The sequence below is a fragment of the Anopheles marshallii genome, chromosome 2, assembly GCF_943734725.1.
Source record: "Anopheles marshallii chromosome 2, idAnoMarsDA_429_01, whole genome shotgun sequence".
Classification (NCBI taxonomy): Eukaryota; Metazoa; Arthropoda; class Insecta; order Diptera; family Culicidae; genus Anopheles; species Anopheles marshallii.
In genome coordinates this window covers 35093551-35165639 of record NC_071326.1, presented here as the reverse complement: position 1 = coordinate 35165639, position 72089 = coordinate 35093551, and the positions used below count along the sequence as shown (strand labels likewise).

Genomic DNA, 72089 nt, shown 5'->3' with positions numbered 1-72089 from the left:
AAATCATATTAAATAATATATAAAAAATATACGGCAAAATATGGTTATGACCTGACCAACAACTTTAGTAAATTTTAAGATCGACCGATATTCCTTTGGTTATGTAGATATGATCAAATCATTGTCATCATCATGTAGTCAAATCAAAGGACACATTTGGTGTCGATGCTAGTTCATTAGAGTATTTCTCTTGAGAAGATGTTGTATTTTTGTACGAGCCTCCTTATGTTTCAGCGTGGAATTGGTCGGGCACTGTCGCACCTTGGTATATCCCACCATCGTAAAGAATTCTTACAAATAAGTTTATACTTTAGTGCACCGTTGGTATAAGCTTTAACCAACATGAAAAGTTACGTTTCGACAAATAAAATTTAAATATATTGCTTTTTTAATCAAGAACAGAGGTACAACTCGGGACCCCCTTTAGGTCGGGGTCCCCCGGCGGCCGTTTAGTCCGCTTATAGGAAGATCCGCCTCTGAGTGCAACATTCTACAAAAAGTGTCTTGCAACATTGCAGCATTGATAAATCTGATGCCTTAGTCACATATAGTTCATGCTAAATATTATAAACATTATATGCAATCATACGCCAAGATTTAAACTTTCTCCGACTTCAACCACCAACAATTCCAGTATTATTCAGATTGCTGAAAGCAATGTAAGAAAATAATTGAACACCACGGTCTAATCGATTATGTTGTGTGTTACCCAATCAACACACCTTCAACACATAACTACATCAACATTTTCAATGATACAGCTCTAAACTTCGGTATCTATAGAATGTCATTTTAATTTACCAATGTTATGCACCATTCGTCATCTTTATTCCGCCTTGGTATGTTATTTGTCATGTTACCATTCCCCCAACCGATGGCGGCAACATTTTTCCACTTCAAATCCATTGGGAGAGACAGCAGTGAAAGCAAAATTATTATTACCCATAGGCTCTAGCATACGCGCCCGACACGTACCGGCACGTAAATATGCTTCATGTGCACAAGGTGTCGGTAAACGTATGGACACGGTTATAATAATTGTACGCTCGTTTTTCACTCACACTTAACCAGTAATTAACGGTAAATAACTGTTTGTTCCCGGTGCTTAATTGTTCCCGGGATGCAGTTTTCCCCGCAGGTGGGAAAAGATTCGGGCGGGAGTGGTAATCACAGGACGGAAGTAACGCCACTGCAACTGGAGCACACTTGCGCCAGTCGTACGCGAACGGTCGCTGCCATCAGTCATCAGTTAATTTGTTTGCCCACTGGCCAATCGAGGACAAATGAGTTGTCAGGGCGTACAGGTTCGCGCACAAAATGAGTGCTACGTGCATTAATTTGTCCATCATTCTACCATCCCACTCATGTACACACAGCTTCCTGGTCTCGCGGCCCGGTTGGCTCGTGCGTTCCGTTGCGTGTTGGTAATCCTGAAAATGCATTTGTTTGTCGTGCGGGACAGGATTTTACAGGGTACAGGTAGATATAAAAGAGCTGACTCAAAAGCGAGTTGATTTATATTCCTGCCAGGGTTTGAGGGTAAAATGATGTTCGATAAAAAAAATGGCAGAAACATGCACAGCCACTCCCATCCGTTAAGCATTTCCTTAACTTTGGTTTAACTTTGGTCGCGCTGTTGTCCTGGGGCTGTTCTTCTTCCCCAGCTTTCCGCACAAAGCAGATGAGCCGATCCGATGGAGACAAGGCAATGAGCTGATTTAACACCCATTAACTGAATTAGCCAGCGATTTATCATTTAATGAACATTTTAAATCTCCACTCGCGCTTTCGTGCACACGCCCGTCCAGAGGTGCAATCGCGTTTAATGCTTCATGAAATATTCTCATATTCCGAAACAATATTTTGTCCTTTCTTCCTTCGTTGCAGGGCCACTGGCAGGCCGGGACCAGTCATCCGATGCTTTGGTTGGGTCGTCTGTCGCTGATCCCATTCATAATTTGGCTACTTCCAACGGGTCGGAAAAGTGCATTATCTACCAACCTCTCCTACCAAAGCCGCAACTCCGTCCGTGGCGTCACGTGATGTGTATGCTGGCAGCATTACTTTCCTCCTGGATGGGCCTAACCTAGTCCGGGTGTGATGTGGTGTGGTGTGGTTGCTTCATCATTAAAGCAGCATTCATGTGGTATTGCCTGCCGTAACGGTGGCGACTATCGGTGGATCGGTTGCGATAGTTCGGAACGTGGTGTCCCGATGGAGGCGTTTGCTAAACGATAAGCACACCCACGATCCCGATTCGGCCGGGTCAGTTTTATACCGGGCACATGTCTAGTGCAATCGCGCCTCGATACTGTACTTCCCTTCTTCCCCTCCCTCACACACCCATGCCCGAATGAAAGCCAATTAGGGGTCCGTGGAATTAATGCAGCTATCTGCTAGGTACACCGATGTGGTACATTTTCGAAGCAAGATAAATTATGCACCGGCCGTATGCGTTGACGGTGTTGGTGGATTATTGAATTTTAGCGTAAACTATTTCATTTCTAACATTGTTGAAAATCACACGAAACGGTGCGTGGAATGTTGTGATAGGTTGAAAATGCACGTCAGATTTCCATTAACAACATTACCGGTGATTGCACTAGTGGACTAGATGGAGCAGGATGCCGATGGGCATTCTCATAAGCTTACAGAAGGTGTTTAACGGTCAGATCAACTATCGTTCCACATACAGGCACGTGTTTAATGGTATGGTTTTTATGGTTTTTATGGTAATTTTCTTGCCATAATTAGCATCTAATTCGTCAAGAAAGAGGCACCAAACAGAGGAATCTCGAGGAATATTTGTATTTAGCAGTAGTGGCTTTCTTATTTTAAACCTTAAGTCGTTTATTTGACTGTCCTTTTTGTTGTTTACTACTTAAACCACCTTCAATGAGTTTGGGCTTGGTAACTAATGCATAAATTCATCCAATTTGTTCAATGCATATTGCTTGGCATTCAACTTTTTTTTTCTACGAACATAAGTAGGATTCGTCAAATATGTTTGGAATGTGTTGTTCAATCACCAGCTATGATCGGATGCTAACCTTTAGTGTGAAGATAACGAAATGGTAATTAATTTTAAAATCTCGCACTCCATCTAGCGTACACTCATAAATTGCAGTCTGCCCCGGGCAAACCGACCGGAAAACCATTCAACACTGTATCCATTATCTCACCGGGTCCAAACGTGGAAAAGTCAAATATTTTCATGCGTGATTAAGCTGCTGGTATATTTTTATGACCCTTTCGTATGAACTATCGCCGCAACTTGAGGTTATCGTTTGATCTCTTTATGCTCCGTTTACAGTGCCCATCCTTCACCGGTGCGTGTTTGTGTGTGCGTGGAGCTGTAAAAGCTGCTTAAAATATTCCACATCCGAGCGGATCTGATGGGGTTTTGATTATTTATCGCTGATAGAATATAATGATCTTTCAATCTTGTTCAGATAAAGGTGAACTGCATGCCTTTTCCCAACGCACACACACACACATACGCATAAAAAAAACCTATTACGTGCCGCTTAGATAAACCATTTACAAAGCGGGGTCCATGTTCGGCCGGGTTCAGCGGTGTCTAATCGTAATTCTGACCCCGGTGCTTTGGTCATTTTTTCTCATCGCTATAATTTATGCCTAACCCGAACCATTGGCCAAACGCCAATCCCTTCGGGAACGGTTTGGGCCAATTCACCAACGATCATTTTCTGATTGGATGAAATTGATATCCAGTATAGCCTTTGCGTCCCATTCGCTTCGTTCCCTTCCCAGATCGATTCGAGAAAATGATGCACGGTGGTACAATTCTGAAATAGCCGGTGGCTATCCGGTATCATCATTATCTTCGCCATCAGGATCAGGTCACTGTATCGGAGGGTGGGATCATATTTGCTGTAGTTCTAGAAAACCAGTCCCCGAGGAATCTCGTCAAAGGAGCACATAATCCTTGGCCAAAAAATCACTGCCACTTGTGCTGGGGTTGTGCTCTAGGGTGAGAAGATGACGCTCGTTTTGTCCAGCACAAAAGACACGGTCAGTTCTCGAGCCATCGAGCTGCCAGAGGATGGCCCGAAGGGAACCCCGGGCCTGGCCGGCCCTCCGTTGAAGAAAGGAAGAGTGTGTTCGTTTCAGGCAAAAATGGACGGGAAGAATCAATCATAAAGAGCTATTTTTCGGTGCGCCCTGTAGGCATCTCGTGTTGCGCACGAATGAACGACACTAGCATAGCATAATCGAAGCACCAGTAGGATAGCAAATTTCTGACATCAGGTGTCACATACTACGAAGACACCAAGAAATGCCGATGATGACGGAGATTTTCAGTCCCGGCGCAGCCCGTACACAATTTTCGTTGAACAATTCATTCGCTACGTTCATTGTCTTGTTGTTGTTTTTTTGCTTCAGTTTTATGCTCTCAGCCCAGCATATTTGCTATTTTTCCCCATACACACATATAAGAGACACCCACAAGAAAAGGTGAATGTACGGATCGCGCCGAATGTGGAGGTCGCAGGTGTTAGGTGTTATTCCCTGTATGTGTGTGTGTACGTATGTTCGTATTTTTGCATCTTCGTAGGGATGATTTCTGACGAATGGAATCATTTTTTGGAGTGCGTGTTGTCAAATATTCATTCGATTCCGGAACGAACGCTGTCAACACCCGAATACTTTCGACACGCTCCCAGTTTAGATTCCAGCATTTCTGTTTCGTTATATGCAGTCTCTCCCCTTTGGGTGACGTGTCTTTCACACCATCGTATAGATTTCGTTCTCGACCTCGATGTTTTGACGAGTTGGTGAGGAGCTCGTTTTAGCATTCGTGACAGCCTGCGAAAAGGGCTCCTGTTAACCAGTCGGTAACCATATGGAGTTGGATTTGATATTCAAATTATGAAATGAAAAGGAGGTTAATCGAGTTTTAGCCTCACCGTTGCCCAGGGAGATCAGATGGAGGGTATGAGATGAGAAGATTGGGGGTTGGTTTTCCGCCCGAAAGTTGGGACCGGAAGGACAGCGTCGATAATTGAATTCGTTGTTCGGAACGAGCTTGTGGCAGGTGGCTCAAAGGCACAAACGATAAGCCAAGATAGATAACGTGAACATCAAGGTGTCACAGTTGATAAAGATATGCAATTTATAAAAAGCAATAGATACAGATATTTTTGTGCAAGGAAAAAAAAAGGAATCAGCGATAGTTTAACAAAATTATTACGTTGAAGTTTAGAATACAAACTAGTTAATTGTTAGTAATTTTAATTCAGTTAAGAAGAACATTATTCCGACTCAGAATCATATTTTTATATTTGTTAAATGTGATAAGGAGGAGATGCCTTGAAGAATGTGTGCTCTCCTCAGTTAAGATGCGGCTGATGATACGGCTACGAGCAGTTTTGTAATGTAATGTAATATAATGTAATGTAATAAAAAAAAAAAATAAAACAAAAATGCTAAATGATTGGAAAATCCATTTCAAGAGTATATGACATTTTATATATTTTTTCAAGTAGTTTTGTGTATTTTTTTTCATTCAATTAAACGCTTCATAGTAGTGGGCGAACTGTAGGTTATGTGCGGTTGAACATGAACATATTTTTATGAACGCTTTTGTTCAGAAGATTTTAAACGTTTGCCTTATCTTCGTCTACTGCTAGGATGTAGTATAATCATCGGTATAAACATTATAAATAATGTTTCCATGCTAATTCTCTGTTCGCGAATAAAGGAAATGCGTACAGTTCGATCATTATATTTATTAACCTTATTTAGAATATCGAGATCATAGATATAAATAAAGGGTAAATAAATAAAACCCTAAATTTTAAACTTAATAAAACTAAATAAAAAACTAAATTTTGATCACTACCAATTAACTGTTTTAATTTCTTAGTTAAATTATTCTTACAAAAATTTAATAAGGATAGGCAATTCAAACTAAGTTTTCAAGAGCAATGAATCTTTTAAAAGAATAATTGAAGTGATTCCAAAGTTTAAAATGCTGTGTCTATAAGGTATATCTATAAAGACAACAACAAAAGGGGGTGATTTTCGCGTCGTTCCAATATGGTAACAAATCGAAATATGGTCAATTGTCTAATACTGTCAATTGATTACCAAAGTTCACATACACTATTCAAACACACAATATTAAATAATCGTGGATATGAAGTGAGTAGATTCACCCATCAGACAACAAACAAAAAATATCATATTCTATCCCGAATATCCTGAAATTTCCTGAAATGTCAACTGATGAATTTCTACATCAAAACATTTTTTACGAACTGTTACCCAAATTTCCTTAAAATAAAGCCAATTGATCAATCGTCCATAGCCTAATCGGGTAAATTTACTCAAGTAGAGGTTGTATTATGGGCAGACGAAAGACAAGATAGTGTTGAGTAAGTATTATTTCTGCATATTTTACCGAAATTCCGTAAAGCAAATGGAAAGCTTATCGCGATTAGCAAACCAAACCAAACCGTTTATTATTATTTGCAGCTCATAATTGTTCCATAGCAATTGTTAACTGTGAAAAACGTTGATAAAAGCTGCAAAAGGAAATTCTTGACTAGATATTGCATAGAAATTTTTTATATCGTCTTGTTCATAGACCATAGAAGTTCAAATACAACAAAAAAATCACAGAAAAATAAGAAAAAGTTCTATCAATAACATCGCTGTTTGCACTATCAGGACAATCCTGCAATGTAATATCAATGTTTGTTGCATACTGTGAGTGAGTGTAACTGTTGCTGTTTAATAATTTACTTCATCGAGATGTGTTCAATGTGCCACGACTCTATTCAATATCATTAAACAACTTGAACAAAAAAGAATATTTCACCATGTGCATTAGGACCTATTCGACTACCTAGAAAGACATTTCATATCATTTGTTGTGAAAGAGGTTCGCACGTGCTACTGTACAATCCCGTTGTTGATTATTTATTCAAATAATTGCACGTTTAGTTCGCAATTAAACGGGCAAAAAAACATGCAGAATGAAAACAGATATAAAAATGCTTAAAATTTAACAACATAAACACACACACGCATGTCGGCTAGAACTGTACTTATGACTTATTTAAACCATATTGACTTTAACACAATGCAATTAAATTTGATTGTAATCTGTTTGCAGCGCATTGCCATCTATCAGTAATAGTGGATACGCAGCAATGGAAGCGTTGGACAAATTCTACCAGTTCGAGCGCTTCATGTGCCCGATCTGCAATGCAATCGGATTTAATGTGTTAAGCAAAGAGTGGAAAAAAAATTATCGCACCTACACGTCGATCTTTCTGTGCGGACAATACTTTATATGGATGGTGTGGTCGATCATCATAGCGAGTGATGCATTTGAGCTGCTGAAGTCTCTATCATTCCTAGGGTTCTTCTTTCAGTGTTCGCTCAAAATGTACTACACAAGCGTCGACGCCGCACTGTACGGGATCAACTTTGACGGTCTGAAGCAAACCATTTACATAGGACACACGAACGGAACTCCCGAGCAGAAATCAGTGATCGAACGTATCATCGGAATAGTGCTGCTTATTATGAAAGTCACCACCGTACTGTACACTTCATCTTTGATCATCTTTGCGCTTTATCCGGCCTACATGTACTTCGTGGTAGGTGTGAAAGTGCCAATCTTTCCACTTTATGTACCAGGGATTGACATTTACTCGGCGTACGGCTACGGGATGACCAATACATGCCACATGGCGATTGCGGTGTATGGTTGCCTTGGTGCAATTGCATCTGATGTCGTGTTCATGATGTTCGTGCTGCATTTCGTAACTTATGTTGAGCTGTTCCGAATAGAGTGTGAACAGTTTCAGGATGATTTGAAAGAAGTTGATGAGCGCTGTGAACGACACATGCCCGAATATCAATCCTTCTGTCGACAGAGTATGCGCGACCTGTATCAGTACCACCAGAAGGTAATATTGTACATCGAGTCGCTGCAGGAGTGTTATCAAAGTATCTGCGTTGTGCAGGTTGGAAACTGCAGTTTTTCGCTCATGTTTAACCTGTTTTTGGCGCTAACGGTAAGGATATTGGAGATACCCTACCCTTCACCCTTAGTTGATAAGTAGAAGATAATAGTTTATTCAAAATTGTACATCTCATTGCAGACCGATTGGTACGCTACGTACGGTTTCATGTTTATATCCTGGTTTCAATTGTTTATTTACTCCTTGCTCGGTACAATAATGCAGCTGATGGTGATTATTTTGAAAGTTACGGGTATTCCTGTGCTACATTAACGACTCTTGTTTCATTTTACTTGTTTTGATTTCGCAGAACGATCGATTGATGCGATACATTTGGAACCTTCCCTGGTATATGCTGCCGAGCGATGAACAAAAGCGCTTCATTTTTATGCTCAGTCGAAGTCAGCTACCTGCCGAGATGGTCGTCCAGAGCGTCGGCCCGCTCAACATGGAAACCTTTACGGACATAATGCAGAAGGTTTACTCAGCCTTTACTATGATGTACAGCTTTCTGGTGGATCTCAACTAAATCCTTCGTTATCTCAAACCATACTTTTGAGAATTGATGGTTGCGTGATATCTCTTTTAATTCTAGAATTCGAAGTAGAGGGCAAATTTCCCGTGTCAAGTGGAAGGGAAAAAAAATTAAGTATGTCTAAACCACGCATGATAATTGCCACAAAATCAGCAACATTGTTGTGAAATGCTTCTATTCTGAGTGATTTTGATAGCTTACCATTTCTTTGAGTTTTTTATTGCACATAATTGTGTGAAAATTTCAAACAAAATCAAAATTTTAATAAAACCCCTATTTTGGCAAGATTTGCTTGATACCACTGGAAAGAAAAGCAGATCAATTGAAAAACAGTTTGTGAGTTTGTAGTCTCGTGTAGTGCCGCTGCAGTATTTGTCACGCAGAATGTGTATAATGTCATACATGAAAGTTATGGACGATAAACTACAATAAGCATTTCTGCCGCAATAACGAGACCGTGCATCAGTTTTGCAACTGCTTCGGAAATCCTTGTTGTTCTTAAAGGTTACAACCATTATAACTACCCCATAGAGTTACTCAACATGCATGTAGTTATCAGGTTTATTTCTATGCCAAAAGAAACTGCTGACCATAACAGAGAAATGTAGAGTCTTTTGTTGTTTACAAATTTTATGGTAGCTTAGTCAGAAGAATTCCTTGAGGAATGCCGGCGAAGCGGTGTTGTTATCTGATAGGTAAAACATGACCTATCTGACAGAAGGTAAAACAATCAAACGCATCAAGAAATTACTAATAATTTGTGGCGAACCGGACACGATCACAACGTACGACATCTACATCAACAGCAACTATAGAGCGATTTCGTAGAAAGTACACCAGTCTGAGATCAACTGCCCACGAGTAAGGACTGCTCCACTTCAGTGTTTATACCACGAATACAAAAAACTACACTAATTCCATGATACACGTTACTGTAATATCTAAAAGCAATAAAGTATATGATAGCCAAACACTAATCCAATATTGGTTACAAATGTTTACAAGATGTAATGTTAGAACAGATCAGTTTGTACAAATGTTATGGAAGTAAAACTCTGTCAAATAACTCAAACCTTATATTGCTGAACAATGTGCCTAACCTTCTACAGGATAAAGGTATAGAAGCCTGGACTGTTATTACACTGTGGAAGTCGCATGAAGTAGAGTTCATCCAATGTTCAATCCAATAGAGTAGAGACATCCAATGCTGGAGACAATCGAGGTTATCATTTTTAAATCATGGCAAACGAGAGAACATACTACCTCGCTCGCTAGTTGGGCAACAACATTAGTATCTGCATGGACAGTATTTGAGCTCGATTCAAAAGAAATCCGTTTGGGTATTCAAACCTCAATAATTCGGACTGATATAGTTATTTCTGATAATATCAATTCATGTAGGTATTGTCATGTGTCGAATTTCATATAATTCTATGTTGCACAAATCCTCTTGTCAACCGTGTGATAAAATATCTTCTAAATTAGTAGTGGTCTCTAATTGGCACTGTGGTGTAGCCATCAATAGTCAAGGACTCTTCCCTAATACAAGACTTTTTGATACACAAACCACTTATGCAGGCAAGATCAACAATCAAGATGCTTACGTAAGCAACGGAAATGATTTCCGTAGTCCTTTCCCTGCATACTGTTATTAACTAGTTCACTCGATCCAATGTAGACTACAACATTGTTAGCCTAACATCTTAGTAATCTATGGTGAACCGTAAAACGCTACGTTTTTTGGTGTTTACTGTGCCTCAAGATTAGTAAGCGCGACGTAGGACTATCGTTTGCTAGGTGGCGTGATAAAATAAGTAGATAGGAATAGATGTAGCATCAATGAGTGGTCAAGATTAGGATCAAAAAGGGATTGCTACCAACGATCAATCCATTATCTTCCAGAGCTTGGAGGCGAACTCACTAATTAAATTTAGAGTAGCTAAACCCAACAAGTTCATCATGCTTGAATTATTAAGCAGTTCATATCGAGCAACTACGGCTCTTTAATTGCGTATCGTATTTAACGCCCAGCAACTGCTCCAAGTTTGCATTGTGGCAATCGTTTTGTACGAAGAGCAGAACCTGTGGAGGCAAGGGATATATTAAACAACGAACATAAACAAGTATTTTTGTTCTGTATGCTAGGGCTTATCAGCCGTATGTAAAGTGTTTTAACTTTGGTGTTATCTGTCTTGTTGTTAATTCAACAACCAGGTAAGAAGAATATTTTTTTATAGAAATGCCTGCTCCAGATCTATTGTTAAGTTATTATTTTAGTTGTATTCCCAGGGTTGGCAATGCGTGTAAAATAGTAATTCCTATAACCAGTGACACTAATTAAATTCTTTACTGAAATGTTAGTATGAGTAAAGACATAGGGAACACAATCGCTTCATCTGGCTTTTAAAATATGAGATTACAAGCGTCTATAGAAATATTCCAATCCACACAACAACTCCTCGCCTCTAGACACTCAACAAAATCCTCGAAGGGAAATTTTAATGGAACAAATAGCTTTATTTATTTATTATTTATTTTGTTTTTAATATTAAAAGTAAATTTATTATAAAACTTACAAGATATACTCAAGGAACTCCAGCAGTTAATACTTCAGCCATTGCACCACTTTGGTCCAGGTTGTGAAACACTGTGTTTAATAATTACTTTCATTGACACGTGTTCTATTTACCTAGATTATCTTAATCATTAAAAAAAAAATAAAACAGGAAAATTTGCATCCTGCGAATGAAAATTTGCTAAACTGCCTACAAAGAGGTACTCCCAACAGCTGCAGTGAGGGTGGTTTACACGTGCCATTGTTGATACATTGTATACTTTATCGATTATTTATTCAACTAATTTTCGAACAACGGATAATTTTCAATTCTTTGTTGAAAAAATGGTGCAGTATACAAATGCTGATACAAATCACATACACTGTAACAACATAAACACACACGTATGTTGATTGGAGCAATTACTTATTCAAACCATATTGACTTTAACACGGTGCGAATGAATTGAGTTATACAATCTGTTTGCAGCGCATTGCCATCTATCAGTAATAGTGTATACGCAGCAATGGAAGCGTTGGACAAATTCTACCAGTTCGAGCGCTTCATGTGCCCGATCTGCAATGCAATCGGATTTAATGTGTTAAGCAAAGAGTGGAAAAAAAATTATCGCACCTACACGTCGATCTTTCTGTGCGGACAATACTTTATTTGGATGGTGTGGTCGATCATCATTGCGAGTGATGCATTTGAGCTGCTGAAGTCTCTATCATTTCTAGGGTTCTTCTTTCAGTGTTCGCTCAAAATGTACTACACAAGCGTCGACGCCGCACTGTACGGGATCAACTTTGACGGTCTGAAGCAAACCATCTACATAGGACACACGAACGGAACTCCCGAGCAGAAATCAGTGATCGAACGCATCATCGGAATAGTGCTGCTTATTATGAAAGTCACCACCGTACTGTACACTTCATCTTTGCTCATCTTTGCACTCTATCCGGCCTACATGTACTTTGTGGTAGGTGTGAAAGTGCCAATCTTTCCACTTTATGTACCAGGGATTGACATTTACTCGGCGTACGGTTACGGGATGACCAATACATGCCACATGGCGATTGCGGTGTATGGTTGCCTAGGTGCAATTGCATCTGACAACTTGTTCATGATGTTCGTGCTGCATTTCGTAACTTATGTTGAGCTGTTCCGAATAGAGTGTGAACAGTTTCAGGATGATTTGAAAGAAGTTGATGAGCGCTGTGAACGACACATGCCCGAATATCAATCCTTCTGTCGACAGAGGATGCGCGACCTATATCAGTACCACCAGAAGGTAATATTGTACATCGAGTCGCTGCAGGAGTGTTATCAAAGTATCTGCGTCGTGCAGGTTGGAAACTGCAGTTTTTCGCTCATGTTTAACCTGTTTTTGGCGCTAACGGTAAGGATATTGGAGATACCCTACCCTTCAACCTTAGTTGATAAGTAGAAGATAATAGTTTATCCAAAATTGTATATCTCATTACAGACCGATTGGTACGCTACGTACGGTTTCATGTTTATATCCTGGTTTCAACTGTTTATTTACTCCTTGCTCGGTACAATAATGCAGCTGATGGTGATTATTTTGAAAGTTACGAGTATTTCTGTTCTATATTAACGAATCTTGATTCATTTTACATGTGTTGATTTCGCAGAACGATCGATTGATGCGATACATTTGGAACCTTCCCTGGTATATGCTGCCGAGCGATGAACAAAAGCGCTTCATTTTTATGCTCAGTCGAAGTCAGCTACCTGCCGAGATGGTCGTCCAGAGCGTCGGCCCGCTCAACATGGAAACCTTTACGGACATAATGCAGAAGGTTTACTCAGCCTTTACTATGATGTACAGCTTTCTGGTGGATCTCAACTAAATCCTCCATCAACGCAAACCCATTTTATGTGAATTTTTCTTTTAGAAGTTACACCTTCACTAGGCCTGATTTCCTGGTTTTTTTTTTAAATTATTTTAAGTGATAATTGTGGCTACAAAATGGTTGGTAACTGATAGTCGTTTGGAATCACGTGAGATACGATGTCTGATTATTTACAACTCTGTTATCGTTGTTTAGACGGAACATCATCGTCTAACCTACCCGTTCTCGGTTCTTTTTCGTGCTGATATTTTTAATCAATTTAACCTGACATTTTCAGTGAACGATTTCATAGGTAATCATCGTGTAGGCAGGAGAAACCTGCCAGTGGGATAAAACACCAGTTGGCGAAAAGCTTTCTTTGCTACCTTTTTCCTTGGCCGCCGTCGGTGTTTGGTGGCGGTTTCCTTTGTTTGTGGTGCGACCATACAAATTTGTTTTCGAAGTCGCAGTTTCGAGAATGATACTGATGATTAACAGGGAACATGTATGAAAAGAGCTGTTATAGAGCGAGAGGGAGATAAATAGAGAGATTGAGTGAGAGAGAGAGAGAGAGAGAGAGAGAGAAAGAGTGAGAGAGAGGAATGGTGAGTTTACAGAATGCAAAATTGCCCAGGAAATGGAAACTCTTACCAGCAAATGTTTAAACAGCGAGAAAGAACGATCAGTGCACGAGGCGGGTTGAGGGGTGAAAAATTAAAAGTGAAAAAATGTCATAAACAGTGACGTCTTTTATGTGCTACACGTCTGGCTCCTGAAATCTTTTAACATTTTGTGCAGCCATTTTTGCTGCTGTTGTTGCGCACTTTCATACAGTTGCTTGCTTCATTCCTTAGCATGTGCTTAGAGTGTGCTCAGGGAACGGGGCAGTAAATGGATGCGTGCGTTTACCGTTCCTCAGAGTTTTTTGTGTTTTTTTGTTGCTGTTGGTGATTTTTTTTCTGTTTGCAGAAGACGCTTTGCGGGAGCATTTGTTGCCACGAGCCAAACTTTTCTTTCATGTCGTACCTGTAAGTGAACAGAGTTGCCTGTTATCCTTTCATTTGCTCGCTATTCTTGCGGGGTTTTGGTTGTTGCTGATACTGCTGTTATAGCGTTCTAACCGTTTGCTTCCGCTCGCTGGAAGGGATCAGGGATGATGTGATGATGTTCAATCTTCCCACCCTGCCCGGGAGCAGTGTGGCCGAGACCGAAACACGAACGAACAGCGCTTGGCACACCCTTCCTCCGTATGACACACACAGTGGCACGTACGCGCACTAAAAAGCAAAAGAACCAACCATGGTGTGTTTGATAAAAAGATAAAAAAAAAAGTAAACGGCCAAAGAATTGGTTCGGTTCGGATAGCTTCCCAGGGTGGGTCGTGCGAAGGATGGCAGTAATGGAATGCAGTGAAGGCGGTGAAAAAAAATCAAGCTTTTGCTTTGAAAAATAAGATCTGACCCACGCAGATTGGAGGCAGCCGGCCATATTGCACGGCAATGGGTGACTGAGACGGCACAAGATGGTGGGAAGCACAGGTACGGCCACATTAAATAGCGTTCCCGGGGCATATCCTTTCTTGTTTTCCTACTTTGCTACACCCCGACGGTTCGGCCTGTATTCTGGTCGTTTATCAAACAGTGGTTCCTTGTTTCAAGCTACCCAGATGAAGGTGTATGTAGAGGGAAAGAAAATAAATGCAACAAAAACAAACAAAAATCACCACCTCGAGCAAAGGGGTGTGATCGGATGGAAAGGGATAGATGCAAAGAATGAAATTAAAAACCGGAACCGGAAAATCCTATTGCGGTGGGCTATGTTTTCATGGGGCTTGTTCCAGTCAGCCGAGATTCGCTGTCACATTGCTTTGCTACGTTTTAATATTCATAAAGCATACAGGCAGGTGCGGGCATTGGGAATGCGATTAAATCGTCGGGTATGCATGCTGGCGTAATGCTAGTTGTTCATGTTGTATGGAGGTTGTTGCTTGGTTTGTTTTCACTGTGCATTACTTTTCTTTCGAGGAATACGTTAACATTAACTTGGAATTAATCGGATTGCGTCTATCACATAGTTTTGCTTGATGCAAATGTTAAAACAAATATTCATATACACTAATAGACAAATGCACTGTAACGTAAACATTGGAAAGGATATTATTTATTCTCCTGTACCTAAACGGCTGTTCGTCTATTCTACTTTATTAAACGGGGCTTATGTCACATTGCCGTAGAAGTTAGTTACAATTTATCCAAAAGTTAATTGATCATATACTCATATTATTTTTATTTATTTTTATACATACGATAGATTTGGTCTTGGCAATAATTTTATAGTTTTAAGTATTTGATTATAGTAGTAACACAAATGTTAACAAGCATTTTACAAAACATGGTTGTAAGTCACGGCACTGTGGCACCAAAAGCAGATTTGTATATTTCAGATTCCGTGTGTCTTTCGTGGATTTTCACATTAGGGAAAGTTTTGAATTTCGAAAGTGAAATATCCTTAGTTCAAATTTGTGGTCAATATAAAACACCTTGAGTATTTACTAGGTGCATTTCATGAGCAATCTACGCGCATGGAATACAATGTTGGAAACTTCTGTATGACTGTATCACAATGCTTAAGGGTTCGAAGGAACAAAGCAAACGGTACACAGTAACATAACTACGATTGGCAGAGGCCATAAAAGGAATAATGCTTTTAAAAAACCTACAATCAGGATCATACTGAAATAGATAAAAGTAAAAAGCTAAAATGCTAAGAGTGTAGAACATGGGTTCCTAAAACATGTGACTGTAAAAGTTAAGCCCTGGATAGATCAAAGGATAAGCGATCATCGAGATATTTAAATAACGCCTAATAAATAAAGGGAATACAAATGCTACACCAAGGAATTTGTGTACCACAATGAGATAAGGACTAGATATCATGTAAAGTATTTTTTTGTGATCAAAATTAGAATATCGCAGGACAGACAATCGCGATCGACTTCACCAATACCAAGGAACACTATACCCCTACACTTACAAATACATTGTTACACAACTAGTACACGTAGAAATGCATTGTAACACAACTGTAATAGAAAACACTCAAATTTTGAATAAATCATCCTATTCCATTTATACACAGATTAAACGTCTTTGGCTTTGATTACGAAGCGTGACAGGATTTGAGATGTTTGCCCTATGCACGTTACCACTTGGTCTGCTCCGAAGTAATCCTTTGAAAGAAACATCAGAAACCAAGGAATCAACGACCAATGTTTGCCAACGCACCTAACGCTTGGTCTTCTCTGAAGTAATCTATTGTAATATCTTCTAGGTACTGAAGTAATCTAAAATTGTAGTATCTTCTAGTCTTAGAAAGGATCACGATCCACGATATTATTTTGTAACCCCTAGTATCTTCGCAAGGCAGGTCTTAACACGGGGCGGTTGATTCGGAAAAGATTAAATAAATGGATTATTAACATAAATAATTAATCAATTAAGCGTTGACAGAAAAATAACCCTGCCCTAATAAAAAGGAAAAAAAAAAATCCAAATAAGTGTTTGAAATTCCTATAAAAATTACTCGTGTTTTACAATGTGTCCAAAAGAGAAAAATGATTACATACCTAGATTATAGGTGATAAGTAAATAAAAACAACAAAATAAATCTTAGATGAGCCATTAGATTGTAGTTCGTATGTTCTCCAACCAAACTTTAAAACAGCATGTCGACGAACTAGTCAATATTGAGTAGAATCGAGTTTAACGAACGTTGGTGGGGGAAGAAATCGAACTCAACGTTCGCTTCGAGCTCGAAGCCTGTATTGTCATCACCATCGTTATACTATTTTACAGTTAATGTCTTATTCCTATAGCTGCTGAAATATGTTTGAAATCTTAAAGTCTTTCTTTTTATAATCTATTGCAACGAAGTTATCATACCAACATCGTCTCATTTATAAACAAAAGAAATGTTTCCACCATGATTCTCAGAATACGTGCTCAACGCGCTCAAACTCCAAACAACTTACCCTCCCGGTGTATTTATTGTCGATTGTCGAAAGCAGTAGAAAACTTTAGCACTTATACCCGCCAGCTATTGGAGTGGGTCGAGATTTGTTGTACCAATGCCCGTGAAAAACGATTTTCTTCCACTCGTCAATCGTCAATTGGTGCTTATTTAAGCGACAAAAAGTAGCGCGCATTAAAATTGTGTGGCGAGCAGAATCTTAAAAAGTGCTTTTGCTAAAACTTTTCAGCTTTGTAACACAGCGCACTGTGTTGTTTGGTTGTTGTTTTTTCTTCTCTTTTCGGTTGCCGCATACTTTCGCCGCCTAGAATGTGCGGCAGAATGACAAACAATTTTTCTACCCAAAACAAACGGAATCCATTTAATTCAATTAACGTAAAGTTTAGCGACTTCGCTGCGAAGCGGATTCAAATTCGTGGTCCGTTGAAGCAGTTTCCGCAGTTTGATTTTCTGCACGGTTGGACACGCTTGAGTGGTGCGGTCGCACAAGCACCCAAAGTAAAGAACTATGTTCACGCATTCAGTAACAATTCTATCAATTATTTCTCCCCCTTCCGTCCTGGAACCTCCGCTCCGGTTGATTTCTTTACTTTCATCTATTTTAAATTCGTAAGCCAGCGGCCAAAACAGAGGAAACTCCTGAGGTGGAAAGCAGAAAACTGATGGACTTTGTCGGTTACATTCAGCACGGCACTTGAAAGATCGGTGGAAAATTCAGTAGAAGGAAACGTGAATGTGTGTATGTGTGGAGATGGCGGCTTTTGTTTCCGTGAAAATTCGCCACGTGGCAACGATGGACATGACCGCTCAAAACTTATGTCCCTTCGGAAGGCTGGTAATTGAATGTTTTTATTAAAATTCTTTGGTTGAAGTTTTGAAGTGCCGAAACCACAGAATCCTTCTCTTTTGCTCCCCAGCCACGCACACACAAACAACTAGAACCACCATCAAAGTCTACTATCATCGAAGGAATTTTCGACCGGCTGCAATAAATGGTGCTTGGTGGTATGCGATGCTGCACACGGCCTAAGCTACACGCAAACTGCCGATGCTGAAGTGCGCTGCGGTTCTGAGGCATTAGGAAAAGTGAGTGCATTCCCGGAAAGTGAAATTTATCGTTCGATAGTAAAAAGGTTCAATAAAGGTGGAAAATTGAGGAAACTTTACCTTTCGGAGAGTCGTGAGCAGCATTCCGGTGAGGTTTGTACGAGAGCAACAATTTTGAATGTTATGATCGACCGTAATGCCAACTAGTTTTGAGTTTTAATAATGAAATAAATAATAAATTATAAATTGATGAATGTTGGCAAAACCGGCGAACATTAAGAGCCTGGGCGCTTGTGTTCCAGCATCTATTTTTGCTCACCCATCTATCCTCTGTCCTAAACTGTCTGTATTTTGATTGTTGGTGCTTTTCAATCGCGCATTATTTGACCCTTCACAAGCCTTATTCTTCGGTTAAACTTTAATCATATTTTCAATTTTATGTCAAAAGAAGCTTTATAGTTTTGTCATACATTATAGCATGTTCTCACTATGTGTTTTGTATGCTACGCGCTACTTTATAAGCTGTTCAGATATGTTAAGCTGTTAAAAATATGTACTGAAATTTTCTATTGTTAAAATAAATTTACGTATAAATCTAGCCCGTGGAAAGCGCAATTCAAATGTATTTATAATTGGCTAATATAAGAGTTCCATCAGATTGCTCTACTCCATCTTTTAATAACGAGTATGTGTACTAAGGTTCAACGGTAAATAGTATTAATCATTCTACGTTGTTGGTGAATTGGTTCTTGTACATAACAACATGTTCATCAAGTTTGAAGCAACAATATTAGCTTTATTGGGAATGTCTAGAACATTATAGTTCGCTTTTGAGGAGTTAAAAATGAATATGATAGTGACCCCCTACATGGTTAATCTATATCGATTATCGAAACAAAATCTACATTGAATTAGGATGCAATACACAATGATAACTTTACTAAAATGCCAAAATCATTTCAACATCAACCATTAAAAGATAAATGTTTATAGTATAATACAGAACACGTCTCATTCTTCAAATAAATGTAATTGATTGCTACACAATGGCAGTGATTGTATATTGTAGTAAATATATGCTCAATCTGTCTAAAGGTGAAGAAACAGTAGAATGAAAACAATTGCTAAACTTCATAGTGATCCCATCGGCTTATCTCCCATACGCTTGAAACAACTTACGAGTAAGGTTTGCTGAAGCAACGCCTGTTGCGTAAACGAAAAATATAGATAAAAGAAAATACTTGATATCTTTGTAAGTTTCCATTGGAAAATTTGTCTGTGTATGTGAATCCACCCGTTGCACCGGCAGCCGGTACCGTTCCGTTTTATTTTTATATCCCCTTGAAACATAATTTCTGTAACGATTATTGGTATCGTTTCGACCGGCGGGTGCGTTTAATAGGCCAAGAAATAGTAACGAGCGCAATGCATGCCTTGATTATGATCGAATCGTCTTTATTGTGTTATCAGAAATAAAAACCGAAAGATAATGACCGCTTGGTCGCTAACCCAAAGTGTCGGCAAACAATTTAAAGATGGTGGTAGCACTCAAAGTGTTTAAAGCTTAGAAAGAAAGAAACATGTTAGGTTATGTTAAGTTGAAATGTTATGCGATAGCATTTTCCGCTGAAAAGTTCCTGTACTAATCATCTATGTTTCTGCGATGTATTCGATACACGACATAATTACAAATGCATTCTGCGTACGAAGCGATTGCAATATTTACCCGCAGGAAAACTTCTCCTTTGTGTTAATTACGAATTCGGATGACAATTCGTTAGCGTGCGCGAAGTGCGCGTTTCGCATTTGCGATGATTAAACGTTTTCGCTCATTTCCGAACAGCTCGCTGCTCGTTGCACGCCTCTCCTTTCGGTGGAAGGCTCCAGCGGCACCGATTCAAAAGCTTCTTACACAGCGTTTTAAAACGAACTGTCATTTAATTAGCAATTTTAATTGCTTGCTAAAAGCACTTACACAGCGCGGCCAACATCAGCTACCTTCAGGGTAGCCTTTTTTCCACGACAGTGAGCGGTGCGACACGTACACAGTGCAGGCCAGTAAGAAACAGTAAATTATCTACCGAGACTGATTTACGTCTGCCATCGAGAACAGCATTTTGCATTTCCTTTGTCGCGTTCAGTTCGTCGTTTTGTCCTGCGGCATTTTGTTTTTGCTCACACTACTCAACCTTTTTTTTGCTTTTATACACTCATTCAACAGATTTGTTTCTGACTTTCCCGAGACAGCTTGTCACCAATGAAAGGCGCATGGTGTCAGACTGGTCCTAAACGGGGCCTTTTCTCGATGCACCTGCAACGGTGGTAGTTCGCAACCGGTCTTACTTATCCGTCACTCTCGTGGAGTTTTATTCGTACGGTTGGGTACGAGAGATGGCACAAAAATTAACTTTCTCATGACGGAAATGATGGAGGTGTTTAATTCATAACATGAAAGCACGAGACTGATGAAGATGTCGAGCAGATGTAAAAGCGGTTAAAAGTTTCCATTGTATACGTCAGCGATAAATCACTTGAAGTTAACATCGCGAAGTGTCTTGTTATGACGGGAAAATATTTTAAGTGAGTTTAGGAATTGAGAAGAAAACATAATTTTAGAAGCAGTTTAGGGGGATATTATTAATTCACAAACCTTCTCCACTTTCTCCTTTACCGTATGGTAAAACTAGGCGTCATATTTTGGGCTTTTAATTTTAAACTGTGTCATATTTTGGTTAAGCCTGTGATGGCTAAACGTGATAGACATCTGGGTTTCCGCTACGGTTTATATGTTAATCCATTTATTTTGTTCTTTTCCAAATTGGAATAATTCACAAAAGGAAACGTTAAGTTCCTGGTTCCACAAATATCCTTTGTATTCGATTGCACCTCTTGCTAAATATCAACTAGCATAATTCATTATTTGGTCATAAAGATACTGTGCTAGTCATGCTTTACACTTTAAACACTTTAGATATATCAATTATTTCAATTTTATTTATTGCAATAGTGTCACGTGTTCTTCGATAATTGCGATGAAAATATGTGTGAAACAAGTAATATTTCTACTAACTGCTTAGTATCGCAAACATTGTCCAACATTGTAAACTATTAGTAAAACTTATACCTTTAATCAACGAATTATTTACAATAATTTGCACAAAAATGTATGCCAAACATTATATACTTCATTGTCCTATTTGAATTTCTTGACAAAACCTAAACCTAAACAAACGGATGCGTTTTTTTAAAGTGCTTAGCTCAATGTTTTTTCAATAACTTACCCTATATGTATCAACGTTCTGTACAATAACGTTAAAAAAGTAAAACTCAAGAATGAAACAAGAGCAACGGTTGTATCAGCAAATGTTTCTTGTAGCTTGTCCATCATCGTAACATTCTTAGCTTAAGAAAACTGTGATTATTCTCCAATCGGTAAATGTTTTGTTAAAATGTTTAAACCGCAAGTGGATAAATTAGTATGATTTATGTTTTTTGTGAAATTTATTTAAATAGAATTGTTTGCAAATTTGACTCACGGAAGAAAATATTAAAGCAACTTTAATATACCTCAAATATTTGTTCACCGCAAAGTCCGTCTGGTTCGGTCTCGATTGCATACGAAACTTAACTCAACTTTAACTAGAAGAAAGTGACGAACTTAAATAAACCCCATTTAAAAGCTAACCGGAATCGTTTCTAAGGCGAATGTACGCCCCGCGAAACCAAGTCAACGCCAAAGACTTGTTGAAAGTTTTTCCCTGAATGTAATTAAAAGAAAATACGGTCTGATTATAGTTTCCCTTGCGTTTTGTTTCTCAACGAGCCACCAAGCCATTCAGTTTGTATGCATTTTTGCATCATTTTATTTCATTTTTTTTTGTTCTTTGGTTCATGCTTTTCACTGGTCGGGAGAAGCAAGTCCTGGTCTCAGCAAGAAAGCAGGGTTAGTAGGAAGTAAGAACTTTGCACCGTAAGTTCGGGACAGAAATTTAGAATTTTATCCATTCGCACCATTTGGAGCCACTGTTCTGGTGGTGATTCCGTACCGTCGGCTGTAGTCGGGAAGGCCAAGCCGTCAAATGGTTGCGTTGAAGTTGGTTAGTCACAGGTTGGTTGGTTAGTTGGAAAACTACGTGCAGTGCAATTGCGGAAGGCAAGCGAAATAGGTTAATTACTGATTCCGAGCAACGAGCTGGCATGCTGGCAACCGATGGATAGGCGATGTTCCTTAACGTGAAGATTAGCCTGTAACGGGCAAGGATCACTCAGTCACACCGAGTCACGATGCACATCCTCGTAAGCATTCGGGCGGGCTGCTGAAAGCTGCTTCTTAAACTAGGAAATAGTGCTGTAAAGAAAGGATACGCAAAACGAAAATCCACATCAGTTAAAGTGTTCGCAAAAAGAAAACCGCGAATGAATGAATTTCAATCTAGAATAAAGTACGGAATGGGCCGGTTTTTTTTACGTTGGTTCCGCCCCTTTTCATCTCCAACCAAAGGAAAGCAATAGGAAAACCATATTTGCCGCGACGGTGGCGTCACACTACTAGCCGGAAGCAATTAAAAGTTAAACTTTTTCAATTAAAAACTTGCTACCGAGAAGGAAAAATGTCCGATTTCGGGTTCGGCGAATCGCGTTTTAAATATGACTTTTTTGTTGCCATCTTGCGCAACGGGTTTTGGAAGGTGAAAAAAGGGCGAACGCAAGTGAAATGCCGATCAAAAACGTTTCCTTTCCGGGGAAAATGTCCCGAACCGGCGTTACCTTAGGATCTGATTGCTTCCAGCACTTGTGCAGCCAGAACGCCTTGTCGCATAAATTTTCACCCTCGGGATAGAGACACCGTTTGCCCATGTGCAATGCAATGTCGTGCATCGAGTTCGGGAGCGCATCGTGCAGCTTTTCCAGATGCACGTCACCGTTGTCGTCGACCACCTTGGCCTCGTGGAACAGACAGTTCATGTAGCATTTGAGCTTCTCGTCCTCGTGGATCTCTTCGTCGCTGAACTTCTTGATCGCTTCTGTAAGTGATATAAGTTGTGTGTATCGATAAAAGAATGAAACTTGGGCTCGGAAAATAATCATATGCATTCATAGTTGGTTTATTTCACTTCCTGCTTTCAAAATTGTTTCTCATTTGGCGACCATTTGAAAGCATTTTGAGATACTGTAGCATTCGAAGGTGTTGTACCAGATAAGCATACAAAGATGCATTGAAATCACGAAATAATTTACATGAATCTTCTAATCTTAGTCAGTTACAGACTGTTCCATAATTATAATAATTGGACAATTTTTGACTTCCTTTATAAGAAGCGCTGCCAGAACAATCTCAATGGTAGATTGTTCAATGATTTTAAGTGATGTCCTTTTTCGAGATTCGTTATCTGATCTTTTTATGGTAAGTTAAGTTTTGCAACAGTTCCTATTTAAATAATTTCCTATTGAAGCGTACATGTGTACATGACCGATTCCCCATTTACAAGGCCGACTACACAGCAATGGGATAGTCAGAATCGTCCGAAATCTGACTTCCTAGGTTTCAGTTGTCTATTTTTGCATACCTAATGTGGGTATACAAATAAAAATATTATTGGATATTATAAAAAATATAAAGAATTTAAAATATTTATGCTGAAATATATGAATAATTTTCATAACACTACACTTCTCGCAGAATTCTAAATAAATGGAAAAGCCCAATTAAATTTTTACAACTTCGTCCGTTTAGGTTCACCTTCTTTTTTTTAACGGCAAAACAACCTCAACAGGTTAGGCTAGGCCTTACATTTATGGTTTTCTTTGTTTTTATTTCCTCTTAGCCGAATAATCAATCTCGTGTACGAGAGATTGGTTCAGATGGAATTTTGGGCCTGTTCTGTCATGGTAAACCGGTATCACTTCGAAACCAGTACATCACTGATCACAAAATTCACTTCGATATTCCCTTGCTATCGGTTAAAGACAATAAACTGATCACAACATTCAAAGAATTTCCAACAGAACTTTGTTGAATGTGTAAAATAAAAACACAGTACAATCTATAAAAAAAAACCAGCACATAGTAGCTTACCCTCTGTGACACCTGTTTTGCCAATGCAAATATCGTGCAATGGTTTCATTGCCTCCAACAGCTCTGGTGGTGGATATTCCGCATCTCGGCGAGGTGCGCTTTGCGCAAACACCACCGTGCAACACGTTAAACTGACGCAAACGAGTGTTATTAGCTTCATCTCTTTAATATCAGAAGACACTTTAGCGATTGCCCACTCTCCCCGAATGATTCTCCAACAAAGACTGATGCAAACGGTAACGCTTGGAGGCACTTTTTATAGTACTCTGTTTCGAAAAAAGCACCAAGAGTCGTTCTATTTAAACAAACAATTAAGTGACATTTTCCAGTTGCACGGTAATGATGATACCAGTACATTTGAGGAAAATCATTAGTTAATTACCTCCATGTCGGGTGTTTACCGATGACCATTAATTAACTGCAAAGGCTGTGGCACTGTCTCTCTGATATGTGACCTCTCTCATTCCACCACTGACAATTAGTACAAAGTGACCCGATTTTAGGAGCTTCAAGTTTGTTTTCTGTGTTCTGCGCCATTCCTGCCGTACGTCATTCTGCTTCCGGTTGCGTTCTTTTAGCATCGTCGCATAACACACCGAAACGAAAAGGAGGCAAACCCGGCAAACAACTATCGCTCAATCATTGGTGTTGACAAATCAATCACGAGCAACATGTTTTTCCATTATCCCATTAGGGTGTCGAAACTTTTGGTTGCTCGGAGTGTTCGAGTCGGAGGGTAAAGACAACATAATCGTCGTTTCGGCTGGGATCCATACCGACCGAAGGTCATATGCATGGTTAGGATGTTGGGACTGAGCGAAAAATTCTGCCAGTGGAGACGAAGAAAATTGTTTGCAACACTGCTAAACATCACAGCACAAGAAAAATAAACTTAATGCTTCATTAAGCAACCCACATCGGTGGAGCCAAACTTTTCCTTCATTGACTGCCAGAAGCTTCTTAGGCCGGTGTTTGTTCGCACTCGTGTGTGTATGTGTGTTGGATGGCAGAATACTTCTTAGTGATTTCGCTTCGTCACCGTGTTTGCTAGAATGACGATGAACGAACCTGACGGGAAACGAGCCGATGACATGGTAGAAAAAGTGTGGACCCAGACCATTTTTTCTCCCGTCCCTTCCCTTTTGTTCCGTTTGTTTAATTCGATCCGGAATCGATGCTTTTCCACCTCGCATCTGCCTAACGCTTCTTCTCATTTCCCCGCTCGCTGCAAGAGATCAGCAGCTTTCGCTGATCGAGCCAACGGCCGGGGTAATTAAGTTCATGGATAGAAATAATTATGCGCTTCGTCCATTGCCGAGTGGTAAACATTTAACTCTCGAAATGTGTCATTAATGTTGCCCCCGCGTCTGCACGGGTCTCGTGAATTGCAACCATTTTGCGTTGCTAAGTAGAGGATGCTTGATTTAAGGCGATGAAATAGATTGATAGTTAGATTGGAAGGAAAGTAAAGTTAAAGCGAGAAATCGCACTTGCAAATAAACATGATTTCTACGATTGCGAACATCAACTATGAACACTTTTTCGCTACATTTCATATTACAGACGTTTTGATTCAAATTCCGAACAATTTCGAAACTTTGTCAATAAAGTTCACCAATCATACGATTTCTATGCTGGCAGTAAAATTATCTAGTTTTTAACTTCTCACTGTTCCAATAGACATAAAGGAACGTGCCTTTTTAGAGATTTTGGTCACATTATAGCTCCTAGAAAGAATTATAATCTTGCAAACAAAACAAAATCCCTCGACGTGGCTGCAGTTGTGGTTTTCTTGTATGGAATTACAATTCACTCCTGCGTTTCGGTAAACAGGGTAAAAAACAGCAAAAATTAAAAAACCGTCGAAATTAAATACAATTTTTGTAGAAGTCAAAGTATAAAATGATAAATGACCATAACTTTGTCGTTGATGACTATTTGAACAAACAATTCCGATGTACTCCGATGCAGGTAGGCAGAATAAAGGGAATTGATGATGAATTTACACTGGAATCGGTTTGAAGCAAAAATGTTAAAAAAGCTATCGGTGTTTAATATTAATATTATTAATATATTTCAAAATTAGTATATATACCAGCAACTTTATAAAATGATTCCATATAGCACGGCAATCAAGTAAAGCTAATACGCAGTGTGGTTGTAGTTTGGGTATGAACATATTAAGCTAAAACGTGCATTTCCGGAATTTGAACCGGTCGTTAGTTTGATCCAGAACGATACATGTCTCGATTGCAACTATGTACTACTTACTTTTGTTCCATAATCAAACACTTCTAATTGTTTACATTGTTAACATACGCAACAGCAACATTTGATAATAATAACCTTAAAAAAATCTCACTAGAAAACGAAAGCAGATAAGCAAATCAAAAGAAAGAAAAACAATTTTTCAACTAACTAACAAAATCCTCAAAATCAAACGAAAGAATTTCACCGGAATGACAACTTCTGCAAATCTCTGTCCTTTCGTGTAGTTTTCCTCCACCGAACAGCTACACGGTCCCCCGGAACACAGTGTGACATTGGTGCCCGAACCGAAGTAATCCCTCTTCGGTAAAACATCATAAATCACCGAAATGTCGTACCTTGTGCTACCTGAGAATTATTCGTACGGACAGGCTGAAAGCTTGATGCCTACGGGAGGTATGATGAAAGGGTTTCGGAACAGGGGATTTGTGGGGGAGGGGGAAAGGGTGGGGGGGGGGTCATGTCGCATAAACATATGACACCCAGCTTTCGTTGAAAGCTGATAGTGATGATCCACCTAGGGGTTTCAAAGAACAAGCAGAACAAGGTACAAAAGAGTTTAATGTTGGGGAAGCGTACGTATTCAATAAAGTTAAACTCACCCAGGATTTTCTACGTTTCGAAGAGATCCTTTTTTCTACTTCGTTTTGGATATGGTTTTGTGGGAAAGAAGCCTCGGCAACAAAAAAAAAACGCTCGGCAAAAATCTTCACCAAGTTCGCTTGCGCTTCTTTGCTATCGAAGGAGAAAAATGGAAGGCTAGCTGTCGGAATGATGCGCCCCTTTTAAAGTAAATGGACAACATCTGACCGTGTGCCGGGCTTTCGTTCTGCCGGCGTTTTGTTAAACACACTCTAATACCCACCACTAATAGCAGGGTCCTTTCCAAGTCACTTACAGTGACACACACACACACACACACACACACACACACACACATACACACTGACCCAGAAAGGGAAGAAAAATTTAACTCATAAATTTAATTTTCTATCTCATCCTTCCCTCCATTAGCCATTCCACGGCAGCAAAAGTAGAGGCCGGGGTTTTTTTTTGTTGGTGTTACTACACAGTTGCCCCTTTTTTTCGTTGAAGAAGAGTAATTTCGTGCAAATGTTCCACGATATCAAAAGGTCAACCCAACTGACCAAAACACGAGGCGCGCCACGGGATGAAGCTGATGAATGACGTTTGGAGAACCTCAGCTGGGCATCGGTGGTAGTAGTGGTCGTGGCCAACATCCACATCAAAGCCATCGTGCTACAGTTTTGATGCTGGGGTTATCGTGCACCATCGCTCATCGTGCCTAGCCATGGCCGGTGTTCGGTGCGCATCACTTTTATTTATTAGAGCAGCAGTAGGAAGCAGTTGGAAGAAGAAAAGAAAGCAAAAGTTTAATGTGTCCTTTACTGCTTATCAAATTTACCACCGAGTTCATCGTTTTCTTCAATTCTAGTTGAGTTTTTTTATGCGTTGTATCCGTAGTGTGTGTGTGTATGAAGGGTTTCTGTTTCTTCCCTTCAAAAGAACCTGCTCTACTTTAGCCGGCCCTTTTTTGCCCACTACCGTGGCATGTGGCAATGACCAAAGATTCCTTTGGTTTGCTGATTTTAAGATGGCTCGGTGCGCATCCTTTTGCGGTATCATCATGCACCGCCCCATGCAGAGCTATGCGAATAATGACCGATGCGAAGAATGACAACGACGATGATGACGGCGGGAACGAAGGCCGGCTGTGGGCCAGTATGCGTTTCCACGACGATGCTTACCGTCGGTCCGCTGAGGTGAAAAGATTACGAGTTCGCATGCTTTTATTTCCTACCAGCAACGGCACATCATCTCTACCGCTGCCCTGCCTCACTCACGCGAAGTGCAACCTTCTTCTATTATCAGCCACTTTTCGTACCGCGTTTTTTTTGTTCTTTTCTCGCCATCCAGAACGTACAGAAGCGAAGCCATGTATTCAACGCAAACAGGGACCAAGACACTGTGCGGGCACTGCCTTTCAACAGGATGGTTATGATTTATTGAAGCTATTCTTTGCCATTGCGTGGTCGTCGTTGTCGTCGTCTCTCAACGCCTTCGTCACTCGTTGTCGTGATCACAACCCCACCCAGGACACAGGCATCCCCTTCCCGAGGACAGTGGTTTTAGCTGTGGTCATTCTGACCCATCCTGAGCTAAATGTCCCGACTCCCTCCTTTCAGGCTTTTACACGAAGTCACCTTCAACCCTCCTCACCTTTTTTAGGGAGGGACGAGAGTTTGAGTTTCACGGTGGTTGATTCATCGCACGGTCGGATAATTTATTCTTATCATTCGCTTTGCCTCACTACAACGTTGCTCATTTACCAATCCTCACCGGGACCGACCCGGACCAAAGTATGGAACTAGTTTTCTTGAATCATAAAATATAAATTTGAGCACATTTTTCATTCACGATTCCGTCACCACAACGCTGCACGTGCGGTGTTTTGCAAGTGGGACTTTGTTTTGCGGGCAAGGCGATAAGCGTAAGATTTCATGCAAAACATTAGTTACGCGATTATAATAGCGTCTTTGGTTTTGTCGTCTTGACTTGTTTCATTCTTGGCTGGTTGGCATTGGTTGAGTGTTTGCGTGCTGATAGAGCACAACACCGGCAGAGTAATCTTTGGTGTGGTTCACCCGTAACCGGGCACCAGGTGACTGTGCATTGTTTGCCGTTATCTGGCACTGTACCCAGGTAAATATGTCAAATTAAGGTCAAAAACGGCAACTAAGTTACTACTGACGTCGAAAAGAATTATGGTTGCTATGAGTTGAGGCAGTGCAAAAAAAATTAACAATGAAAACATAATTCCGAGACATCATTACCGATCATTACCGATTTTTTATCAAATTTTTATCCACTCTTAAATCAATGGATTGGAATGTTTTATCAGAAATTTGATATTTGTCAATTGTGTTGTTATTCTAATTTAATATATTACAGAACATATAGTATATGTACGTTTCAATTTACTTTATACCATCTTTGAGAGATATTTAATCATGTTGGTGCAGCCGTGATCCGATTATTTTAGCCACCATCATCTGTTTCATATCATGGCCCACGGTAAACATAAGGTTCGTTGCAAACAAGCCTAGAAACATTTGTCGTACCATGTAGTATAAATTGAGCCCGAAAGAAATTGCAAAACAAAATACCATTAGTGCAATCAGCCCCTAACAACAGTTGTCCGTTGCCGGAATGCCCGAATCTCGCAGTAGGACAGGTGAGCCAGCCAGGAAGAAGAAATGAAAACAATCCTTTCTTCCAAAGTCGGTTGCAATATTTTCTAACAGGGAAACTTTGCGTACTGCTAGCATCAACTCTTGCCAGAAATGGAACATTCCGGGCACCTCGGGAGCAAAAGGGTACTCACCCAAGTACTTACTACTCTTACTACGCTTTACCACTACCAATCCGTACACAAACTATCGTCAACTCCGAGCGAAGAGTCAACAAAACTCGGTTCGACAAATTCCACCCGCCCCGAACGACCCGGAACCAAGGTGAGCATGGCGTAAAATATGTTTTCTCTCGAAAGTAAAGTTCTGGCCCTGCTGCCTCCCTTGCATGCGCTGTGCCACTGTGCACACACTCGCTTTCAAACTGCAACTGGAAAGGAAAACGCATAACCGGATCCGGCAGTGGTGAACCTGGACGCAGAACCTGTTCTTCAAAATTTGCTGAGACGATCTGAAAATCTTCACCGAAACCACATCCTACCGCAGCATCGCTGCCTGACTAATAGTCGTTTTGTTGCGTTACCCAACACCCTTCCGAGCTTCGTTTCGCCACCCCAAAACGACCTGTCTCATCGAGGTTGAATCATTTCCGGGTCCGTGGTTTGCTGTCGAATGGGATGAGTTCTCTGTTTTTGTTTCCTATTCCGCTGCCACTACCTCTTCGTTGTGAAGCCACATGCAGAGGTCGCAATCATCAGAGACATTCCGCACTACCGGTACGCAGTGCGGTGCCACCACTCGAAGCTGCTTTAGATGGTGCGGAAAAATTCAACCGGTGGCACAGTTTATGAAAAGTCATAAATTTTACTTCCCCCTCCCACCAATCCTGGCACCCACACACATGTACACATGCATCTGCACATGGTTCTGTGCGCGTCAGAACCGCACACTTGAACGATGAAGTTTTCGTCCTTATTCGTCCACATGCTCCAAATCTTTCCTCAAATTGGCCCATATCCACCACGGCACTGCGTACCTGTACTATTTCCAGATTTTTTCTATTGCTTTTTGAAGTTGTACAGTTGTACATGCTGGTGGGTGAAAGCCTTCTCCGTCGCACTAACACCAAACGCATCTAACGGGCAACTTGGTGCTTGTGAGCCGACCTCCGCCTACGTGTCTTCATCCCGGCTGGGCCTGTCCTATAACCTACGGAGGTAGATGAAGAACGTAATTTTAAACTCAATTTGAAACACATTTCCGGAGCATGTTTGGTAAAATAGCACACACCACCAGAAACAATAAACAATGGAAAATTGTGGCAAAAACTCTGAAGGCACCGAACCGACATGTGGATTGCTCCAGGGTACGTTTGGAAAAAGATAGGCGCCTGCACCTTCGACTGTGGTTACATCACAATGTAATGGCCACACGGAGCAGCAGTACAAGATGGTGAAGGATTTTTTTTACATTTCGGTTTTACTTTTACTTTGTAAAGCTCATCTAGAGTTGTCGTTTCCAGTTTGAATCTCGCAAGCGCTTCTCACAAGGTCGCTGTATATGTTCGATGGAAGTACAAATATTTCCCGTGAAAGTTATTTGAATATCTAATGCTTTTTATTTGGTACATTTGTTCTAATTTTCAATTGTTGAGAATGGTTTAGTACCTTATTTCCAATTGAAATGATCGAAATGCGAAAGGATGTTTGAAACCAAATGTTTTAGAAAATAGTTTGTTTGTCATTTATACGTATAAAAATAATCTGCTAAGGAAGACAGTCTGGTTTTCTGCTTTATGAGAGGAAAAACACAACAGTTTATCATTTCTTTTTTTTTTGTTCATCAAATGTTCTTACAAGAATCAAAACCAAATATTTCACGAATATGCAGAATACTTTCATCTACGGTATCATATCGTCAAAATCAACAGTAGCTTTCATGGATAATATAATTACATTCAATTTGGGCACATTAAAGATATATTAAACCTTAAAACATAGAGGCGTATTCACATATTTAGGGTGCATACACGCTTGTAATGGACGACTTCTTTGAGTAGTGATATTTACATAAAAATATAAATGACGTGTTATTTATTCATATCATAGTAAAACGTTAAAACTCTTAGTTACATCATGTCATCTAAAACGATCGAATAATGGTAATTAAAAATCTCATCGTAGGTTACATGTAACTCTAAAAGGTTTATTTCCGATTGATTTCATCGACTATGTAAAGTTTCAATCCTTAATATAAATAGATTCGAATAGGAATTATAGTTCAATAACTAATTAAACATTGTAGCATAGTTAAAAAAATGTTATATCACTTCATTAATTTAATCACTAAACTTCAAACTTCGTTTTTCTGGTGTCTTCTGTTTTGTTATATATGATTTTAATATCTTTTAAACGATTGTGTTGCTTATTATTGTATATTTGTTAAATAACTCACGATTTTTTACAGCAACTATTTGCATCTCTTGAACCAAAACCGGGCTTAACAAAATTAAAGTATTTGAAATCATATGTCATATTCCACTAGTGGACGATTATTTGCTCCACCGCTCATCAACTTAACCCGATGTACAGTCAATTTAGTCCCGACAGTTTGTGGAGATCGTGCCTCGAATGCATACAGCACCACTTTCCGTGTCAACGTGACTCCTCCGGGAGCTTAGCATAAGCTAAATAGCTGATTCATGAACGAAGCTTCAAACACTGCCAGGGCATGTGTATGAAGGTGTATGTGTGGCGGGATTTTTTTTTTTTTGTACGCTATTCAACAATCGCACACGGTTCATCGTATCCATTCAGGGATAATAGCAAACGGTATTTTGTTTTTCATTACCCATTTTGGGGTTTTTATTGCCCACTTTGAGATGGCGTTCGTCGTTTGGCGCTCATCATGGATAGCACACGTCAGCTGGCGGAAAGAGTTTTTCCCACCTCCGTGGCGTTCCACCGCCGGTGAGCATGAGGCACTGACCGGTACCGGAACCATTAGGGAACGAAGGGATGGTTTTTATTTTTCAGGCGATTGGATTAGTGAAGCATGATACGAATAGAGACGGCTGGTCCTTTTGCCGTAGACTAGATGAATGAAACAAAACAGCAAAATAAATACAATCCCTTCTCCCTCTCTATCCACGCAGCAGGCAAATAAGGGATGTTGCCTGTTGCGGCTAATAATAATCAGTGCGTGCCGATCGTCCCAAACGAATGCAGTGCCCGGGAAAACATTTAAAGCTAGTAGCAACAAACATGCCTAAGCCCACACACAGTCTCAGCCAGCCGGCTGTAATGCTGAAAATAAAAATCAGAACGGATAGCGCGCTGTTTCGGAAAATTCTTTCCCACCATAGCAGATAGCGATCTGGCAGTGCTTCCAAACAATTTTGGGTCCGCGGTTTGTGTGTGTGGGTGTGTGTGGCTGCTATGGGTTTATGTTTTACGGTTGATATTTATAAGTGATTATAATCTTAATGCCTATAGCCGGTTCATGTTGGGGAGGGAAAACAGAGCAAAACAAAACGATATCATTCTTATGCTGCTAATGCTGTGTTTCGATTATTGTTAGTAGATATTCTCGCATTTTGAAACGATTCAAAGAGTGGCCTTTCCTATATTTCTAGGCGAATTTCTTGTGCACAATGGCAATAAGGCAATACGGTTAGCATTGGGTTTTGGGGGACGCACAACTACCAGCTGGCAAAAAGTTTACCAAACGATGTAACCACCAAAACCGCCAGCATTGAAACTGAACGACAACTCAGTTCTCATGTCCCCTTTCTTCCTTCCAACAGTTAAATCTGTAACTAGGAGTATTAAATTAAAGTGGAGGACAATTTGCTGAGGGGTTTATTAACGATGATTATGCCTCAATTTGGTTCGTTTATCACTGGCGCAAGGAAGCGTTTGCGAATGAACGAGCGAGATTTGGTGGATATCTGGAACGTAACAGACATATTTTTTTTTGAATGCAAGAATAAGAAGGAATCCAGAACACTCCAAAGAACGAGTGAACAAGCGGATTTAATTGACTAACGGCACGGTGCGGAATGTTCGGACACATTTATCCACGCTTCGGTCGGACGAAAACAGCTCAAGAAATCATTCCGACCGGCCATTCGATGGGTGCGCTTCAAGGAAGTGTAATTCAGGATTGGTGTTTTATTTCATTTGTTTTCGCATGTTTTTCCCCTTCTGTTCCCCGGCAAATGGTGCGAATCTCGCTTCCCGCACTCAGACAGACATCATTCTTTCCTGCAAGAACAACGAGCGCAACGCCGGGTGGTAGGCCTGGGTTTGTTTATTTCTCAGCCATTATGGAAAAAAGACTGATTTTTATGGTCTCCCCATGTTTGTTGGTAGGAAATGCTACATTTTTGTGCTTTTTCTTGTTTAGAGTGATCAAAAGCAGCAACGATTGGATGGGATGTGGCTGAAGGATGTAAAATGGAGAACCTTCAACAACCAACAACGGTTTCGAGAGGAACAAAAATGATGAACCCAAAGCTAAAAAAAAATACATCCCCCAGTAAGCTAGTAAGTGTGCGCCCTAATCGACAATTTTACGGTTTGTTTCGAGCGGTTCCCGGATTGCGGTTCGTGCTGGTAATAGAGATGGACTAAACAACCCCTGAAACCAGCATCATCGTCGTTGAGCAACGGTTACAAGCGAACCATTCTGTGGCTTTTTAAATGACGGTCGTACAACTTTTCTTTTGAATGAATGGTTGTTTTTTTCTTCTTGGGATGTTTAAGTGACATTAAACAACCCTTTGGAAAAGGATTAGTTTGGCGATGTGAGTTGTAAAGCAGCAACATAAAGAACCGATGAGTGCTCAAATTAGATGTCTATTAAATGGCTCATTCCGGCGAGTGATAGATTTTGAGGTTTTATTATCCATTGTTGAAAGTTTACTGATTAAGTTTGATTCATCTAGTATTATTATTATTATTAGAGCTGGTACTTATTTTGTTGCGCAAAATGTTTGCCAAACCTCTTGTGATATTACGTATTAAAAAGTTAAACTAAAAAGAGTCAGTTTAGCTTTTTACTTGAATTCCTTTATATTTCACGTTTTACTAGCGCAGCGTTTTTCCTTAGTATTTTTCTCGGGCAGCGTTTCCCCTTAGTACGATAAAATCAATCTGACCTTAGCTTTATCCTAAACCGCTATTTATATCAATTCCTTAACCATCTAATCCTAGCTTACCTTATTTACTTCCTATGTATCTTCTAATGTTAATTTATCCTATCCTTATCTTTAACTATTTATTTATCCTTTTCTAACCTATGCTGCTTTTCTTCTACCAACCACAAGAATTATTTTATTTTATTATTTTACGCTTGTTTCAAATGTGACGGCTGGCTTCGCTGGCTTGATGACAGAGGTCGCTAAAAGCGTCGATCGGACGGTGGTATTAATTGAACGAAGATACCTGATCGGGGAGTAGCAGTGACCGGTACACTCGTAGTATAGAGTGGGATAAGTCAATCAGTCATTTTTTAAAGAATGAATAGTCTAACCAAAACTGTAACTAAAACATAATGAGGAAAGTTTTAAGCTTTCCTTTTTTATTGGCCACTTTGATCGCTTCAATTTGATGTTAGTGGAGTATGTTGGATCACGGTGGTGTATTGGTAGCGGCGCCGGTCATCATACAACAGGACCGATCCAAAATCCCAGCCGGACCAATCCACCGTACGCAGGACTGACTGTCTGGCAACGAGTAAATAAAGAAAAAGAAACCCTGAAACGACAGGGCTGTACCTCTTAAGGTTATTGTGCCTTTGAAGAAGAAGAAGAAGGAGTTAGTCATGGTTCATGCTACTATAACCATTGAACTTCTTTCAGTCTCTCTCTCTTTTTTCTCTTTTTCTCTCTGTCTCGTAATCGAAGAGAATCGTTACTTTCTTGTATCGGTCGAATATCGCTAGTTTATTCTAGTGTTGGCGATTTCAATTCGAACCTACTAAAATAATTCCGTTCCTTTTGCCGACCGTTCCGTTCCGATCCTCTTACCAAAATAGTTACGTTCCGATACTTTCGTTCCATTGCGATACTGCTGTTTCGTTCCGATTAGTGTAGGCCGTTTCGGTTCGAACCTAACATAATATGTAGTTCCGATTCTTTTACCAATCGTGTTTCCTTTGCGTTTCGTTCTTCGTCAAGTCCAAGGTCTGGCTTGGTTCGTGAGTTCCGTTCTTCAAAACAAAACATTTTGGTGTAGCAGTCGCTTGGTGTATTAATGCATGACTGCTAACTCTCTCACTTATCTTCAGTGCTCCCAGCTCTCTTTACCATGTTTCCGGACGTGGAAAAATAAACGTTGCAGCTTTAATTCCATTAATAAATAAAATAGTTTCTGTAGTTTATTTTTAAAAAAATAAGTTCAATGTTGATTTAATTTTCATAATCGTTATCATATTAGATTATTGATTGTAATAGATATAATGTAGAATATTATGAATTCAAAATATCTAGGTTTTTTGTGTCGATCTGTGCAAGCGACAGTTCAAGTCACAGGTTACATTTCACTTTAGGAGACATTAACTCATCATAGTGTTTCAAAACTCTTCGATTCTAGCGGCTCACTGTGTGACAACGTCGAATGGTATTATGGCACGAGAGCTACTCATAGTGCAACGGATGCTCATCCGACTTTATCAGGGGTTGGTGAAAACCACAAAATAGGGTTTCGACCGACATTAACTGGGAAAGACAAAGAGGGAGTCATCTATTTTCCTTCGTTGGTAACGGTGGAACCCATCCTTGAAACGGGTGTTCCACCGGCTATGATTAGCAATGACATTAATCGCAAAATCTGGTTACTACCGATGTCCACCTATGGCCCCAACCCGTATGCCAATAGGAAAGAATCATTGAAACCAACTCTGGCCAGGTATCCTTGGGTGGTTCTGCTGGAGTATACTGTGACTGGATCGATCGAAAAGGATGCTTTATATCATGCGACATTAATCAGCTATCTCTACCTTATCACTGCTATTGACTGCGCAATCCCATATGATAATCAGTACAAGTTGTACGTATTCTTTAGAAAAAAAATATATTCGCACTTATGTTCAACTTCTGATATTTATTATTCATTGCAGATCGTCCTTATGGTTGGGAGAGCCTTGTTTGTTTGTTTGTTTGCCTCCGGTTCAAATATTACGCATTGAGTCAGTTATCACGCACAAGGAGTACAACACTGAGATTTACGCGAACGACATTGCACTTATCCGACTGCAAGACCAGGCGGACACTAGTCAGAGCAACGTGAAACCGATCTGTCTACCAGTGACGAATGAGCTGCGCAGCCAGGAGTCTACATACCAGTACATACTTACGGCATGGGAATTAAGATCTAACTTGCTTAAAATGGCGTTAGTTGAGGTTATGAATTCTACCCAATGCCGGTACGTGAGAAAGTACATAACGAATGAACATATATGTATCAAGCAGAAAACCTTCCCATCGTGCGATTGGCCATTGTTAGGAGCTCCACTACAGCTTGTACAGGAAGTGCAAGGCAGAAGTCGCTACGTATTGCAAGGGGTGTTTTCATTGGGAAAGGATCAATGCTTACCAGAAATTCCAGATGTGTATACCAACGTAGCGAGCTACGTGAATGGGATTCTAGAAAACATGGAAGAGTAGCATACATGTATCGAACTTCAAACGGTATGTGTTCTAAAACGAATATATTTACGTCTAACGATGCTATCTGTCTTCGCTGTTTCGGGAATTGAACCTTTGCGGGATAACGATTTGGCGATTGGCTTAAGTGAAAACCGTGGTGAGTTTACGAAATGTGCTGAGAGAACGAGAGCTAGAAGGAACAACGATTCACCACCAATTCATCATTCACCAAACGATTCATATAAATGCTGCACCGTGAATAAATGGCAATAATGTAAGAATTAACTAAAAACCCTTTATCCAGCATTATTCTAGCGAATGCGAGTCCACTCTTTAAAACCGAATTCGGTATTCTGTATTCTATACCGTTCTAACAAGATTGTTTTCCTCTAGTTCGTCTCCATCGATGTGTATGGTGTGGTCTTGTGCTGTCCTACATCCTGGAAATGATTTGTTGAATTTGAACACAATCAATTCCGTTACCGAAAATAATTGAAAACTCCTAATACCGGCCAACAGTTTATGAAAAAAGCAGATAAAACGTATCGCGAAGGATTACATCCTTTTCCGTTCTCTAATACGGGTTCAAGGACGATCATTGATTTTAACAAAGAGTTTCTACTGCAAGTTGTCTAAGGTAATACCACTTTCACAATAAATTGAAAGCAAATTTCCCAGATATTACGGTCGCGATGTTTCCTTTCTACATTTCAATGTTTTAAAATCGTTTTAAACATAACATTAAAAGTAGGTCACACAGGTATAAAATTTAAAACAAAAAAAAAATACAATTTTATTTGAATAAGACAGTTTTTTTCTCTAATAGTAGCATTAGCAAAAGCATCGTACACTGGAGGCTCTCAACGGTCTTAGATTGTAGATCACTTTTGCAGCGAAATGAAAACAATGCCGCGGTTTAATCTTCAAAAAATGGTGTGGTGGTGGTTCTCCTCTAAAATATTATTCTGAAATTGTTGGTGTCAATGTTTTACAATTTTGTTACAGTCTTAGAGGAAGAGAAGAGAAAAAAAAACAAGTACAAATAGCTCAATTCGCATGAAATAAAGCAATCAGCATGCAGCAGTTAATCGAATCAGAAACATCCACAACCTGGTTCCCGGACTGTAACGTGCATAATGAGATAAGCTGCTGAAATCCAGTACAACAACCGCCAATAAAACGTTTAAGCAGCAAGGAGCGATTTCAATTACGATTTCTACATAAAACGTCAAGACGACCGCACCGACGAACCGTTACGACCGCGGACAAGTTATCGCCCATCAAACATCGATGCCACCGGCCGCAACCCCCCTTTGCGCGAAGAGACCACAAATCGGTCACAGGGGACAAATTATTCGCGTGCCCGTATGTTTTGGCGTTTGCGTCGACCGGTACCGGGCGCTTATCTACCATCTTGCGTGCCCATGCCAATGCAACCGATGGGCTGCCAACGTGGTTGCCATGATTTCGGCCACGAATGTCCTGCGGTGAGGGTTTTTTCCCCATGGCAACCGAAAAACCTCACGGTCAACCGATAAACACGCCCATACCGTCGATTCGGGAATATGTGTGTGTGTGTGTGTGTGCGGACTGAGCTAAAAAAAAACTATAAAAATACAAACAGAATAAAAAAACCATCAGGGAAAATTTGCTTTCCACAACAACGTACAATCATCGCCTACCGCCAACACACACAGGCGTCCAACAGGTATTCCGCGCACTCGTGGCAATAAAGTATGTATTTATAAAATTTAATAATAAGATTTTTGCTCTCTCCCACACGCAATCCACACTACCATCCCTGCTACCGTTTTGGTTTTCGGGAAGGAATGTTGTTCAACCTGACAGTGTAAAAAGCCGAAATGGTTTAGGGCAATCACGATAGAACTTCCCAGTGCAGTAGGCGCATGTGTAGGCGCGTTTGTACGTGTGTCTGTTGGTATGTGAAAACTTCCACCTATTTCAGTGCTGCCGTAGTACTGGTTCGACAACAACATCACAACATCACGGTGGGTAATAAAAAAATTCCATTCCACTAGCACGCTGTCGGTTACGACGAATGATTTCTTGATTTGAATTTCCATCACTGCAGGCTACATTTTCTTTACGGTAGGACACAGTTTGATGGAATGATTTTCTATACCCATTTCCATGAACCTCATCCAGAAGAAGCGTGTACTATTTATTTACATGCGACAGGTGCCTTATGTATCCGCTCTTGTTTTATGCCTTTATGCATTTATGCTTTATTTTCTTTCGTTTTTTTTTAAATAAATATGATCACTTGTGATTTTATTTCCATTCGTTTCAAAAGAAATGAATCCTGTTAATATTTTCTACACGTTTTTATTAAAAAGTTTTCTCACGCTTCACGGAAATAACTTACACTCGATTGTGCTTACGCTAATGACTACCGTTAAAATCCTTTCTTCTGAAGGGCCTTGATGTCCTGATCGCCGTAATAGTCCTCGCTGGAATGAGGGAAATGGAACGTTAGGCATCTATCAACTTAGCAAAAGTCACACAGTCAAAACACACCACACAGTGCACCACTAATATACTCAACCGATGGTAATAACCACTATGAATGAATTACATTAGATAGAAACATTCGGGCGAATGAATGTTTGCGTGAGAAATGAGAAGGTAGTGGTCAGAGTGTAAATCGTTTCCCAAAATGTCATCGAACAAAACAAACGAAAACGGTTAAAAGATGAGAAAAGTTAGAGAAAAACACACACACAAACACAGTCAAACGTCACACGAGCTTACCCGTTAGTAATCGAAAGTTAGATAACAGAGCGAAAATCAAACGCCATAAATCAGTACCGATAGTGTGGAAGGAAATAGTTCAATGTTACTCTTAACAATAATAATTGGATCCAGGTGAAAAATACACCCGTACAAGAGCAACAGCAGAAAGGACCAAACGTTAAGACACCGAAAGTTGAGAACGATCGAACGGATGCGGGTGATGAGAAAGAAGGGACGTCCAGAGTAAACGGGGTGATAAATAAGAAGGGTGGTTTGAGGGTTTTAAGTGGTTTTAAAGATTTTTTTTATTAATGTTTCATTTTCTGTTTGTTTTGTTGTTCTAGGCTCTAAACTAAGCGCTTCTCGCCATCTCCACACTACAGTCAGACTCTCGCCGCCTGACAGACTCTGGTGTGTGCCAGCAAAACACAGCTTCAAACATAGGAACGAGTGGCCGCAACCATTCGAATCAAAACCGATCCGATCTGTCCGTTTCAGTGCGCTTCTTGCAAAAAGGATAATCTTGCCTTGTGCATCGGACGTCCAAGAGCAAAGCTACTACAAAAGGGTTGCGAGCAAACGAGTTTTTCCAACTATTGTTTCTGTCCAGGAAGGAACAAAAAAGTGATATTCTTCTTGCAAAACATACAATTCTTGATGTGTAGTACCCACGGAGACCGAGTAAAACACAATACGCATCCAATGGAGTTTTTGTAGTTCAACCACAAACCAGGAGGTTTTGAGGGAAATTTGCAAAATAAATAAATTAGCAACAGCATTAGGCATCATCCAGAATCCTTGGGTAGATTATATAAAGTGGACATCATCTGCTTCACAGTGCACGGACAGATCACGAGCAGAACTCAACAGTACATATCTGAGTTTGGCTGTGAAGGGCGTACACTGAAGTGATGGTATAAATTGGGGTTGCATCGAAAAAAGGGGATAGAACTCGTCCTGTCTGGTGTTTAGGCATGTCTTAAAGCACAACACAAACACTTCAATTATTCGTTCTGCAATTCTTAATATCTGGAGGTGATTTAACCCTTAACTATTCCGACTGAAAGCTGAACGGGAGTGCGTGTTTGTGTGTAGGTGGGTCCTGTTGCACTTCCTGGTACAACTTCCGATGTATATAGTTGTGTGGCTTCCTTGGACGGTTTGTTTGAGCTTCTCCTAAGGCGAACATTACCCTAAGGCTGTTGATGTTGGGAAGTCAAATGGATTTGAGTTTATCGCACCGTGTTTTCGCTATATGCGTGTCCTTCTAACGAGTATTCAACGTCTGTTTTCTCTCTTTCTATCTCGTCCATGTTTGATTTGCTGCACCCTTTACCCTGTGTAGTTCTGTCGAGCGGCGATCGATATCCCTAACAATTAATCCTGTTTGATATTCGTTTTGCTCTCCCACATTTGATTCCTCTCCGACGGTGTCTAGTTCTTCTACGACTCTGCTCCTCTCGCCCTGTCACTCTGCTTCATCCCTTTCCCTATCTTTCCTTCTCATTCCTAGTTGCTCTCCTTTGGAGCTGGACGGTTCGACTTAACGTTAGCTTTGGTGGAGGCAGGCGCACCACCGGACTGGAGGGCTAGACCGGCAAGGAGTTCGCTCTTGCGGATGCTTTTCAAGTCCAAATCACCGTAGTAATCTTCGCTGTTGGGTGTAAGGGTGGGAGATTAGATGATGGTTAGAGAAGAAAGAATTAAAGAATTATACACTCGGGGCGAGAAATCGGGCGCGCATGGGTTGATGGGCGATGATGTGTTTTTGGAAGATGGATTACCACCCTTTCCCCCCGAAGCAATGTCAGGAGAATGAAGGGAGAGTTAACGGGGAGTAAAGGGGGCTTTTTTCTATGTGTGACGCAGAAAATGTTTAGTCAGTCGATTTGAACTTTGTTAGTTGAACTTTGCACGCCAAATGGAAATGAGTTCAGAGAAGGTTTTGTTTTCTTTGATGTTAAGTTGTCAGGTACGATAGTTATTGCTCCACTGCTTTCCGAAACACGTGCCCGTCTGGTTGGGCCGGTACCGGAAAGCAGTGGAGTGTTTGTGCCAGTGAGAAAGTGAACCAAATTATTGATTAAAACGCCAAATGCACACAACCCAAAACACAGGATCAATGGGAGGGAAAAGGATCCATGGCACCGGGGCAGGTGTAGAAACACCTTCCAACATTTATAACAAAAACACACAAACGCAGTATCATGCAACAGTGTGATGCTTACCATCCGGGAACGTCCTCGGGATCTTCGCAGTTGCCAGTACCGTCAGCATCACCGATCTTGAAGACGGTTCCGATCGGGCAACCGTATTCGCGGGCAACTCCCTCCAGACAGATGTAGTACTTGCGGCAGTCCTCGGGATGTGCATGTCGCGAGAATGATCCAGCATTGGAGATCTCACCGGCGGCCGGGCAGGCGAATCCATTTGCTACTTCTGCGGACGAACGTTCAATGGGGAAGCAGACTTTCAGGTGCCATTCAGTGCACGCACAGGGCTCTATCGCACTTACCTTCGTTCTTGCACTCCGGGACCTGGTCGGCCCACATGCAGACGCGTGCATCACGGTCGTAAGCGAGTCCGGGCGAGCACTGGTAGCGCGAGGCCTCACCGTTCCAGCAGTTCCAGAACACGTCGCACTTGGCCGCATCCGGGAAGATACCGTACAGACGCTCGCAGTGTGGTGTGGAGATCGGAGGTTCTGCAAAATGTAGAATTGGATGAAATTGGATGCAGAAAAAAACGTATGAGTACGCTCGTAGACATGCTTAAGATTTGCCTTATTTAACGTAGTTCTGTTAGACAACACACCATACATGAAACCCAATTTGCCCTCGAGACAATTGTGAAATCATTTCGGAGCACTTTAGAACGTTGTATTCGAAAATTTATGCTAATATGCTTTCAAGCTAATATGCTAATAAACTTTCAAGCTGATATGCTACTATTGTTTGGAGCTATCTGATTGTGTCAGTTATGTATCCGATTGGAACTGAATATTACTTAATATTCTGCACGTGGCGTATGCATTGATTTGTAAATTATGTTTATTTAAATTTCGGGCTCTACAATCGTTTCAATTCATTTTGCTAGATTCGTTCATTGCACAGATGATCAGGAGAATGTCTTTAAATTAAAATTATTGATCGCATCCGTTGCTTTTATTAATACGGTAGAGCACTTTCTTGCATCAAATCTTGATAGTAACCAATAGCCTCCGAAAAAAAGAAGACATTAAAGAACAACTCGGCATTCGTGTGTCGAGTTCGTTGGACACCGTTCGCTTCCACATCAGCATAAAATACCAGGCCACAGCTTAATAGTGCGGTTAAAATTTGTGCGCACGTGTCAACACACCGTCCGATGCCGCGTCTGTGTGTTTGTACCGTTCCATCCTTTTCGCTGTTGAATGTGGCATGTTCCACAGCAAACGTATGTGCACGCATGTGTGTAATTGGCCCGACTGTTTCGGTCTCATATTGCAATATCTCGGGAACAAACAAAATCTTCTCCCCTCCAGGGCGGTTATCACAACAAGATTTAGATAGGGAAAATCTTCACCCTACTACTACCTCACAGAGATCCCCTCATTAAGCTGGTGGTTAAAGGATTTTCCGGCTCAGCAAACGCTAACCGTGCCTTGGCCAATCATTGCCCGGTGCGGCCCAATAATTACCTAGCTGGGTGCGGTCACCGCAGTCCACGTTGTGCAGGTAGTCGCAGTTCTCCGTCAGGTATTTGGAGTCTGTCGCATCGAACGCGAGACCGTTGCCGCACGTCTTCAGCTCGGCCACGTTGTTGTCACACTTCCAGTACTTGTCGCAGGAGCTGTGATGCGGGTAGAAGCCGAAATCGTCCGGACACTTGAAGCTCTCCTGAGCGACGGCTGTAAAGAAGAGAAGAATTAAATGTGAGTACAGTTAGTTCAATGCAATTTTCCGCCATTATTAGCATCCGATAGCCGAAGAGGAAACGAAACTAGTTCAAAATGGGAGCAAAGTTAACTTGTGTTTAGATATTGTCCATCTTGGAATACTCCACTCGTTCAGGTCTTTTATTATCTCATTTCTCCTGCGTTATCACACTTTTGCAACAGCTTCCGGTATGACGGGGTATAGTCGAACACAATTTGCATGTTACGTCAGGGTAAGGTTGCTAATACGCACAAACACCGAGAACCAAAGCCAAAAACAAGAGTCGAATCTAAACCATCTTACAGTTTCTTGCAACACCTTGGTGATATGATTGGTGTCATTTTTCAAAACAACCAGGCGTCCCGTTTGGCACGCTAGGCCGCAATAAATATTCTCGGCCACCCGCCCTACTCGAATGCGCCGACCACCGGTCCACGGATGATGGATCGTTCTGCCAGCGCAACGTCAACGTCCCAACCGCAACTGGGTACGGTTCCGTGATCAGGTGAATGATTTGTGACCTGTCGGATTGCGAAGGTGGGCAGGGATCTCATTTTTTAGATTCACTATTTTCATCACAGTATTTGCTGCCAGCCGTGGGTTTATTACTTTTTCTTGCTCTTCTTAAAAAGACGCACCCAGCAATGGAAAGATCTATCATTGCTTTCCTTTGTGTTTTCCTGTTTGGTTTTATTTTTTTGTCGGTGACTGTTGAAAGACAAAAATATTAGCTATACTGGCCGGTGATCGATATGCTTTGAGGCTTTGGTGGGATTGTTTTTTTTTTGTTTGCGAGTACATCTATTTGTTGCACCCGTTGCCATCCCACCGTGCCATGATTAATGAACTCATCTGCAAATGGGAAAGAAAGTGTTGAGCTGTCCGGTTGGAGATTAAAATTTGACACGAACTTTAGATCCCAACGAATCAGTAAACCCTCGACATCACCAAAGCGATGCCATTTAGCACGGACGCAATCTCCCAGGAACACTTTGGCCAATCATAAATCCTACTGGGTTCGGTAATCAGTTTTCCGCACCCGTTCCATTCCACCGATACCATGTGCGGGGTGTTTTGTACTGTAGACTGGGCAGCTAGCAAAACCACAGAAACAGAACGCGAACGAGCATAACCGTCCGTGACCTTCCCGCTTACGGGGGCGTGAGGGTTTATTAACTTCGATGACAGCAACACCACGATACGCCGGACGGTCTGGCTACTGCGTCCATTTGCTACCCAACCCCAACGCCCAACGGTTGGTTGGGCTCGCGGTTGGCTCCGTGGAACCAAATCGTTTTGAATCAATAAATTTTCCCAACCCATCAGCGTTTGGTCATCGTAAATTTCGTTCGTGATAATAATTACACCGTAATTGCCATTATTTTTATCACCGCAAATGATCTTTAATTTATGCAACGAACGGTGCCGCCCGGGCTGAGAGTATGTGGGCGTACGGTTGTTGGGGTTGTGCGCACGTTCGATTAACAGTTTGTCATCCCGATCTCAAACGGGATGACAGGCCACACCGATAGCCTCAAGAGGTTCTAAAATAGTTACGCCTGTTATTGTGGTCGGCATTTGCGAGGGAGTCGTCAAGCAGGCAGTCAGCTTCCAATTCAAAAGCCTTATAGTATGCGGAATGAAATGATCGTGTCGAATTGGATAATTTTGTTGAAACACTTTTCATAAGTTAGCCACATATATTTGTTTTCAATTTTCAATAAGCATTGACAATTTTTTATTTATTTGTACTGCTAACATACTTGTTTTCATCACAAATTTCAAATGCCCAAATAAAAAAAATAATGTGACTCTTATTTTACAGTATCATAATGGCTCCAATTTTAAGTATCGTGGCTAAGAAATTTTCTTATAAAATCCAAATAGAGCCCTGATAATTCTTGTAAAGACCTACACTTCGGTATTTGAAAGCTATTTCTGTAATCGAGGTAGTAGGAACAAAAAGTACTTCAACTGAACTCTCTTTCAATATTATAAATTACTCATTTCAAAACATGTAATGCTTGAATAAATATTAACGTGTTGTAAACAGCGTTAAATAAGTTTGTTTACAACGGTAGTATCCATTGGATTATTGGAAGACCTGATCGTTCAAACTAAAAAAAAAAAACACTTATAAGCGTCTAATATTGGCAATGAAGAGATTATTTGATACGCATAGCTCTTGTAATCATAATACTGGTATAGAAAATATTCGATAATCTTTAGACACGAAGTCTTCATCTCAGGTTACTGATAAAACTTAAGACGCACTTTAGCAATTTGATTTCAACTTAACATTTATTCTAGTTCCATCATATAATTATCTCAGGTTACTGATAAAACTTAAGACGCACTTTTGCAATTTGATTTCAACTTAACATTTATTCTAATTCCATCATATAATTATCTCCTGGAAACGATCAACGATATTACAATGATACAAATATGAGAACAACCGCAATTCAAAGTCAAAATAAAAATAATAGACATAATAAAACAACGTGTACAACGTATATGCGTACCACATTTAACTTTAATTCTTTCCAAAGGCAGTTGTGTAGACTCCCCACACTCCTCAAATGGTTAAAAAACAAACATAATCCATTGCAACCATAAAAAAACAACGAACCATGCATCATGCAACAGAAATAAAACCATGTTCAAAACAAAACCGCTCATTAAAAATCTCCCAGGTTAAATAATCATCCGGTTTGTCTACTTCGTTCCATTTCGTTTTCACGCTCTTTGTGTGTGCATTTGTTTGAAAGACTCCTACCTATTTTGACTTATCACTCCCGAGCACTAGCAAGCCCCGTGTGACGATTTTGGTCACGGCGCGTGTGAACCACGGTGCGTAATCGCGCACCAGCTAACCATCACACACATATATGTCTTATATGGACGTGATTAAGGGGCGTACTGCAACACCATACCACACGCCATAACCGAATTTCGTACGTTACTAACGGGGCCACGCGAGCATAAATACAAATCGTTACCAGCGTTGGTTGCTGTGTTTTTCGGGCTCGGGCTTTAATTCCATTCCCTCTTCCCATTTCGGACGGCAAAGGGCTTCTGCTTTCCATTGCCTAATCGCTCGTGGTTAATTAGTTTAGTGGCACGAGCAAATGGTCGTACGATCGGTTCCATTTAGTTAGCCACCGTGCACACAGCTAATTCGGAGCCAAAACGGGCGCAAAATACGCGGGCGGGCGGTTCGTACCAATGGCATAATACGTTAGGCAATGGGGTAAGCTTTCGTTTTCACTCGCCCGTTCGCCCATTAACGTGTGCGATCTAATTTGATCTTTTGCTTGCAGTTGTGCGGATGGCGTGAGATGCCTCAAAATAGACCAACATGAAACCATCCCCTAACAGCTTCCTCACACACGCAAGCTAGGAAATTGATGTATGGAAATTTTCTTCGCTCTATCCACCTGGTGGAGAGTATTCACTTTCTTTTTACAGCTTTATGGCAAACCAGAAACAAAGCCATAAGCGAATCAAAAAAACAAAAAAAATCTTCAATTTCATTTTGTAGCCGATAGATTTTGCTTCATTTTTCAATTACTAAGCCTTCAACCGGTTTTTCGTTTCGTGTGGCGCCACAATGTTTATTTTGCATATGCTCCCGGAGAGGTTCATTGACCGCAACGTTTCGGTTCGATGATTTATCCGGCTGCCTAATAGAGCGATCGCGTGCAGTTGTCTGTGAATGAATCACGGTGAAGAAGCAAGAAATCGGAAGCATCACGATGAGGAAGCGTCCAAAGATGGATTGCTTAAGATTTCGGTTCAAATGGTTAGCTGATGATATGCAATTCGAGCGAGCATTGGGCGCGGGTTTCTACTTGAGCAAATTTGTAAAGGAAAGTGAGTGCAACTGCAGTGTTTGGTTCTCTTCGTTTTTGTGGTCAGAAAAAAAATACGAGATGAATCATTGATCTTTCTCCGTTTCTCTCTCCTTCCTGGATACGATGATTGCTTGAATTGGCCTTCTTGTGTATCGATGCCACTCGAGATGTATCAAGTGAGAAGGAAAACCTTTCCCACCAGCCGTGCCGTTTCCGTTGACCGTGAACGGATTTTTTTTTTTGTATCATAATTGCCCCCTTGATTTTGTAGGGCCTCTTGGGCGCGCACATAATGGGTACTTCGTGATGCGGTGTGAGCAGCGCCTAATTATAGCTTGAAAGTGAAATCGTTTTGCAAATCGCTTTGCAACCAAGAAAATCGGGCTCAAAAACATCCCCCTAAAAACATGCGCACGATCATCACTCTCGCTTTTATCTCACGTTCGCTCGTAATGCCCATAGATTGGTGGCATTGAATTCCGAATAGAAAGGATGCCCATAATCCTTAACGGGTTGGTAGTAACGTTATACACGACAACAGCAAAAAAAAAAATGGCGAACGCCATTTAAGGTGCTGGTACTCGATCGACAAAAGCAAACCAATCTCTGCCCAAGCATAAGTCACCTGGTCTGATACGGTAATGAGGTTTCGTGAAACGATCCACGTAATAGCATCCCGTTTTCGTTCCGAGTGGCAACAAACGACTACAACTACGACAAAAAAATGTCCCAAGCAAAATCCACTCCATTCGAGATTAGATCTGGGCACAGAAAAAAGGCAAAGTAACCCTTTATCCGGGACCGTTGAACAGGATTTGCAATTAAAGCACAGCACCAGTGGTATTGGGCCATGGGTTCTGAAGAGTTGTTGTGGTGATATTGTGCGGGAAGTTTTATCAAGCGAGCAAGATACGCACACAAAAAAAAACAGGCTCACGAAACCGAATAACGAAGGCCTTTTGATTCGCTGCACAAAGCGCGACATAAAGCACACTGATTATTCACATTGTTATCCGGGATGTTATCAGCGCTACCAGCGCCCGTAGGCATTCCCGAGACATTGGGTTGGTTTTGCAGTTACTGTATCCTTTTACCTTCGGGAGGGGTTGTTTTTTTTTTTTTTTGGGTGCAGATTGTAAGAAAATGTTTTTCCAGGTAGGTTCCACGGTGGGCATTGGAAAATCTGTCAATATTTATACCAAACCAACTCGTTGGCGAAAAACCCGTCTTTTGTAAGGATGGGCACCTTATTTCCAAACGCCATATCGGCACCGAAATGAAATGGTTTGTTTGTAGGAAGGCTTACACTGCCTGAAGCCGTCACTTTATTCTGAACATTGTCTTTTCTGCTCCAAAGCGGCGTGTGCGTCTTGTATGGAAGCGTTGTAACACGTTAAGCTTTTCTTCTGATGCTCGGGTGTTACAACACAGGGAGGGAAATCAACATATGCATCGAAGGCCAAAACAAAATACAAAGAAAGAAAACAAACCATCGACCCAAAACGGTACCCGTACGGTTTTCGGTAATAAACGTTTTATTATCTTGCACTGTCGATCGGATCGGATCCGCGGAAAACACACACACACACACCAACGGTCGATTATCAGGGCAGCGCAAGTGACAAACCGTGCCGAATGACGACGATGCCATGTTGGGAGATTTGATTTTAAAACGATTGTTTGCCTTCGGTACGCGGATGGGCGCGTGTGCCAGATCGAAAAATGGCCTACGGTGTTAGAGCAAAACACCGAACCGAGCGAAAGCGGTGGTTGGATTTTAGATAAACGGTTGCCATTCCGATACGATGGTGGGAAAAATAAATGGCGCACAGGTGCGGGTTTTGTGCTTTCGGCTCGTTCTGAGAAATACGCTTGTAATCTGTAAGCCTGCACATGCGATTGTGAAATTAATGTTTGCTTCGTTTATCGAAGAATGTTGCATGTTTGCTTATCGTAATCATGTTACCAGAATGGTTCTTATTTCGAGAAGCTTAACAAAACAAAAATTCATATTTCTGATCAGATCTGACACTCTTCTACAGTAGCTTCGCCTGACGTAAAGAGGGTCAATCGGTTCCAACACGTGGATGAATAATTCCTCTGTTGCAACGGTGACATTTGAACTACGGATCATGAGCGCTAGGATACACCACAACCAATAGCAGCATATATCTAGCTGCATGCGTATCATCCAGCTCAGATATGCAACTCTGCAACCCCTGGAATTGATTATTGGATGCGAAAATCCTACCCATAGAACCTACCTGCGCTCGAGGTTAGAGGTTAGAATGTATATATCGCGTAGTACACGCATCACAACCACCACACAGGTCCAGTTGTCTGCCCTCGTCTCGATGTGAAATTTATGCGTGACATTTCAATCGCTATTTTACGATTTGCGAATCGACCGAGTGTGCTTCGGTGCATCTTCTGCTGCTGCTGCACACAGCCCGCACGTTGAAACAATACGGGGCTGAGGTTATGGCACGCGTTAATGGATAGTGGAATTTAATTAACACATAAATAACCCTCCCCAAAGGGGGTGTGAGTGCAGACGGCTCATGTTAACCTGTCCCAGCACTGAGTACTTTAAGAAATTATGTACACCGCACTGGCCCACTGGAGGCTTCATCTGTGTCAGCTTTGGCGTAGGATGAGTGGTATGTCCGGGTGTGTAACATGACTCTGTCACAGGACGGACCGTTTAATAAATCTCCTTTCCTTTGGATCCCTTTTCCTGTACACCCACCAGCCACGGTTTTGTATGCACGTCATTAAAATGCACCATGTCGACATGACATCCACGCGGCAGCTGGATTGATACACCGGTGGTACACCGTGTTGGATCACCAGCATTGATCTTTTCGGTCCGAATTCCGACAGGTTCCGGGATACCCGGAAAAAAAAACCTCGGTGAACCTGTCCAAATGCAAACCGATGGAAAGTGAAAGTAGCAGGCAGTGTATGCAAAAAATAAAAAATAAAAAGACAACCTCTCCGTACGCCAGAATACGCTCGAATGTTGAAGATTTGCAAGACAAAAAACAAAATCACCCCCTCCCAATAAAATGGCGCACGGTGCGCAGGAGTGGCTCACCGGACGAAAGCGTGTGCAAAACCTTCCGCATACTTATAGGTAGGTGTTTCTGTAGAGTTTTGTTAATGAATTGCAAAATTCGATTCGTTTCCTTACAGGCACGGTGGTTGAAAAGCAGGGAATGTTGGAGAAAGAAGCAAGGCTGCTCGATTATCGAAGATCGAAATTCGATTGCGCAACAGTGGCCTGCTCACGCCGTTCCACTCGCCAGTCCGCCCGTACCGCTGGCTTGTCCGAAAAATAAAAACCAGTCCCGGGAGATTCGATAACGGTAGCCAGTGGCTGGAATGTGGTTGCAGTTGGTGTTGTGTGCTGCTGCTGCTTTGGCTGGCAACTCCTTCTCCTCCCGTGGACCGATGGTGACACAATCGCGCGCGGTTATGTCACAACACCTCCACGCCTTCGTTCAACCCCAGAGCAGAAGATGTAGTTTGGCCTCATCTCGTGATCCTTCCCGAACGCCCAACCCAATCCACCATCCCGCACAGGCGGTTCACCTTCGCCTCCCTTCACAACCCTCAGCCTCCCTCACACCCGGCGAGGGTTTTATGGTAGGTGAACAAATGAAATCGATTATGAAAGGTTCCAGAGCCGAATGGAATTTAAATATTGACATCGGAATTGTGACACCGGTTTTGGGGTGGAATCGTTTAAAATACGACCGCATCTTTTAATGCGCTTCCATGCAGCGACCGTAATGAATGTTGGCAGGCCTTTTCTGGGCCAAGTTCAGCCTATCGGCAGACCACTTCGTCCAACAGTGGCTAGTAATTACGACAAATGGCCAGTACCTCCAGGTGTTTGTGTTTTGCTGAGGTACAGTTCGCATTTCACCGCATAGCTACGCTTGCTTGCGCAATTAGTGCGCTTCCGTTGGCATTACTTTCTAAATCGAACATCCGTCACGAGCCACGATGAAGGTCAGGCCTACCGCCAGTCTTGGTGGGCAACAATCTTGCTCCTGCACTACATTCGCTCGCTTGCAGTTTGAACGCCGTACGCTGACGCAGATCAAGTTCAGGCCAGTCGATACGCACGATTGTAGCTTTCCTGTCACAAACCAGAGCGAAAGGATGCATCGAACTGGTCTTGGTTCGCCAATTATCAGCGATGGGTTTTGCGATTATGGGGCACCCATTTTGTACACCACTGTTCCACTTTTCCACGAACGACAATACGGCTAACCGTGAAGGAGTGCGCTAAAATAACACGAACCCTACATACAACTAGAGCACAATTGAAAGTAGTGAAGAATGAGGGCTTTTTCGAACGTGCCCTTTTGTTTGAATGGTAAAAGGACTCCCCCATGCCAAACAAACCAGACATTAACGGTTTGGTGAAGGTCAACTATCGATCTACAGGTAAGTGACGTGAGGTACAATTTTCGAAAGTTCCACAGATACCACTCATCGCCATGTTCGTTCAATGTCAATGCACACGGGATGTAATTCAGAGTTACCGAAGCTGTCGCCAACGCTTTGAACATCAATGTTTATGCATTGCTGGAATGCTTTAAGCTAGTAGGACAATTAACCGTTTTGGAAATCCTGTGGAGCACCTCCACAGACTTGTGCCAGATTATCGCGTATTTCAAAATTAACTAATTTCGTCACGCATTTTCCGAAGAAAATCAACACCCATGTCTGGTTTGAGCAGGATCTGTCAATGAACTCGAAGTATTCCATCCATTACTTCCATCCATCACACGTATGTCACACGGCTTTTTTTTCTCTTGAGTTGCTTCTACTAGCAGCCCCACGCACATTCATGCCGTATTCTTGGTGATGGATACGCGTGGTCACACGGACCGCACGATACGTGAGCGGAATGTGATTGCATTAGTTATCGCTGTATCCGTGGTCAGCTACCAGGGCCCAACCTGCAAGCGGGTGTAACTGGGAAGCGCAGCTACATTTTAATACCAACGCCGAAGTGCAAAGCATCCGCCGGTGGAATACTAATCGAGACGATTATCTAACGGGCAATGTACGGCTGTTCGCCGGCTCCTCCATACGAAGCTGTTGAGCAAGAGTAGACAACAATGAAAGCAACTAAAGAAAAAGAAAAGAAACTACCATGTCCATCCGATTGCCCCTTACCAGCCACCAGCATTTGTACAAGATTTTCGACTTCGAATTAGTCCCGATAATCTCATTATTTGAGCTGATTTCATTGAACCGCGGGCAATGCGTTGTGTGCTACGCAATCGTGAAGCATGGAGTGAAATTTTGATTCGCTATAATTTGTGACTCGACAGGCGAGTCGTGCTTGGAAATCACAATCGAACTGACGGATGGCTGTGCCGTTCTCAGTACCATTTGAACCTTTCCTGCTAGTTCAACTTCCCCTACATCCACGAACGATTAGCTCGATGCACCATGATTAATTAGCCTGCCGGCGAATATCTCTGTGAATATGTATCTGTTGGAGTGAGAGTGAAGCTCCATCTCACTGCCGCAACAAAGACCACCCGCCCGAGAAAGGTGTTTTGCAAGTGTAATTCAATTAAGCATCCTTGATGGCGAGTGGGCTTCCATCACGACCTAAGACAGGACAGCGTTCAAGGACTTGCGGGAAATGGTTTGTCGTCGTCATCGTGTGCATTATATCCGGCTGTCTTACTAAAGACCGAGATCGTCTGTCATCAATTCGCTGCGTTTCGCAAGCAATCTCCAGCACCGGCCCACAGAGATTGTCCGATCGATTCAGGGTAAATCGGGCCGCGGATCGTCGAACTATAATTAGAGTAATTGAACGCATCTCACGGTTCGGCAGACTCGTGAGGTGGGTGATGGACATTGGGTCGATATCCGTCGTCTCCCGCGCCGTCAACCGTCAACTGGGCTTATTCTGGTCTGGAAGCAATTACCGTTCGATGACGCTTCGGTGCCTTGTTCTGTATTGCCTTAGAATTCTCACACCCACACAAACATACCGCCGAAATCGATTATCCACGTCAACACCGGATGTGGGATGGAATTATTCAGTGCCGAGTGCCGACAACCTTGACCGTAGTCCAGCTTCGCCCACCGGGCAAATGACAGAATAGCGCGCGGTATTGCACAATCTGAATGCCGATGCACCATTTGCCTACGTGCAGCATCATGATACACCAACTGTGTGACGAAGCGTGCGGATTTGCCAATCGGTAATTAACCGATTGAGAAGTTGCTCCACATTGTGTCGCGTTGGGGGTATTCAGCCCAATCGATAAACGGTGGCCTTCCGCAGCGAAGAATATCGCCTTTCAAGGACATCCAGCCACCGTGAATCAAAAGTGTCGTCTAAAGTGTCATGGTTTTTTTCTGTATCTGTATATTGCCTGTTATCTAGGGCACTCAGCCACACGCACACGCTAAGTAATGGCGTGGTGAGAAATTTGAGATGCCGAATCCGTCCTGGTGCTGTGTTGTAAGGGTGACGCTTACGACCACGCCCGTTCGCTTCGGCGGATTAACAAATCCGGCCAGACATTCTCGGGTGCGTGGTGCAAAACCGATCGGTAGATGAATAAATTTCCATCCCTCACCGAGGGGCAACGTCGAGAAAAGAGAACCGGCTGACCTCGACTCATATTTCGAGAAAAAGAAGCCTGGTGGTGCACCGAATCTTTCATCACCACCAACACCGCGTCTCGGTCGCTCTTCAGCGTATCGAGTCTTTTGGATATCGCCAAGATCGAGTTTGATCTTACTCTGGGGCTCTAGCGCACAAACCCCGGGTACGTTAAAAACCAGTTCCAAACGAAAGCGAAATTGCTTCGCCCGAGATCAACAACAGGCTGCGCGTACCGCCCGCTCGTAAGAACTCTCGGTGCAAGTAGAGCAACGGTCAGACGCGACACAGCTGAGATATGTATGTGTGTGGCGACATGGTGGAGCACTGTTGCGTTACGGTTTCCCTTCCTAGCGAGCAAGATGGCGCAGCCATCATGGAAAGTGAGAGCAAACCGCCTTTTTGCTGCATGAGCGCTGTGTATGACGCGTTGGCGTGCTGTTGTTGAGGTGAAACACTTCGACTTCCTGTTGCTGTTTCGCCCGACGCCGCACCGAACGAAAGCGAAAGCAAAACTCCACCACAAAACGTCGAACCTACTGTGCGGGTGAGCGGCACATTCTTGCGGTGGGCGATTTTCGTTTAACAAGCAAAAAACAGGCAAAGATCAACTGCAATGCTGCGAGGTGCTTTGCTTGGGCGATTAAATAAGCGATCATTCGAGCATGACGTTTGGACCTTTTAGACGGGGTTTATTAGACCTTTATAACCATGAAGAAGACGTTTGTTTTTCAATGTTTGGAAAGAAATGCCTCACATATGGCACTGTTCCTGACACCACGAGTGAATTAATTTGAACTTTTCGTTTCCCGCTACGCAACTCCACCGAGTGATTTGGCAACAGAAGCTGTGTTAGAAAGAACTTATATCGCTTGGGTACGTACCGGCTCCGAAGAGTGCAACCACGAACACTATGCTATACTTCATTTTGTCACTGTATGTTTTGTGATCTTCCGCTCTGGAATGTTCGCTACACCACCAAGAAGGATCGCAACCGTTTTATTCTTTTCGCCCCCGCGATTTTGCGCACCAAAAATCACCGCAAATGTCACTGTAACACGCACTTGTCGGGTGTACACTGCTGGGAACTAAACTCGTCCTTTCTTACACTCGTGGCACCGTGAACGTTCGTGTTTTGTTTTGCACCGAAACTGAACCACAGAAAAAAGAACCACACAAATGTAGGAGTCGTCGATCCTTGCCAACGGTTTGTTTGCGCACCTTGGCCGTGTCTGTTGTGCACGCTGCGAAACTTCCAACAAAACTGTATTAAAAGGCAATTTTACAATCGGTTTTTATACCCAAGGTAGGTGGAGGAGCGCATTTTCAGGTTCTTCTTGGGTGTCTTCGTCCGCCTGCCGGCAGTCGCCGCACGTTGTCTCGCTTTGGTCTCGAACCCCTCCCCCCTCCCCCACCTTCCCTCCGCCTGCCTCACCAGCACCAGCAAGAGCGGTGCCTGCTGGTAGTTTGATGGCCCCACTCCTTCGACATGACGCGCTGATCGGCGATCGCCAGCTCCACCGAACCGCGAGTTCGACAGAAGGAGAGCGTTGTGTGCGCGCTGCTTGCGGTAATGTGTTGTACCGCAATGTGTCGCGTACGTGAAGTGTGCGCGTTTTCAAGCACGTTGTGGTGGGAGAAGGGAGGCACGGGTGCCCTGCTTTTTGTCGACCCTTTTCTAGCTATAGGATCCCCCCCCTCTTACCCCCAGAGTTCCCGGGATCGTCAAACGGCTGGCGGCTTAGTATTTTGTGTGTCTCTTTTTGTTCCTTTCTCTCCTAACGTCTTTTCTACGTTCCTTCTGGTTCTCTTCGACACCATTCATTCCGCCCGGTGTAGAAAGCCAACGAACGGTTGTTGTAGTCGACAACTACAACGCGCCGCAAACGTTCCATTTCCTTCGCCCAGGCTCCACAATCCGCACCGCTGTGCTCCGATTTGCCGTCTCACGTTCGGTGCAACTCCAATTATCCCAAGTCTCAAGACATCCCAGTGTCACTAAATACCTTCAAAGCTCCTTTTCTTTTAAAGCCATGTCCCGAAGCATAAAACACACGATCGAACGAAGATGATCGCGGTTGCAAACTGAAAGGGCTACCACCGTTCCATGAGACACTGTTGTAGGTCGCGAATGGTGCGATTAGCCCGAACTCGTCGCCTACCCACCGCACTAATCTCATATCCATCTCGGGTGGGTGCATCTGCGCACTCACTACCATCTCCATCCGGCCGCGGTGCTGCGGATGCATGGCATGGCAGCATAATTAGGAATTAAGCAGCAAAAGGCCAAACACCACCTTCTCCACTTTCCACTTGTAAGCGCTACATCGTCTTATTACCACCACCATTTTGACCGCACAGATCGGTCGGGTTCGTTGGTCTCTAGCTCGTTGCAGTCACCGCGCTTCAGTCCCACTCCCGCTGCACGCGTTTCCGTGTGGTTGATCTGTGTGTGATCTTGATACCTTTTTTTCCTTTCTTTCTTTCTATCTCTCGACCAAAAGCGATCGAGCTGTGGTAAGCATTTCCCTGAGCGACCTTCTCTCTGTCGCAGCCAAACCGTTTAGCCGTTACAGATTACGCTTCCAGGGGCATCGAGGGTCGTGCGATTCAAGGTGTGAAATTATGAAACAATGGCGAATGCGATCGCCGAACGAAATGTGATCGTTTATAAACATCGCTCAAGTGGAAAATGAAGTTTATCGAGGTGCTTTAAAGCAGCTAATAAGCATGATTGCTCCCGAATGGAAACACTTTGCGTTTTTACGTTTAAATTAAAGGAAAGCTTTTCAATGATACGTATAGTTAGCTTAATGGGTGAAGATTTCATTTTTTTACGATCTATGAATATAATTATTTTGTAATTTTATAAAATTGCTATGTTTTTTTTGCTTTATAATGAATAATTTAGAGATTTAGATTTAGAAAATTAAAATAAATATTTGCTTATGTAAAACTCTTACGAAAAGATATTACTCCGAAGTTAGCTAAGAATAAGCTCAGAAAATAATTAGAAAGATTAAAATTAAAAACTTAAAAACTTTTCTTAGTATTTGCAATATAATTTATAGACATTTTATATTAAAATCATAATGTAAAATGTCTAGAAACATATCAGATTTTGTTTAATTTATTAACGATGTTTTAGTCCAGTAATGAAGTCATTTCGCATCATGTACAAAACATTTTACATTGAAAATGGTACAATACATTAACATACTTTCACAGCCATAAAGAAATGATATAAACGATAAAAACACCTCTGTTTAGCTGACATAACGCATATGATCTTGAAATCAGCAACCAAAGAACATATTGAAACTCCGGTAAAACAACTTTCGTTATCGGGCCAGCAATTCGGTAACAATAAAAGTAGAGCAAAAATGAAATCAATGTAGTACGCACGGTGTATTGCTGGCAAATGTTACTGATCACCATTTACGAAGTACTAGGTATCGGGGCTCGGAACAACCCAGGTGATGTAATAAATGTGGTACATTTTCGTATGATAATTGATTTACGTTTTGTCACCAATAATATCGAGTCAAGATAAAAAATACACAGTAAAGGAACATTTTATTCATAAAAAGGTAAATTAAAAATGAAAGATGATTACCATTCTATCGAAATTGCCCAAAATGCATCGTTACTTATAAGAAAGGTAATCGTACCAGCGCAATGTACGTAAAGGCAGTTTCAACTAACGCTGTGTGGGGCCCGGTAGGATCCGATTCAATACCATCTCTTCCTCCATCAGATCACAGACATAGGAAGTTCAAAGCCCCAACCACAGCACCAAGCGCAACCACAATTATCAAACCCCAGCAAAATGAGCTCGGCGATAAAACCGCAATCTTTTAACGCGGAGAAATGTAGAAGGTGCATTGCCATTGCACCAATGAAGGGTAATGTCGGTGTTTGGTGACGCTTGGCAGCAAAAAAAAACAAAACCCAACCACAGCAAACGCGCACGGTTGATGGCGTTTGTTGCAGTCACCCTCGTACATACCCACAAGCAGTTCGTTCACATTGTTTGACATAATGTAGCATGCGGCAGCATAATGTAATTCGTTGACGTAGCAGGATGGGTGTGATGGCGGCAAGCGGCAATAAGGACCACGACGGTGGAGACGACGAAAATTTTCACTTTCATCGATCAGATGACGAACTGCGCCATCATCGTGCGCCAAGCCAGTGTTGTCGCACCGTGCTCGAGGGCGTGTAAGCAAGATGGTACGGAAGACGACGGGTACGGTTAGATAATCAGTTTCAAGGTGCGTACGGGCATGGCCCAAAACGCACCGAAATATGTTCCGAACGGAGTTAACACCGGGAGAGGCTGTGGTTGAAACAAAACCACAAAACAAAGTAAACACAAAACGGGGCCAGAAAAAACTCGTTTCCGCACACACACACGCACGCACACCGGCCACCGAAATAATACGATCCCCTTCCGCCCAGTCCCGGCCCTTACCGACGCACCGACGAGCAGGAAGTTTGAAAGTCCGAAAAAGTGGAAACCAGAAACATGTGGTGTGAGTTTTTGGTCGATTTCGAACAACAAGCAAACCCTTCCCGGTCGGAGTTGGACGACATTGAAGTAATTGCAGTGCTCCAGAGTGTTGGCGCGTATGTTACGTGGGACATACCAACAGGCTAGCCGAATGTGCGGAGTCTTTTGTACCAGACTTCACTATGGCGAGGGAGCAGGAAAAACCAGCCCGCAATCTTCTTTTGTTCCAGCTTCCAGCGGCAGATCAACTGCCAAGCATAAAACGTGTCCACGGCTACGTGTGACAGTGGCCGGTTGCCTAGGGAATGTTGGGCGAAAGGCGAAAGACTGTGGACGGACAAACCAGATTCCTGGAAGTAGGGCAATGGGTGCTGAAATTGAAGCACAATGCGCCGGTCGGTACGTTGAAATGCTACAGTCGATCAATTATGCTATTAGCACAGTAATGAGCGTTGTGACGCTGGGCAGGGCACATTTTAGTTTATTGCAGAAAACGGTGCATGAAGCTGTATGTAAAGCGGGTGTTTCAGTAGTTTTGACTATGTTTATAATTTAACGATTTAAATACAGTGCTTCAGAAATACTGTAAAAGCAAGAGAAAATGATCTTCACAAAGAAAATCTGACATAACCATCCTGATTTTCCAGATAAATTAGTTAATGAACGGAAGTTAATAGCTTTGAGTATTTCCAATTGCCAAGTATATTCTACGCACAAGAACATATATATTATTAAAGCATACAATACAAGCATATAATACAGCATATACAATACATAAATGAAGGAAAACCAGTCGCAAATGTAGTTAGATGTAAGTGTTTTTACTTAACAGCCGTGTGCTTACTGTGTTTCATGGATAATTAGGACATAGCATTGATGTAATTTAGAATAAATCTTACTTTTGTACCCTGAACACCTCACCAATGGTCGAAATTATTCCAAAAAGCAGTAAAAATGTGTCAGTGACTTCAACGGTACGTGAAAGCACGAACCTTATCAGGCAAGCATCCATCGTACGCCCGCCACAGGATGTGAATGCCGTTAAAAGGGTCGACGTAACGCGATCGCACTAGATTTTCCAGTTAAAACAGTGCATTCAGTCACTATTATACAATTGTCCACCGGATTCCTGTTCCATTACGCTCGGGCTCCCGTCGATTGATGACTTTGTAGAAAGCTTCAAACAAAACAGTTGCATTAATATTCAACTGATGCCACTGCGGATGCCCAATGTACGCCTCGAGAATGCCCACTGCCCAGACCCGAAAGGTGAACGGACCCCGACACGCATTCACATTTGCATCGCCGTGTTCCTGGTGGGCTGGTGGGGTGTTCTATGGTTGAGACCGATAAAGAGGAAAGAAAAACACCAGTAACATACACACTCTTACGTACCGACGCCGACTGCGTGGATTGAAACATCAATTTCACGCCATCCACCACGGATGTCGGCCATAAATCGGCAACCAATAAAACACCCTTCCCGTCTCGTGGGCCGAAAAAAACGCATAAGAATAGAATGTGCGTACACACATGCTGTCTGACCGTTCGAGGGGTTTTCCGCGCACTCCCTTTTTCCATCGTGCTACCTCTGACCCATCGTGTATACCATCAAAGCTTTCGCCGTAAAACTTCAGCCCCGCCACGGAAGCTAAAAATGGGTGAATGTTCGCAACGTGTTCGATTGCTTTGCGAGACGCACCAAAGTTGGTGGTGCATCATCAACGTTGGGCAAGAATTTGGAATCGATAGCCGCCGATGCGCAACCGACAGCCGAACAGAACGAACGGTCGTGGAAAGAAACACGCCGACACGCGTTTAAAGTGCAACGCATGTAGCGAAAGGAGAACGTTCGATACCTACACGGGCACTCTCTTCGATGTTTGTACGGTTGCAGGCGATGATCGTACACGACAAGCGGGCCGCTGTTGCGCCTTTACGTCATCTTCGAAAGGTGTCAATCATTTGCGATATCGTTTGCCAAAATGAGGCACAAATTGGGCATCGGCATCGGTGTGGGCGAGAAATTCGATGTTTTGTTTGCGATACCGTTCATTTGGTGGTGGGTGCGCTACACAAATCATTCCAATCGATGAACGCATCATGGAATGTGGTTTTGTAATTAGTGCTTGTAGTTTTTGGAATTATGTTATCCGTTCTATTGATTGATGGTCCAATGAGTTGCATTGATTATTGACCTGCCTATGAAATTGAAAACTTTTCGTCTGATATCAATGAAACAGCAGATTGTTTACATAACAATGCTATCTATCCATCAACTTCTAAATGATACCATTATATTCAAGTGACAACATTTCAAAGTGCTTCGCAAATCCAACAATGTCACACCCACACAGGAGATGAGCTCGGAATACTGAATTCATTAAAATTATATCCTAAACAATACTCTTTAAACGCCTTAAACTTGTTGTACTTTAAAGATGCTTAGCATTATGGATAACTGTTTAAACATATTTTCAACGTTAGTTTTAAGCTTTAGTTTCTGCGTGGATATGCTAGTTTTGCAAATAATAATATATTAGTTAAATTATGCAAAAGATAAGAAAAATCTGTTTGTTGAAGGTAGGAATTAAAATTCTGTCAGCAAATAGCGAAGAATCAAATGAGAAAACTTAAACTCGAGCCTGAACTGCACTTGTGAATGTGTTACATTCGAATATTTTGATTTACTCTCACGAAATCACTGCTGATGTTTGAAAGTGGTGGTTTATAGGAAGATTAGAAATAATTCTCTCCTCTGGCTCTGAGTATTCAGAAAACACCCTGTACCATTGGAAATGTTCTAAATAATGATACGCTGAGAAATAGTGAAACATTTTCAATTATTCAAACTTGGAGAGCTGATTTTTTTCAAAAAAATGTGGGTACGTTAGTTAAATGTACTCTCCCAAATCATCACTTTTCGAAAATCTTTTGTTTTGTTCTTCGAAAACCAGTGACAACTTGGTGAGATAATATCAGTCATAAACAATTCTTTTGTGAAGAGAAACCCGCACGAATGACTACTGAAGTGTTATTCGAGTTGTGACTCGACTTATGAAGTAATGAGGTCATTAGTTTACCAAAGCAGCAAAAGAAGACATATCATAGGGTCTTTGCTGGTGGAATAAAATTAGACCTTTATGTAATATCTTAAGCAGCAGTTTTGGCAGTAATCTTTGGAGATTCAAAAATTAGGTTCAGAGTAAACATTTCAAGTTGTACATTATGTTTAATGATTAAATCTGATTTGTGCGTTTGGACCAGATGTACGCTAATTCAAAAAGAAGATACGCAATAGATTGACAAGGAACATGTAAATTAATTTATAATTTTTATTAAATTGTAATTTGAGAATTGAGAACGGGACGCATGGCACCATTTTAGAAAGCTAACAAAACAAACCGTATATTCTCGAAAGCATTTCATCAATTAATATTGCATATTGATTAGGCATGAGATCCATTTTTGGCACGCTCTTATCAGAAGTACGCATTAGCAAACACGTGTTGATTAAATTACAATCATCATCAACACGCCGTGACAAATCGAAATAATGAAGAGATTTAGAACCTTGCCCACCTTTGCTAGTCGCCTCGTCATAACGTTCCTTTCCCAACCGCCAAGCGATTAGAACCCGATGCCGATAAATGTTCGAGAAAGGCTACCGATTGCATTACCTTGCAGAGCCGCCACTTTTACCGCGTGTGTATGTGCTATCCGTTCGTTCGTTCGTGGCGGATTCGTGCCGTTCGTGTGAAACATTTCACTTCCCGGGCCCACACCACGCGAGATGGCGCAGAAAAGTGCAGTTGATTATTTATCACGCTAGTTGTGCATGCACGTGGTCACCGTGGTTCGCAATGGGTTGGTTTTCTGCTCCGGACACATGCACTACCACCACCACCAGCAAACACGGCGGATCATTACCGTGGCACAAAACCGCCAGTATACCATAAGCCCCTACTACCGTGTCGGTACCGGAGACATTAAAAACGTCCAGCACGGTCAGACGGTGTCAGAGGCTCACATACTTGTGAGGGAGGAATGTAGCAAAGAGTGCTAGAAAGGTTGATGTATGGCAGTGCTGCGATTGGCGTTAGTGACGAAGCTCGTATGCTGGTGGTCATAGCCTGATGCAAAACAATAAATGCGTACCAAGGTGATTGGAGTGAGAGTAGGAGAAAGGTGGGAAATGGGAAAAAAGGGGGTGGATTATGGGATTGTAGCTAAATCCGTTGTCCCTCCCGCCGTGTCAGTGGATGTGTGCCACGTGCTTCGTTCGTATATTGACTTGCATGCGAGCGGCATAAGCACTATTAATTGATTACAAACTAACACCAATTAGCCTCTTTACTGTGCGCACCTTCCAAACCACGGACGGGGCGAATGCCTGGGATCGGATTTACCGTTGCTGGGGAACATTTTAAAGTTTCCCGTCCACTGCAACTAGCCTTCCGTGTTTTATTTGCACCGTGCAGTATGGTCGCGCAAAACACCAAAATGGCCACCCCAACCAACAGCAAAACAGCAGCAGCAAACATGAGAAATGTAAATTTTAACCACTTTTCCACCGACGTCCGAGATATTAAATGGGTATGCCTTTTTTATCGATTTTCTTCGGGGCCGAGCCAGATTTCCCGCATCGCTGGTGGGTGTTTGTCGGGTTATGTTGGCTTCGTGAGAGTCGAATCAGTTCGTACGCTTATGCAATAATTACACTTCACAATTCCGAGAAGAAACAGCGAACGACGACTAGCGGTGGCAGGGACGGCTGCTAGTGTGCGCTTATACGTAGCGGGGAAACTGAAATGAAATTTTAAAGAATCGGAAGGTGGCTGAAATGCGTCACAAAGTACGTAAATATTCCTTCCCAGAAATGCGGGCAGAATTTAATGGAACGAAAGTAGTGTGAGCTTTATTCGGAGAAATATTTGCACTGTTGCATGTGAGATATGCATATGCATTCGAGAGAATATGCAAAAAACTCTATTTGAAACCTTTTAATTATTCATAACTGCAATAATGCTGCTGCCAACAGTTGACTATGAAAATTGTAATTAAAATTCCTTTCAAAGTAAAAAAAAGATTACTAAAAATAATCTGAATGCCAGAAAACTTGTTAATTCACCTCCGGAAGGCTAACAGGAAACGGATAGGAGTGGTCTAGGTACTATAAACACGATGTAATTGTATCTCGCCGAACCGCGTCAGCCGATGTGCTCCAATTAGGAGGGGAAAAAAAAACTTCACCGTAGCTATCGGTGGGTCTGTCACCGTGGCCTGAAGTTCATGCCAACCCTGCCCTGAAGCGTTGCAGCGTTCCATCACAGGAGAAGGGCACGAAGCAGAAGAACGGCACAACAGCAAAACAAAACAAAAAAAAAACCCCGTACAAAACACAGAATAGTACATCTAAACACGGACAAACTGGAGTGCTGGGTAATCTTGAAATCGAAGGGTCCGTAATTTGAAATCGAGAGCACCGCATGCCCGTCAGTGTTGGCAGCCAGCATATCGCAAGCAAGGTCAGTTCCGACGGACCATTCCGGCACCGGGAACGAGGCGTGTTTGCACGCCGCATTGCACGCTACACACACACCGAACAGATCACCTTTCGTCCGTACCCGGCGATAGGCGGTGTGCGAGATGTGAAACTCTAGCCCAGTCTTTCTACCTTTCTTTCTTTACTGCCACGCTCCGTTCGTGCTGCGGGTAGCCGGTCTGGCTTTGTGCTACCTTCAATCAACCGCGGAAGACATTACGACACAAAATGCTACCAATCTCGGTCAACTACTCGGGTCGGCTGCGAAGAACCGGTCGACCGACGACGTCCGGTACGTGGCCACGGTCCGGTCCGGTTACTGTCGCCAACCCGTCACTGGGCCAACGCCAACAGTAACAGTGCCTTGGGGACTACGTCATCGAGGCGATGGTTAATAATTTTCAACGCCCCTGTGTGTGTGTGTGCGGTTTTTTTTTCTTTTAATACAAGCAGCACGATCGCTGCTCCGACGACAGGAAGGACTCAGTAGGGCAAAGCTATTTTGCCGGTCGGATGTCTTCATCGCTCTCGAACCATGAATGCCAGATACCCGCCGTAATCGTGGTTCCACCCGGGGAGTAGATTTCCAAGCTTGAACCTACTTTTTTGGATACGTTTGCGTACAGTGCACTGGTACTGCCCGAGTAAACAGGCCTCTGCCCAATGATGAGGAAACCTCCACCGCCAGGCTGATGTTTGACAGACAGCGACGAATACCGGGAGGACGTACATTGCCACCGGCACAACACTTTACCACCAGAACCACATCACCCGAATAGCCCGAGGGTCTCCCGAACTGATCACCTTACTATCCGCGTCGGGCCAAAAAAAACTTCACGGTCGATCGGTTGACAGTTCGCAAACAAACTGTCCACAAAACAGTGAATTGCGGAGAAGAAGAATAAAAAAGCGGTCCCCTGAACACTGCCGACGGCGAACGGTGCCGACCAGTTCTGGAACGTTTTCGAGGCAGCATTCATCAATCATGGTGCCCCCAGTCGGAACGGTGATGTCGGCGTGTCGAACGCTAATCTGGGAAGGTTTTGCGGATCGAGCGCTTGTACCGTTTGTCATCGGGCGTGTTTCTCTGCCCCGGGGATAGACACATTCAGCAGCAGTGAAACTGTTCCCCAAATTCCACACCCTCCGCTAGTAGGTGAGGTGCGTGGCTTTATTGTCTGCGAGATGTTTTGCTTTGTTTTGATTCATCTACCACTCGTCATTTGTTTCAAGTGACAAAATTTGCTCCATTATGCTTCACGTCTTTCGGTTCGTATGGCGCTGAACGTCAGCACACCGTGAGAGACCGATGATGATATCGGGCGCACTGTCGATGGCTATCGGCAGATTAGAGCAAAGTGACGTCTGCTCCGGACCGTGCCTTGATGTGGGCTGCTAGGATGGGCCGTACCGCTCGAAACTGGCCATCATCCTCCGTGTACACCCTCCGGGTGTTTTGCGGCTTTTTCGGACAGCCCAGACACCGAACATGCCACGCACGAATGGTTCGGGTTTTGCTCGCGCAAACCATTAAAACTTATTAGCATAAGTGATTTCCGTATCGGTGCTAGTTTGGTCGCATATTACGCACGCTAGAACCGGCCAACACTGGACCACGGGCAGCAAAAATTGCTACGCAAAACTAAACCAAACGAAGGAAGAAAAAACAGCAACACACGCACACAACTGTGGGGTTGGAGATAATCCCTCCAGCCAAGAAGGCGGTCATGTCTAGTCACACAACAATGCTGCTGGGGAGATGGCAGAGCGCGATTGGTGATCTACTTTGACCCGCAGTTAAGACATCCTGATCGATACGGTTCGGGTCGGTCGGTTGCTTGTCAGGTCGATCACAAACACCGGTTCCCCGCACACACAAAAAATAGCCCAGTCCACTATCTTCCTGGTACCGCGCGCAGTGGCAAAGAGGTTGGACGAAGCAATTCACACTCCGGACACTGGACACCGGTGTCGATACCTGTTTTTCGTGCTTTTGTACTGCGACTGGATATTCTACATCGATGACCTTATATGCGGCATAATTTGCGTGCTCTCTGGCCACGCTTCATATTGCTGCCGGTGCTGCTGTTGATGCTTGTACAGGGTCATTGGAAGTCCTTCGTCGGTATTTACCTGCTGGTTGTACCGCGGAAGCTACTCTTGCCACGGGGTGTACACCGTGCCAGCGGAAGCACTGCACATTCCAAACTGCACTGCAAGAATTGGTCAGGAAAGCTAGAATGAGATGATTTGGTGCATATAAATTAATTTACATCTACACACGACCAACCTGGTCATGGTGGATTGCGAGCTCTGGCAAGGCTGAGGTTAGCTTGAGAGCGATGTCACGGAGAATATTCGCCGGAATTTGAACTTTGATTTGTTATGGACGGGCAACATGATTTAGCCGATAACGTGATGCAATGTAATGCTTTCGGATGATGTCCACAGCTGAAAGACAACTTGCTTCGTAAAGGAAGGGAAACGAATTAGCCAAACTCATGAAGGAATATTGTTGCAAGAAGAAATGAGCAATAACTATGAGAATTGGATTTACATCTAGAATGATTGGTAGCTGTTACAAGGTGTAAGTAAGAAAGTAAGTAAGTAAGTAAATAAGTAAGTAGGTAAGTAAGTAAGTAAGTAAGTAAGTAAGTAAGTAAGTAAGTAAGTAAGTAAGTAAGTAAGTAAGTAAGTAAGTAAGTAAGTAAGTAAGTAAGTAAGTAAGTAAGTAAGTAAGTAAGTAAGTAAGTAAGTAAGTAAGTAAGTAAGTAAGTAAGTAAGTAAGTAAGTAAGTAAGTAAGTAAGTAAGTAAGTAAGTAAGTAAGTAAGTAAGTAAGTAAGTAAGTAAGTTAGTTAGTTGGTTGGTTAGTAAATAAGTAAGTAAGTAAGTAAGTAAGTAGTTAAGTAAGTAACTAATAAAAATAAAATTTGGGCTTAAAAAATGATGCAATAAAATTTTACCAATTGTAGAGTTGCTAATTCTTCTTAATAAACCGCAAAGTACAGTTACTGTAAATGAAACGTAACTCACAAACTCATCCTTCTTGACAGTATTTTCCAAACAATTATGTATTTTATATTTATTTATTCACATATTGTTCATATTTCGTGCTCTAGTTTTTTTTTATGTTGTAAGTACATTCTGCTTATTTTGATAGCTACAGTTATAATTATTTAATTCCCATAAAAATTCCGTAAAATTAAAGTATGATTATTTGGTTGTAACCCTTGTTGAGGTCCTTTTCCGGCAGGTATCACTATTTTGCTTCGGTCCAACACGATCGAATGGAGTTGATCGGTGATGGAGCCGAAGCGAGTCGTTCAAATTCATGGTAAAATAACGACTTTCTCTCCTAACGCCCAGTCTAAAAGTAACATAAAAAAGAGACGTAGTATTACCCTACGACCGGCACTTAGGTTTTCTTGTTGCACTGGAACCTCGCGATCCACTAACAGTGCCGTACCTGCTCTCGTAAATAATAACCTTGGACCAAACGGAGTGAGGGTTGAAAACGGTGACGCATGAAATACATAACTAGACCGCCCATGTGATTGCGGAAAACAATTTGTTAGAGGTTAAACACACATGTGACGGACAGGTGTAGAGCATTGGAATGGTGTGGCCGGCATTCGTCATTTGTCGTACGAGGGTTGCGAGACAGGAAGGAGTAGCAAAACAGGGAGTGTACTAGAGAGAATACGGCCGACAGGAGAAACGAACCGCACACGTTTCCTAGCTGGTTTTATTATTTTACCTGCACTCCGTTTACGATAAAATCCAATTTTCAGCCCTTCTCTAAACCGCCCGTGCGGTAACGTGAGATGGCATTATGAGTCGCCAACAATAATTCAACGCACACACAGACACACTACGATTCGTGGTAGTTGGCAAACTATTTCCGCATGGCTAGTTGTTTTGCCTCAGATGACGGAAGGGATTTGGTGGTCCTTTCCAATCGGCCACTCATAACCAATGGACCGTTTTGTCCCTTTCAGGCCTTTTCTCATTTGAAGATCCGTTAGCCAGAGGGCCATATCGGGCATTGGAAGCAACAGTTACTGCAGTGAATGGATTTGGTAGGAGTAGTCAAAATGCTACCGGAATACATAACCAACCCGTGGGGAAGGAAATGCTCCAACGCAACTAATCATACAATAAAACGATTACAAATCACTCTAAACACATCCAACCTAATCTACACAGTGAAGCAAAATCACTCAGCACTAACCATGATATAAGATGTCAAGATGTAAAAAAAAAATATCTCCATCCTCAAACTCTCCATACTGATGAGGGGGCATTCCTGACCGTCTGATTTGGGGATCACAATATTTCAGCAGCATTAAATCAATTTGCTGTTTTTTCCTCGTTCTTTTCTCCCGTGCGCAAGCACAAGTACCAGTAGACTTCATCCAGTTGTCCGACCCGGTATGTGTATGTTTGTTAGCTTTCGGATTATCGAGCAGCCCGACACGATTTTCTCGTCCAAAGTCGAAGTAGATCCGGTCGAAATTGACGTACACTGTTTCTCACTGCTCCGACTGACAGCTGAGCTGTTGCCTTCGGTCTCCGGTCTTTCATATCCTGAGCGTCTTACATACGTTGGAAAGGATGCTGCTGCAACAGAATTCCTGACACACATACAACGAGTTAGGTGTAAATAAATGATGGTCCCACAGTTCTCTACCGGATGTCCACGTCCCAGGCTGCCTTTACCGCCCGTAACTTCCTAGACACCCCCCCAGTGTGGTGCCGGTTCGATGGCTCGGACGCTTCCTTACACACTTCATTAGTGATTCTTGTAAAGTAAGCAGCCTCCGGAAGGGAGCCGGGCAAATTGAATCATGTACACAACATATTCACATTCATGACCATATTCTAACACTACCCTCCGGCATGCGGGTCTGCCAGGGTGGGTTAGTTGAATTCCAATGGACGGCAAGTGGAATTTGGTGGACCAGGAGCAGCATCATCAGCAGCAACAAATGCGACGGTATCCGGTCCGGGTCCGGGATGTTTGGTCCAGTGCCGCCGGGCATCGGGCCTGTTCCTCGTACCTCACCGATGTACTTGTGAACCTTTTACCATTATCTTCACCACAAGCTCCAATAAAATCCCAATTGGCTAGGTTTTGGATTGAATCAGTAGAGAAACATGAGCATTTGCCCGGCTTCAATTCAATTGTGATTGATCCGCACGCCGAGCCACCCGGTGGTTGAGAATCGGAGTTTTCTCAGCAAAACTTGATGTGCACTATCGGGCGTCAGGGCTGCGGCGTACCGGGTCCGATACTTGTAATTTGTTTTCATCATCACACACACTCGTAAGTCGTTTTTCCGAAAGAGCTCGTAAGTGTATACCGCAATCATATCATCGTTTCGAGCTTGGTTGTTGGTCGAGTGTAAATTGAGAAATTATTACTGCCACAACAACGGTTGGGGAACGTCGCCCCGTCGGATATTGATTTGAAAACCTAAGAACAGTAGGATTTATGCGTCTAGAAGATTGCTTTCACTTCTATAGTGTCGTTACCAAGAAAGCTTTGTTCTTGGAGGACATATGTCTGAGTGTCCGCAAATAATACCTAGCATTTATATGTTGAAGACGGATAAAATCAAGCATCACGTACTATAATGCATAAGTTTATTGGTGCAGCGTACAGATCGGCTAACTACCACCAAAGTCTGGCAGCACATTATTCTGTATCTGCTATTTGATACTCATGGAAAGCCCTCCAGTAATCGATTCTGCCACTCTAACGAATCTTATTGTTCGCTAACTGCCGAAGACGGTTCGATGCACGGTACGGAAATGTTCGGAGCATTTTCCACCGTCAACCCGAATAGAATGCACGTGAACACCAGGCAGATGATGCGCCCCGTAACCCACCAACCGATTTGTGACCACGCAAAACCCGACGAAGCGGTCTGCACCATAACTCATTGCAAATTCATCCACTTTGGCGGTGGTTATGAAATTCCTGTCCCGGATCTTGGGCCACCTTTTAGAACAGAACATACACTCACTCACCTTGAAGATGTCACATCGAGTTCCCGCATCCCTCTTCGGCTTAACGCCACTGTTTGCGTCCAACCCTCGCCGCATCACGCAGCTGCCATCGAGGGAAGGCCAAACTAGTCACACCGCACGAAAGAAACCGCTTTCGAACGCGCGACATCGTGCTGTGAAACATGCCTTTTCGATTGGTGTGAGCAATGTGATAAGCATTTACATTTTGTGGAGCCCATGGTGCCGATTCTTGGGTGTTGTGAAGTTTGCGAACCGTTGATATCGGAGGGCAATATCGAATCATATTTAATTAGATGCTTCTTTCATTAGTTCGGGCTAGTTCCTGCTCTTATTTATATTCTAAGTGAATTCTCGTGTATTGTTATGTGACAGAAATATTGCAATATTTTGCGCTTGGTGATGGATTGATACTTGGATTATTTAAATTATTAGAGCTGACACTACACATATGTTTGACGTATGATAAACATTCAATGTTATAGTTTACGCACATACAACAATCTCGAGCTATTTAACGCAATAAAGATCACATTATATGTTTAACTGATTCTTAAATTTTAATTAGCTTCAAATTCATATAGAAGTAGATCGCATTTTTGTCATCTTTGCTTCGAAAGCTGAAACCTTTTTGGTAAAAAAGCTCACATGAATTTCTAGTTTACTTGATGAATTTGTAGCTGTTTCTGACTACTAATTTGTACTATCCGAAATCGATGTAACACGATCGAAACTCAAACAAATTTTCTTCCAAAATCTAACGTTAATATTCGATTGCTTGGATATCGAATTCGTTCCGTTGGCTTGATAATGTTCAGTTGCCTGCCACGCTCATAACAATATATGATTTCATTTAATTCCTGTGAACTATTGTGGTTTCCCGACTGTCTGGCCAACATCAAACAGCTCAGTTGCTCACGGCATCAATTGATAAATGGATCGCCATTACAAATTGCATCACAGCACAACTCCCTGTCAACCGCGCTTCCCCAAAATAAACTCCGAAACGCGAATCGTGGAAACCACCACCACTACTCGAAACCACGCCACCGATGAGCATTTCGAACGCTGTCCATTATTCAACCCACGGTTCGGTCGCGGTGTTATAATCGTAAAAATTAAATGAATAAATTTTACATCGCCCACCGCCGGCTCATCCTGTCAGCCAAATACTGGCGCTTCCTCGCGCCGGTGTCCAGCAGGCACATCATGTCGATTGGACAAACACCGTATTCCAACTCCGGTGCGGTACCACTTACAGTCGAGTGTAGGGGAAGAAATGAGACGGGATGTCAAAAAACCTACCACGCCATGTAATGGGGCAGGGGAAAAATGTAAACAATACCCGTAACGATTATTGATATGATAAATATTCGACACCCTGTTGTCGGCAGCATCCTGTCCCGGGGTAGGGAGAAACCCTCCCCAACGTTCACCAGTGTCAATTGTTATGGGTCCAACGCAGAGTGTGCCATTGTTGTAAGGCGCTCGGTAGCCACATTAAAGCGCCGTCATCCGCACAGTACCATGAAAATGGACGCTTTGTGTGGCGCTTGGCAAACAAGCATCAACTGCTGTTCGTCATCATTAA

At 42.2% G+C, this 72089-nt stretch overlaps 4 protein-coding genes across 4 annotated transcripts; 2 read left to right on the top strand and 2 right to left on the bottom strand.

Moving 5' to 3' along the window:
* The first annotated feature begins 7181 nt into the window (after nucleotides 1-7181).
* On the top strand, nucleotides 7182-8529 carry LOC128709045 (putative odorant receptor 83c). The gene is made up of 3 exons (XM_053804029.1): nucleotides 7182-8054; nucleotides 8142-8231; nucleotides 8311-8529. The coding sequence occupies exons 1-3, from the start codon at nucleotides 7182-7184 to the stop codon at nucleotides 8527-8529; spliced, it is 1182 nt and encodes a 393-aa protein (XP_053660004.1).
* A 3087-nt stretch (nucleotides 8530-11616) lies between these two features.
* Nucleotides 11617-12964, top strand: LOC128718868 (putative odorant receptor 83c). Its single transcript, XM_053812484.1, has 3 exons — nucleotides 11617-12489; nucleotides 12577-12666; nucleotides 12746-12964. Exons 1-3 carry the CDS (start codon nucleotides 11617-11619, stop codon nucleotides 12962-12964), a joined length of 1182 nt encoding a protein of 393 aa, XP_053668459.1.
* A 9388-nt stretch (nucleotides 12965-22352) lies between these two features.
* On the bottom strand, nucleotides 22353-24258 carry LOC128710123 (general odorant-binding protein 83a-like). The gene is made up of 3 exons (XM_053805164.1): nucleotides 24099-24258; nucleotides 22790-23046; nucleotides 22353-22370 (listed from the first exon to the last, which is right to left on the bottom strand). The coding sequence occupies exons 1-3, from the start codon at nucleotides 24256-24258 to the stop codon at nucleotides 22353-22355; spliced, it is 435 nt and encodes a 144-aa protein (XP_053661139.1).
* A 15387-nt stretch (nucleotides 24259-39645) lies between these two features.
* LOC128717898 (protein obstructor-E) lies at nucleotides 39646-50389 on the bottom strand. The gene is made up of 5 exons (XM_053811574.1): nucleotides 50327-50389; nucleotides 43663-43861; nucleotides 42499-42687; nucleotides 42212-42422; nucleotides 39646-39700 (listed from the first exon to the last, which is right to left on the bottom strand). The coding sequence occupies exons 1-5, from the start codon at nucleotides 50387-50389 to the stop codon at nucleotides 39646-39648; spliced, it is 717 nt and encodes a 238-aa protein (XP_053667549.1).
* Between the last annotated feature and the right edge of the window lie 21700 nt (nucleotides 50390-72089).

Excerpts from the sequence above, each read along its gene's own strand:
- LOC128709045 (XM_053804029.1), top strand. The coding sequence starts at position 7,182 with ATGGAAGCGTTGGACAAATTCTACCAGTTCGAGCGCTTCATGTGCCCG. Across the intron at positions 8,055-8,141 it reads ACCTGTTTTTGGCGCTAACG|ACCGATTGGTACGCTACGTA; the intron begins GTAAGGATATTG and ends ATCTCATTGCAG. Across the intron at positions 8,232-8,310 it reads GTACAATAATGCAGCTGATG|AACGATCGATTGATGCGATA; the intron begins GTGATTATTTTG and ends TTGATTTCGCAG.
- LOC128718868 (XM_053812484.1), top strand. The coding sequence starts at position 11,617 with ATGGAAGCGTTGGACAAATTCTACCAGTTCGAGCGCTTCATGTGCCCG. Across the intron at positions 12,490-12,576 it reads ACCTGTTTTTGGCGCTAACG|ACCGATTGGTACGCTACGTA; the intron begins GTAAGGATATTG and ends ATCTCATTACAG. Across the intron at positions 12,667-12,745 it reads GTACAATAATGCAGCTGATG|AACGATCGATTGATGCGATA; the intron begins GTGATTATTTTG and ends TTGATTTCGCAG.
- LOC128710123 (XM_053805164.1), bottom strand. The coding sequence starts at position 24,258 with ATGAAGCTAATAACACTCGTTTGCGTCAGTTTAACGTGTTGCACGGTG. Across the intron at positions 23,047-24,098 it reads CAAAACAGGTGTCACAGAGG|AAGCGATCAAGAAGTTCAGC; the intron begins GTAAGCTACTAT and ends TATCACTTACAG.
- LOC128717898 (XM_053811574.1), bottom strand. The coding sequence starts at position 50,389 with ATGAAGCCTCCAGTGGGCCAGTGCGGTGTACATAATTTCTTAAAGTAC. Across the intron at positions 42,423-42,498 it reads CCCGGAGTGCAAGAACGAAG|AAGTAGCAAATGGATTCGCC; the intron begins GTAAGTGCGATA and ends GTTCGTCCGCAG. Across the intron at positions 39,701-42,211 it reads CCCGAGGACGTTCCCGGATG|CGAGGACTATTACGGCGATC; the intron begins GTAAGCATCACA and ends CCCTCATTCCAG.